This window comes from Xenopus laevis, chromosome 1S (genome assembly GCF_017654675.1).
Source record: "Xenopus laevis strain J_2021 chromosome 1S, Xenopus_laevis_v10.1, whole genome shotgun sequence".
Classification (NCBI taxonomy): Eukaryota; Metazoa; Chordata; class Amphibia; order Anura; family Pipidae; genus Xenopus; species Xenopus laevis.
This window is the reverse complement of record NC_054372.1, coordinates 120,386,184-120,458,272: the sequence shown is the minus strand read 5'-3', so window position 1 is coordinate 120,458,272 and position 72,089 is coordinate 120,386,184. Positions and strand designations below refer to the sequence as shown.

The 72,089-nt window shown below is 40.3% G+C and overlaps 2 protein-coding genes across 2 annotated transcripts; one reads left to right on the top strand and one right to left on the bottom strand.

Annotated features, from left to right (window-relative positions):
* Positions 1–14,093: 14,093 nt before the first annotated feature.
* On the bottom strand, positions 14,094–31,236 carry c9orf85.S (chromosome 9 open reading frame 85 S homeolog). Its single transcript, XM_018243852.2, has 4 exons — positions 30,969–31,236; positions 27,886–27,992; positions 17,406–17,519; positions 14,094–15,778 (listed from the first exon to the last, which is right to left on the bottom strand). Exons 1-4 carry the CDS (start codon positions 31,068–31,070, stop codon positions 15,580–15,582), a joined length of 522 nt encoding a protein of 173 aa, XP_018099341.1. The 5' UTR covers positions 31,071–31,236; the 3' UTR covers positions 14,094–15,579.
* A 230-nt stretch (positions 31,237–31,466) lies between these two features.
* Positions 31,467–58,175, top strand: abhd17b.S (abhydrolase domain containing 17B S homeolog). The gene is given in 4 exon segments (NM_001093281.1): positions 31,467–31,826; positions 43,247–43,721; positions 54,542–54,721; positions 57,936–58,175. Coding segments are annotated over 3 exon segments (867 nt in total). The 5' UTR covers positions 31,467–31,826; positions 43,247–43,254; the 3' UTR covers positions 58,156–58,175.
* Positions 58,176–72,089: the final 13,914 nt, after the last annotated feature.

The following is a 72,089-nucleotide window of genomic DNA, read 5'->3' as shown; positions in this document are numbered from 1 at the left end:
TAAAAAATGTTTCTAATATAGTTAGTTAGCCAAAAATGTAATATATAAAGGCTGGAGTGAACAGATGTCTAATAAAACAGCCAGAATCCAACTTCCTGCTTTTCAGCTCTATAACTCTGAGCTAGTCAGCGACTTGAAGGGGGGCCACATGGTACATTTCTGTTCAGTGAGTTTGTAATTGATCCTCAGCATTCAGCTCAGATTCAAAAGCAACAGATATGACCCATGTGGCCTCCCCTCAAGTCTCTGATTGGTTACTGCCTGGTAGCCAGGGTAACCAGTCAGTGTAAACCAAGAGAGCTGAAAAGCAGGAAGTAGTGTTTAGACTGACATGTTATACATCAAATCACTCCAGCCTTTATACATTACATATTTGGCTAACTAACTATATTAGAAACATTTTTTATTTTGCACAGCCTATCTATTTACCCAGTTTTTATTTTTACACTGAACAATTCCTTTAAGGGTTTGTTTCTCCTTTAACTCCAGCACTGTAATATACATCAGGCAAAGACCTTGGGTGATTAAGACAAGAAACTGTAGTTACGAAACAGTTGCCGGACCATAAGGTGGGCATCCCTGGTATAAATATTATCACAACAAAACTATTTTTTTTTAGGGCTTCATTTCAAAGCAATCATTGCCGTTAGTGCCATTGTTCATTTTCCTGCATGATATGACACTACAGCGCACAACTAATTGTGACACACACAAAAAATCTTTTATGCATTGTAATGTGCAGTGTGTGCTTTCAGTGCCACTATTTGCTCTTCACCTTAGAAAATCCCACGTGTCCAAAGCACATCAGTAAGAAATGTGCATAGTTTTGTGTAGGCTTACTTACTTATTTGCATAGATCAAAACCACCCTAGAATTATAATGCCAGATTTTCAAAGCACCACTCCTGAAATCAGCACACTTTAGCTTGGACAAAATGGCCATTAAAAATTAAATTAAGTTTGATTTAACACCTTTTCACAACAGAAAGTGCAATGGTGGCAGAATGTCTTGGTTTGCCACTGTTAGTTGAATGCGGTGAATGTCCATCACTGGTTTTTACTGTGCATAAACAAATGTGACCCGTATGTTTGCAACTAGAAGTATGGGCAGCAAAGCAAGAAAGTAACATTTATCCCACAACAGAGCATTAGGATAGCTTTAAAATATCAGCATGGCTAACATAATTACTGCATGAGTGCTCACAACTGAAACATTGAACCACTTATAGCAAGGAATCCAGGACATCCAGCATGTTCCGTATCTGGCGATTTATATTGTTTTAACTCCTTCATCTTTTAATGTTTCGAGGATTTCACAAAGATAATGACAGCTACATCAGCGTTACAGAATGGGTAGAAGGACTGTCGGTAATTTTTACGCGGGACTCTAGAAGAAAAGATCAAATGTAAGAATTTATTCTATTGTATGTTGATTCATAGCTCATATTTGAATACAGTATTAACATGGATGTGCTATTGTTCTATATGATCAAAAGATCTTGGACATGCTGTGGGGCATTAAAAGTTATTGGAGAGCCACATGCAACTCATGGTTTTTTTTTAAAAAAAAAAAAATACCACCACAAATCTCTCATTTACATTTTTTAAAGATAAAAAAAAATCTACCCAGCACAAATCTCCCATTCTAAAAGATATCTTCACTTAGAGGTAAGGTTTGTCTTGAGTATTCTATAACAGAGATCCGAATCGCCAAATCAGTACTTATCTTCTGCATCTGGCAAGTTTTATGCCCACCCCTTGAAAGTATCTGAATATCCAGATCAAAATTCACTTGGGAAAGTGCAATAAAATCATTCATATTAACCAATCATATAATTTGAGATCAGTAAATGCGCCTTCTACTGAGTGTTTGAATTTCTAAATACAGTACAGAACAAACTTTATGGCTTTAATTACATAATCCAATAGTTCATTTGCAGCTCCGTTCAGCATATTTTGCATATGTTTTACAATGGATAGAAGATGTGTAGCAGACTGCAAACCTGTCTGCTATAGGATGTTGTGCATACTTGAAGTTACAGAAGAGCAATGGAATCACTGGAATACCTCTGAGCTTTAGAGGCTGTCACCTTAAAGGAATTGTTCAGCATAAAAATAAAAACTGGATAGATAGTATGTGCAAAAATGCTTCTAATATAGTTAGTTAGCCAAAAAATGTAATGTATGCATGCTGGAGTGACTGGATGTCTAACATAATAGCCAGAACACTACTTCCTGCTTTTCATCTCTCTTGGTTTCCACTGATAGGTTACCAGGTAGTAATCAATTAGTGACTTAAGGGGGGGCCACATGGGTCATAACTGTTTGCTTTTGAATCTGAGCTGCATGCTGAGGATCACTAACTCACTAAACAGTTATGCCCCATGTGGCCCCCCTTCAAGTCAAAGACTAACTCAGAGTTAGAGAGCTGAAAAGCAGGAAGTTGTGTTCTGGCTATTATGTTAAACATCTGCTCACTCCAGACTTTATATATTATATTTTTGGCTAACTATATTAGAATACAATCTATTTACCCAGTTTTTATTTGTACACTGAACTTTTCCTTTAAATATGATCATTGCCTTTACAGCAATTTTCAAAGTTGTTCCCTAGATGATTAATGCTTTACTTTAAAATAAACTGTATTTTTAGGGAAAGTGAAAATGTTTGACTAATATCTGTGGTCTGTGAGTCCTGGGTTCAAATCCTGGATAGGATCTTTCCTCTTGGCTGCATGCTTTAGCTCCTTCTTTGCTGGGCCATTGGTTGTAATGGTCATCTGGAGGCAGCTCCATGTAGAGTATACCCTGTGGCATAACACATAAGGTTGTTTATGGACGAGGAGACCTGGGTTCAAATCCTGGATGTGACCCATCCACCTGGATGCGTGCTTTATCTCCTTCTTTGCTGGTCTATTGGTTTATTTTTGTATTTGGTTCCCTTTATACTTAAGGTTTCAAAGAGACATGCGGTTGTAACGGTCATCCATCGGGTGCTGTATATAGCGTAGACCCGGTGGCGCAGCTCATAAGTTTACTGGCTTATGGTCTGGGAGCCCCGGTTTCAAATCCTGGATGGTGCCTGATTTAGCTCCTTCTTGGTTTCCTTTTTTTTTTAAAGTTTTTCAAGTTGCTGGTCTATTGGTTTATTTTTGTATTTGGTTCCCTTTATATTTAAGGTTTCAAAGAGACATGCAGTTGTAATGATCATCTGGAGGCACCTGCATACAGCGTACACCCTGTGGTGCAGCGCGTAAGTTGACTGACTTATGGTCTGGGAGTCCCAGGATCGGATTCTGGGTGGGACCTGTCCACCTGGATGCCTGATTTAGCTCCTTCTTGGTTTCCTTTTGTATTTAAGGTTTCAAAGAGACATGCGTTTGTAATGGTCATCTGGAGGCAGCCGCATACAGCTTATACCCGGTGGCGCAGCGCGTAAGGTGACTTCCTTCTGGTCTGGGAGTTCTGGGTTGCGACCTATCTGTGTGGATGCATGCTTTAGCTCATTCTTTGCTGAGCCATTGGTTCCTTTTATATTTAAGGTTTCAAAGAGACATTCGGAGGTTTTTATTCCCATATGGGGACCCCCCCAAGTTGATGCAAGGGCAAGGTATGGGCAAGGTGCTAGATGTGAAAGGCCAGCCCAGAAGCAAATACCTGGTTATCTTAGAAGGGGAGGAGGCCAGATGGGGAACCCACCCAAAGCAGATACCTAGGTGGGATAAAAGGGGGCAACACCCGTAAGACAAAAGGCACCCAAATACAGATTAATTTTACAAGAGCTGCTGCAAAGCACCATATTTTTCAGCAAGACCCCCACCTTCTATCACAGGCAGGGCACCTCTGGCTACTAATCTTCTACTAATCAACACACCATCCAAACAACTTACTCATGCCAAGGAGCTCCACCAGGTGATGGCGGGAATCAAACTCACGACCATGTGCACCGTAGGCCGATGCTTTAACCACTTGGCTACCCGGAAGGACTCCTTTACCAGGGGTTCTAGGCTGTGTATTGACTTTGTTAGGCAGAAGATCGCCTGCCGGCACAAAGAGACATTCGGTTGTAATATTCATCTGGAGGCCGGGCGATACAGAGTAGACCCTGTGGCTCAGCGCGTAAGGTGACTGATCTGTGGTCTGGGAGTCCCGGGTTAAAATCCTACATGGGACCTATCCTCTTGGATGCATGCTTTAGCTACTTCTTTGCTGAGCCATTGGTTGTAATGGTCATCTGGAGGCATCATCATATAGAGTAGACCCTGTGGCACAACACGTTGGGTCACAGGTTTATGGACAAGGAGTCCCGGGTTCAAATCCTGGATGTGACCCGTCCGCCTGGATGTGTGCTTTAGCTCCTTCTTTGCTGGTCTATTGGTTTCCTTTTGTATTTAGAGACATGTGGTTGTAATGATCATCTGCAGGCCGCTGCACATAGTGTAGACCCTGTGGCGCAGCGTGTAAGGTGACTGGTTTATTGACTTGGAGTACTGGGTTCAAATCCTGAGTGGAACCTGTCCACCTGGATGCCTGATTTAGCTCCTTCTTTGCTGGTCTATTGATTCCCTTTGTATTTAAGGTTTCAAAGAGACATGCGGTTGTAATGATCATCTGGAGGCACCTGCATACAGCGTAGACCCGGTAGCGCAGCGCGTAAGTTGACTGGCTTATGATCTGGGCGTCACGGGTCCGAATCCTGGGTGGGACCTGTCCACCTGTCCACCTGGATTCCTGATTTAGCTCCTTCTTGGTTTCCTTTTGTATTTAAGGTTTCAAAGAGACATGCAGTTGTAATGGTCATCTGGAGGCAGCTGCATACAGCTTAGACCCGGTGGAGCAGCGCGTAAGGTAAAATTCTGTTGTGTGGGGCCCCGATGATTTTTGATGGCAGCCCCTACCAAATGTGTCTCTGTAATTGGTTACCCTGAGTTACTGCACCTGGGTGTTGCACATTTTATTACATATGGGGTAAGGAATTAGGGCAGGTAGTAAACTGAGTCAGGAAGAGGCAAGGAGTTAATAACCCAGGAGATCAAAAACCAGGTTCAAAGCTTAGGCAGGAACTGTAGCAAACAGAGACAGCTTGGGCAAGGAACAAAGAAGGAAATAATCTTTTACATTCAAATTTGGCACTAATGTGACACCATGGCATAACTATTGGTGGATGGGTGACCCAGGAAGAAATTCAAAAGAGACATTTAAATATCCCATAGAAATGATGAGCACCCTTATTCCAGAGCCCCAGTCTGGTACTTTAACCTCCACTGCTGTTTCTGGTTTGACCCATGTATTGTACTTTATTCAACCTATAGACATAAATGAAAGGCATACAATAAGCTCATGGTAGAGTCATTCCTGCACACAAGGTTCACATTTTCTCATTTAAAGCAGTTGCAGCATTAAAATGACACATCCTCCCAATTCTTTAGGCACAAATTTGCTTCCTCAATTGTTATAGCATGGGAGCTGCCACCACCATCATCAGTGTCAATGGTTTAGAGTAGCTTTGGATGCAGGTACCTTTAAAGCCTGAGTGCCCAAAATCTTCAAACTTTACAAAATCATGTAAACATTAAATAAACCCAGGGTCGGACTGGCCTGCCGGGGCACCGGCTAAAAACCCTGTGGGCCCTGGCCTTGGTGAGCCCTAGGGCCCTCTAGTTAAATTTATTGTATGTGTGGTCCCGTGTGAGTGATTGGGCGGTGGACCTACCACCGCCCACATCACTAACTAGATAGAAGGTACCGATGACTGCGGACTTGCAGCTGCAGCCTGGCAGCAGGTCCTTGTTGAAAACAGTGTTGATTCTCTTTGACGCGACTGGGCTCTGGGCTGCGTTACTTGACGTGCATGACGTCACGTGACTAAACCCCCGGCGCACGGGCATCAGTAGAGGTGCGGCTCTTGTACCTTTGAGCGGGCTGCTGGCTGCAAACAAAGTGGGGAGCAGGCATAACTGTGTTCAGTGAGCTGCCTTAGAAGACTTACTCTGGCTGATTCATCACTGCACTGATACACCTCCATTTGAGAGTCCACTACCACAGCATCATCAGGTACTTAAACTGATTGAATCGGTCTCTAGCTTTTGGATTTTAAACAGAAACTAACCTGGACTGTTGTATGTTTTTATATTAAATTTAAAAAAAAAAAAAGTTTCAATGTCCCTTGAGTGTTACTGTTAGTAGGGTGTGGATAAGTGGACACCATGTTATTACAGCAGGCTTGTCCAACATATTGCTTAATTTTATTTAAAGTTTTTTTTCCTTTTAAAGTAAGTTTCACTGGTGCCTTAACCTGGTAAAATCAATCAATGGAACAGTTAGGCCATAGGCACACGGAGCGTTTCCTCTGCTCCTCTTGCCAGCATTATTTTTTGCAGGCAGAGAGAAGTAGATCCGCTGCCTTACGCTCCTCATTAAAATTGCACTGAGAAGTACAGCTTCCACTCATGTGATGTGCAGGCCCACGGAGTACAACGAAGGTTGGGCAAAAACACAACCTCCGCTGTGCATGCCTGCAAAAAATAATGTTGACTAAGAGGAGCAGAGGAAATGCTCTGTGTGCCCATGGCTTAAAGATATGGGGAGAGATGATCAAAACTGGGCATGTTTTCTTTAGAGAGGTGGCGCATAGTAGGGACATGATAGTTCTTTGCAGATACATTAGAGGACATTACAAACTGATATAGATTGATCTTTTTCACATAGAAGATAACAAAGGAAAAGAGGGCAGTGAAGCTATTTGGTACGGGGGGGGGGGATATGTGGGCCCTTGACATCCGCTTTCCTGGTGGGCCTGAGGTCCGACACTGAATAAACCCAATTTGCTGGTTTTGCTTCCAGTAAGGATTTATTATATTTTAGTTTGTATCAAGTACAAGGTACTGTTTTATTGTTACACAGAAAAAGGATATCATTTTTAAAGATTCTTTTTAAAGAGTCTATGGGAGATAGCCTTTCCATAATTCAGAATTTTCTGGATAATGGGTTTTCTGATAATGGCTCCAATACCTGTATAGCAATATGTATGTTCCCAAAAATCTGTATTTAAGTTTTGTTTTCCATGGAACAGAATGCTAACAATCCTTTTATGGATGTATATCATAATGGGACAACATCAATAAAAGTAGACCTCGCATTAGTAAAGTCATTAGAGAAACTCACCTCAGATGGCAGTGCTCCACTAGGTACCAGTGGATTCAATCCCCCCCTCCCCGCCATCATCCAAACTAATGGGGTAATGGAGTATGATCTGAGCAGACCCGGGCAGAGATGTATACTTTATCTACCCCAAGAGTATCTCAGTGGTGGCTAATATTAAATCTACCCTAGCCAAAGCTGAGGTGGCAATAGTAAACCATGAGTATTGTTTGAGATACGGGTGTTTCCACCTCCATACATCTGTGAGGCTGGTTGTTTCCAGCCAATTGGCGATGGCTACTGAGTCATAGGCTACTGGACAGAGCCCATAGGGTGCTCCTTTCTGTAGAATATCATTGAGGACTTGCAAGTCAGCTGGAGGGGGAGATAAACATTAAATATTATGTATAATGGGTTGTGCACCCTCAACTTCAGAATTAAGTATCTACCAACCCCGTCAGAGATTAGGCATTCAAGTGAACAGTATGGATCTTCTCACGAAGATTGCCACTGTATGTAGAGAATTCAGTGTGATAGACACCCAGTTCCATTAAGGCACACACTCTCTGCCCTACTAGATGGGTCTCTTGGAGCATAATGAGATCTTCCCCTGACTTTCTCAGTTAGCTTATCACTATGGATTTTTTGATTTTATCATTGAGACACCGGGTGTTTCAAGATAAAGTAAGTTTATCTTGTACCATCAGCCTTAACAATAAAGTTATCAATAGTAATGAGAGAAGCTGTCTGGGGGGCGTCACGCTTGTGAACAATCAGCGTCTTGTACAGTGTGGGCCCACCCAAATACCTTAGACCAGAGGCCCACCAAAAAAGCTTAGACCAGGGGCACACTCTCTGTACTATAGTCTTCCTCTCCTCACTCAACCTCCAGTCTCCTAGTCTCTTTTGTTTACAAACCATAATCTATTATTCCATCTATTAAGGCTCTGTGTTCTCATAGAATGGCCATGAAATAGGCCAAAATTGAGCAGCATGAGGGCCCACTGACACCTGGGCCCACCGGGAGTTTTCCTGGTATCCCGGTGGGCCAGTCCAACACTGGTCTTTTAATTAGTGTATGCGAAGGCGGCTTTTACCCCCAAAACAGCGACATCCAAACATACATCATAAACATTGTGCAAAGTTCGGTAGTTTTGATTTGCAGGTCAAATAGTTACTTTCTTTAATGAAAAAGAAACCTATGTCCAATATACTTTAATTAAAAAATGTTTTTATAAGAACCCTGACTGTATGCAGTAAAATTCTCCCTTCATTTACTGCTGTGGATAGGAATTGTCAGACAGTCCCTAACTGCTCTGTAGGGAAACAATCATACTTATGAACAGCAGGGGGAGCCGCGTCTTACTTCCCAGCCATGCAGAACTCAAGCAGCTTTGTTTGTTTCCCTGTAGAGCAGTCGGTGACTGTGTCGAGATTTGTTTTGGATTTTATTTTTGCCTTTACTTCCCCTTTACTGTTTCCAACTCCAACTGCAGGGACAAAGATCATGGAGCCAGATTTAAACAGGTAAACTGGGATTATATTTGGAAGATTATTTGGCTGCAGCCACTGGTTCTGCAGAGTTGGAGAATGTTTGTATTAAACAATACAAAAACTATAAAATCCACATTAGATTACATGACAATACAGGGCCCAGTGCAGTCTGTATATTGTGATTATTAATCAGTCTTGCTGTATTGGCTTCTGGCAGATATTAATTGACTTGTGCTGTTTTGATAATTTATGATGATCCCTAAGCAGCCCAGACCACACTGAGCATGTGCACAGTCTTGGTCTTGCAAAGATCTATAACAAAGTTACAAGATGGTGACACCCTGTGGCCAACTTTGAAAGCATAAATCATTTGTTTGATTAGGGTTGTGGTGCAGTAAGTTCATGTTTATGTTTAGTATACAAAATACAGCATTTCTAGCCTTATTCTATTTTACACTTTACTTCCCCCTTAATTATACTTGCAATGACCCCATGGTGTGGCTTTCATTCACCAAAAAGCCAGGATACAGTGTGGAGGTGGAGCTTGTCTCAGCACAGGAGGAAGAAGTAAACTAAAAGCTACTTAGTATTGTCAGGTTTGGATCAATCCACTTGGGTTGGTTCAGATGATGTGACTTGGACAAGAATTGGTGCTCCTTGTACAGGTTCTACCTGGTGTCAGTTCCTTGGATTCACTATTCCCATTCTCCATCACTGCAAGTCCGGTGTACTCCTGAGTAGTAGGCAGAGCTATGATGCAACGTGCTGCTCTGACGCTGAGTATTGAGTATCAGAGAAGCTTCTTCTGAGCATGGAGTGGCAATTCCCCTTGTAATGGCAGCAATGATATCCTTGGGGGTGATGCTGTGTCCATCTATCAGATACCCCAAGGATAATGTAAACAATAGGTCAATGTCTGGCAGGGAGAGGTGAGCCCATTTTATATTTTACATTTATCACTGGTCCCCTGTCTGTGTAAAACACTCTCATTCTCTCTCCATCCACATTCTCTGCTGCTACTGTGTTCCTTCCCATAATTTGGAGCTTTCTGGATAACAGATCCCATACCTGTACTAATGAATAAACCCACATTTTACAGTTTATCGTTGGCCCCCTCTCTGTGTAAAACACACTCATTCTCTCTCCATCCACATTCTCTGCTGCTGTGTTCCTTCCCATAATTTCGAGCTTTCTGGATAACAGATCCCATACCTGTACTAATGAGTAAAACCCACATTTTATATTTATTGCTGGTCCCCCGTCTGTGTAAAACACTCTCATTCTCTCTCCATCTACATTCTCTGCTGCTGTGTTCCCTCCCATAATTTGGACCTTTCTGGATAACAGATCCCATACCTGTACTAAAGAGTAAAACTCCCATTTTACAGTTTATCGACAGTCCACCTGTCTGTGTAAAACAATCTCATTCTCTCTCCATCCACATTCTTTGCTGCTGATGTGTTCCTTCCCATAATTTGGATCTTTCTGAAAGACAGATCCGATACCTGTATTAAGCAGTAAAACCCACATTTTACAGTTTATTGTTGGTCCCCTGCCCCTGTCTGTGTAAAACAATCTCATTATCTCTCCATCCACATTCTCTGCTGCTGCTGTGTTCCTTCCCATAATTTGGATCTTTCTGGATAACAGATCCCACACCCGTACTAATGAGTAGAACCCACATTTTACAGTTTATCGCTGGTCCCCTGTCTTTGTAAAATAATCTCAATCTCTCTCCATCCACATTCTCTGCTGCTGTGTTTTTTCTCATAATTTGGAGCTTTCTGGATAACAGATCCCAAACCTGTACTAATGAGTAAAACCCACATTTTACATTTATCGCTAGTCCCCTGTCTGTTTAAAACACACTCATTCTCTCTCCATTTACATTCTCTGCTGCTGTGTTCCTTCCCATAATTTGGAGCTTTCTGGATAACAGATCCCAAACCTGTACTAATGAGTAAAACCCACATTTTACATTTATTGCTGGTCCCCTGTCTGTGTAAAATAATCTCAATCTCTCTCCATCCACATTCTCTGCTGCTGTGTTTTTTTTTCCACAATTTGGAGTTTTCTGGATAACAGATCCCAAACCTGTACTAATGAGTAAAACCCACATTTTACATTTATTGCTGGTCCCCTGTCTGTGTAAAACACTCTCATTCTCTCTCCATCCCCATTCTCTGATGCTGCTGTGTTCCTTCCCATAATTTGGATCTTTCTGGATAACAGATCCCATACCTGTACTAATGATTAAAACCCACATTTTAACTTTTATCGCTGGTCCCCTGTCTGTGTAAAACACTCTCATTCTCTCTCCATCTACATTCTCTGCTGCTGTGGATCTTTCTGGATAACAGATCCCATACTTGTTCTAATGAGTAAAACCCACATTTTACATTTATCTCTGGTCGCCTGTCTGTGTAAAACACTTTCATTCTCTCTCCATCCCCATTCTCTGCTGCTGCTGTGTTCCTTCCCATAATTTGGATCTTTCTGGATAACAGATCCCAAACCTGTACTAATGAGTAAAACCCACATTTTACATTTATTGCTGGTCCCCTGTCTGTGTAAAATAATCTCAAAAGAAGTAAACTGTTGTCTCTCGCAGATCTGTCATGTAACTAACCCCATGCATATCAAAGTAAGACACTTGTTCATTTGCTTTAGCTGAAGGCTCTGGTAACTTTTAACATGTAGACTGTATATTGGAGTGGTTTTTTTTTGTTTGTTTTTTTAAACACTCCACCCTGAGAACTGCAAATAATTATAAACTACAAATTCAAACAATCACAGACAAACTTTGGGAAAAACATTTTTAAAAGAAAAAAAATAGATTGAATACTGCTTTGATCCAGAAACTGAAGTAATCAAGCAGCATGCAGTCTATGTAAACTATTAGAAACAAAAATATTTTAGAATTTGTTCAACCTGACTGTACCATATCAAATTTACTTACGTAAGGCTTTTCTTTAAGTGCAGAAGTGCATCTTCTTTGCTTCAACTTACTCTCCAGAGTGATGGAAGGACAAGTACCAGAAGTCCATCATCTGCCTTCCATTTGGCTGCCCTTTATCTTACAGGGGGTTGTCCTTTTAAGGTACCCAGGTATCTAATTTAGGCCAGGGGTTCGCCAACTTCCCCCCCATACATAACCCTTTTTGGGGTTTGCCTAGAATTAGCCTGAAGTTGCCCTTTGGAAATTGCTTAATGAGGACAGTGTTCTGTAAAATGGTTAAAAAAAGGATTTGAGAAGCTGATTGACAAAGGTCGGTTAGTTGTTAATCGTTAATGTAGCCTGAGTAAAATGCAGCTGTGGCGCTTTACCGAACCCTACGTATCTGTCACTTGTCAATGTAACCTATGCCTTTGTGTTCAACAGACAGGTACACAACAGGCCTGGAACTAGGGACAGGTAAACAGGTGAACAAAGAGCAGTCAGGTCATCTCGGGGCATGGGTGGAGCAATTCTGCCGAATTGAAAGAAGAGATCGCTCTTGAATGCAGCTTGCTGAAGATGGCACAGAAGAACCAGCAAGGTGGGGATAAAGCTAACCTTTAACCCCACTTTGCTTACTCATTAATGTAGCCCAAAAAAGGCAACTTCTGCCAATATGTACCCCCTGAGGTTTCGCACACGGGGCCCTTTGGATTAAGAAACCAGGCGATTTGCTGCATGCGCCATAGAACAGCCACGTGGGGGTGCTGGTTTTGCAGACTCAAAAGTAGCAGTGGCTCATAAATGCTGCCAGAAAAAAATGCCACCGACAAGGTCTAAAAAATCACCCACCGGGGATTTGAACTCCACAGGCAAAAACAGGCTCTTAAGCTACTGCGCCACAGAGATTAGAACTGCAGCAAGTCGTTCCGGATTACTGTAATAACCGATTGTCCCCTTGTGTCTCTGCATTGACTGGCAGTGCCAGAAGTCCATCTTCTGCCTAATAAAGTCGATAGAGCCTTTGGTTCAAGGGTTCAATTCCCACCTCTGCTAAAAACTCAGTTCCAAAGCAGCTCTGTTTAGTTGTTTTTCAACCAACTCTCCAGAGTGATGGAAGGACAAGTGCCAGAAGTCCATCATCTGCCTTCTATATGGCTGCCCTTTATCTTACAGGGGTTGTCCTTCAAAGCTACCCAGGTATCTATTTTAGGCCAGGGGTTCCCCATCTTTTCTTCCCCCCATACATAACCCTTTTGGGGGTTGCCTAGCATCAGCCTGAAGTTGCCCTTTGTTCTGTACCAAGCTTAAAAAAAAAGGATTTTAGAAGCTGATTAGCAAAGGTGAGTTAGTCGTTAATGTAGCCTGAGGAAAATGCAGCTTAAGCGCTTTACGGAAATCTACCAATCTGTCACTCATTAATGTAGCCAGAGGAAGATGCAACCTTTGCCTTTGTGTTCAACAGACAGATACCAGACAGGCCTGGAACTAGGAGCAGGGAAACAGACAATTTGCCACATGCTCCAAAGAGCAGACAGGTAATCTTGGGGCATGGGTGGAGTGTTTCTACCGGATCTAAAGTAGAGGTCACTCTTGAATGCAGTATGCAGAAATTGGCACTGATGAACCGGCAAGGTGGGGGTGAAGCTACCCTGCCTGTGATGGAAGGAGGGGCGTTGCTGAAAATCAACATGGCGGTTAGCAGCTTCCTTTGCTGAAGGGCTGTCTCGACAAAACTCCATTTGGCTGCCCTTTTTCTTACAGGGGTTGTCTGTAATAAGAACCCCTTCCCGTTGCCCTTATTGAGGTGTGCCTTGCATCAGTTGGTATCTACTTCAGGCCAGAGGTTCCCCCTCTAGCACCTTGCCCTTACCTTTGCATCAACTTGGGTCTTTTTTCTCCATACTGGGTGGAAGCACGCAACTAGGAATAGACCTAACACCCTTCAAGATACTCTGCAGTAAGGCTATCTCCCCAAAAAATACTATTTCAGCCCTGTACAAGCCCCCCATGGAAACAGGAAACACTTGAATTTAATCAAATCATGGGAAAGAGACCTAGCATTGAGAAAGGCATAAAAGCATTACTTTTCAGCTCCAGATATTGCAAAATTCAAGAGATGAATTATAATCTTCTCTCCAGGTGGTACTACACGCCCCAAAAATGTAACAGATTTACCCTAACAAAAGCAATATGCACTGGAGATGAAAAGCAGGAACTGGCACGCACCTTCACATTTTCTGAGTGTAAACTGCTCCGGCCATACTGGGACCAGATATTAAGCTCCTGATCACAAATATTGGAACGAGAAGCGCCAGATACACCTGCACATTCCCTGAGAGGAGTCATTTGACTCTACCTTAGAAAGACTTTTACTGAACGCAGCTAAACTTCTTACTCAAAGCAAATGGAAAACATCAACATCCAGATCCCTAACTAAATGGTTAAGAAAAATAAACGAAATAGCAAAATTTGAAAAACTTTCAGCCCGAATGGAGAAACAAAGACAGAACTACAGAGACACTTGGTTACGCTGGTTTTTATTCAAAGAGACTGACACATATAAACAAAATATTGCCCAATGATCCCAATATGACAGGATAAAGAGCCCTCCGTGCACTTGACTTGTCTAGCCCAGTAGACCAAGTAACTCAGAGAAAGAAGCCCACAAACATACATATGGGAAGTTATCATTTACTGTAACTCTCTATAATACTCCAATGTGAACATGAATTTAGCTGGTGGATGTCTTAATCTATGTTAGACCGTTATATTATAATGTGCATAGGAATACTGAAATTAAGACATATTAACGCATGGTAACCGTTTAATGCTACAATGCAGCTACAACTACGTGATTGATATTTGACTACCCCTTCCCCGTCCCTTTTTCTTTCTTCCGCTCCCACATATACTGATAGAAAAAAAAGTCAATAAAAATCAATTGAAAGACCAAAAAAAAAAATTGATGGACAGGGGTTTGATGAAAAAACAAAAACCCATTGGTGTTTAGTGGATTTACCTTAAATTTGTGTACAACCTTCTTCCTTTTCCTCTGCAGCTACTTTTGCCGGCTTTGGCTCTTCGGCATACTGCGCTCTCTCAAGAGGGGCCCTGTTAATCTGGAAAATGCAGCAAAACTGGGCCCACCTTTAACCATAAAATTTACCGGGCCTGAGGTGATTATTTCCCTCCCCCCCACCCTCCGATGTTGGGCCCTGCTGTTAGGTCTGAAATTTGGTAAATATAACAAAGGTTAACTTTCTGTATAAGTAAATTTCAAAATGACCTCTTGTCTCTATAAAAAAGCATCTGGATTTCAACAAATTTTCAATTGGAAGGCAAACAGTTACCTGTGATTTGAATTTACTATTGGAACTCGCTAGCATAACAATAAGTTTCTTGTGCCCCAGAATAATGCAGTTTTCACTAGAGTAGTGCTAGGAATACGTTTTTTTTTTATATGTTCTATAAAATGCTCGTCACTTTTTTATGCTAGCATAGAGGATTGTATTTCCTTGTACCTGGTGTGTGCATATTTCCTTCCAAGTATATTGTGTTTCCAGAGGCTCAAGGTTTGTAATGTTCACTTCACTTGAGCTTGGTAGAAAATTAAAGCAACAACAACTAAAAAAAAAAACCCTCTCTCCAGCCACAGGCCCACTTTATTGCCTCTCATCACCACACTTTACTGGCAAAAGTGTCCCTATCTTTCTACTTGCTTTACAAATGTAGGTGCACACATTAATACACACCTAAGAAAAGCGGTTATACACAATTTTATTTAAAATGTCCTTTTTAACCTGAAGCCAGCACCATTTACAAGGAAGAGGGTACATAACCCTAAAGGTTTCTTGGAATTGCTGAAAGAAACATCAATTATAAAACAGAGTACATGGGATTCAAATATTAAATTATAATATGATGCGGTGATATTTTGCTGATGGCAAGTGTCCACAAAAAGAGCCGTCTTGTTAGATCTTCTAAGTGTTCCAGCTATTAAAAGATGCTAGCTTCCAGTTGGAGCCTTATTTTTAGATGTTTTTTTACTTCTCTTCTTTCCTTCTTTGACTTCATCATCAGAGGCATCCAAATCAATGTCAAGATCGAAATCACTGCCTACTTCTTCTTCTTCCTCCTCACAACTTGAATTCTCCTGATTGTTAGTTGTACATGGACTGTTTGAAGCCTCTGGCAATTTGACAATTCTAGAAACATACAAGGGGGAACATATAAATGCAATATATATATATATATATATATATATATATATATATATATATATATATATATATATATATATATAAAATATATCTTTAAATAGTACTTATGTATAAGCAGTTCTGTGGGTGATTTCATTGTTTGCTCCTTATAAATAGGGCACCAATAGCCTTTACAGTGGAATTTATCTTAAAAAGAGAAGTTCAGCTTCAATACTAATGCTGCAGCTTTATAAACTCACTGTATATAGCCTTGTAATGCATTCCTTTACTGTGACTATGTGAATTTTTGTGCCAATATAGTAACTAGAAAATATTTCTGACAATATAACTAGAAGTTCCAGTTGCATAGACATTGGGGTAAAGTTCCGCCACTAGAGTGAAATTCTGCAGCTCTCAATTCATTTCTATGGGATTTTGAAAGGCGTATTTATCAATGGGTGAAAGTTCACCCTTTGATAAATACGCCTATAAAAATCCCATCGAAATTAATGGAGAGTGGCGGAATTTCACTCTAGTGGCGGAACTTAACTATTAACTTCACTCTTTGATAAATATACCCCACTGTGTTCCAGCTCACTTACTGGCATCCATTGTTGGAGGTTATCTAATTGGACTTCTTCACATTTCATTTGGCTAAATAAATGCAGTCTTTCTAGGTGAATTCACAATCTATAGAAGAGAGATACCGCACAGCAGATAGAGTGAGCTTCAAATACTCTCTGCCCAAAGATTGGCACCTTAGAGTGGAGGTGGAGCAAAGTGCAAAAACAAACAAAAAAAGGGGGCTTTGTAGACACATAAAAGCTGCTACTACATTTAAGTATATTTGCAAAATTGAAAATAAGGTATTTCTCTACTGGAATAATACGGTTATTAAAATCACAAAGGAGTTATGAAACTTATGTCGAGATGCTATGCAGATCACTAAACCCTACAGTGTTTTGTACAAGATATTTTAGCAAACAGTGCATTATCCCTTATAATACATATGTAACATTTCTTGGGTAAGGCTAAAATAGTATAAATGTATATTATTATTATTATTATTATTATTATTAACATGTATTTATATTGCGCCAACAAATTTCATAGCGCTGTAAAGTAAATGTGTTTATACAACTAAGTCACATGAATTACATACATAGAACATATATGTATATACATACATCACAACCAATACCTGTACAAAAGGTAAGGAAGGCTGTGTGCAAAAAGAGCTTACAATCTAAAAGGAAGGGAATAAGACACAAGGCGAGGGTATATGTTCCCCTGCTCTGCTTTATAATATACCCCAGACTGCTGGGAATTAAATTGCACCACTGTCCTTCAGTAAACTCCATGGGAATTCCGTGCACCTTTTTTATGCCTTGTTCCTTTATTAAAAAAATTTGTTTTCATACACTGCAGTTATTGTTACTTCTGTGCAATTTCTGCCTTGTGTTTCTACCTTCCCTTTGCTCAAACGTAGCAGAACATATTTAATACGGTATATTGTATTGAATCACTTCAACCTGAAATAAGAATGTTGTTTCAGATCAATCTGGCTTTGAAACTGCATTAAAAAACCTGCCAAAAACCATTATTTACAGTAGGTCCTTTATCCTTTACTTACGGTAAAACAACCTCCTCCTTTTTTCCACATTTGGCACAAAGTTCGTGCTGAACAGCACATGGCTTACAGATAATATGGTAAGCATCCTTAACGGTCTTCTGCAGACATTTGACACTGCCAGAAATAAAGAAGAATTAAAGAAAATTAATAATAATATAACCTAAGGTACCACACCGACATTTCTCTATGCCCAAAGGTATAATTGCCTCTTAACGTACCTGCATCTTGACTAAAGCTATTGCATTACATTATCTATCTATCTAGTATTAATCACCTGTACATTTGCTCACATTTCGCTACCTGCACCCAACCCAGCCCAAGTTCTTGAATGTTTCATGGACGTGAACCATTCCAATCCCATCAAGGGACATTAAAGATTAGTAAGATTGGCATATAGACATTGCTGGAATGGGCTCAGCTCAATGGTATCGCCAACAAGGAGGGGCCATGCTTGATGTTTAACCCCTTGCACCTGTGTCAGTTTATGAACCTGAAGTCACCCTATCTGCGACGTTTAAAAAGATCCATTCAATTCTAAAGAGCTACTGTGGTGGGAGAAAAGAGACATGAGAAAGTTAATATTCCTAATGGTTAAATATGGGGAACTTGGGGGTCTGTCTTTTGCCCATAAAATAACAGATTTAGAATCTTCCTGTCTCAGCCCATCGCTATTTAGCATGCTCTCTTCCAAAACAGCTATTAGAAAAACAAAGACGTACAGTACTACTACTGTACGTCTTTGTTTTTCTAATAGCTGTTTTGTCTGCTTGCTTCGCGAGAGTGAGATTTAGCATGCAGAATACGCCATCAGCAATGTATTGTGCTTATGTCAAACATGTATCAGTCCTTTAATTAGCAGAGACTAGCACAGTTTTCAAGGCAGAGGCATTACAAAATTAAAAATAAAAGTAGCAGCAACAGAGCAGTTAATACTGTTAAATTAGCGTATCCTTACTGGCAACATAGTATTCTCCCTCTCCAGATGCAGCATTTGAAAGAGCAAATGCTTTGTTTCTTCGATTAAAAAAATTGTACTGAACGCCCACTGAAGAATTGAGAGAACAAAATACGGATCGCACTGTAATCTTTCAAGATAAAAAAAAGCAGCCATAGTTTCAGAGAAAGATTCAAATGTTTGACATAAAAATAGAACAGACCACAATCAAGATTCTTTGTTTTCAAAAATGTGCTTTATGTAGGACACTGGGCCTTGTGCTTTTTTTCATGGTAGCCTGGAGTAAATGTATGTGCCTTCAGTTGTGGACACACATTAACTATGTTATTCCCCTTTCTCTTCTGCTTACCTTCCGCCTCCTGTGTATACGGAATATGTTTTGAAGTTCAAATAAATACATTATGTGGCATGTATTGCAGCAACCATGAATTTGGCAAATTGGACATAAAATCCTCACAGGATTTAGTTATAGAAATGTTATAACGTGTGCACAGATATTTTCAGGCACATAAATGCCCCTGCCTTACTGCGTACAATCGGCAGTAGGTTATAGTTATAGAAGCTCATATAGTTGAATGCAAATATACATAATCTAGCAATTTAGAGAAGATGAGTGCTCAGCACTAACTGCCCGCTACAAAAAATGCCCCTGCCACCCCAAGCTCGTTGTTACTACATACGTCAGTCACTACGACGCAGCTTCAAACAGCATGGCCTTGGGAATAACGTCAGGTTTGGATAGGCCAAAGACTTGATAGGCTGAGGAATGGTTAAAGGGGTTGTTTACCTTTGAGATAATTTTTACTATGATGTAGAGAGTGATATCCCGAGACAATTTGCAATTGGTTTTCATTTTTTATTATTGAAGGTCTCGGAGTTATTTTGCTTTTTACTCAGCAGCTCTTCAATTTGCATCTTAGGCATTCTGCTAACTAGGGTCCAAATTATCCTAGCAACCATACATTGATTTTAATAAGGGACTGGAATATGAATATGAGTGCCTGAATAGAAAGATCAGTAATAAAAAGTAACAATAACAATACTTTTGCATTTGTTTTTTAAAAGGGAGTCAGTGACGCCCATTTGAAAGCTGCAAAGAGTCAGAAGAAAAAGGCAATTAACTATAAAAAAAATAAATAATAAAAAAAAAACAATTGAAAAGTTGCTTAGAATTGGCCGTTCTATAACATAATAAAAGTTACCTTAAAGGTGAACCATCCCTTTAACATTTGTCTTACCACAAGCCCAACTTCATTCCCCAAGACCCAACTGTTTGGAGAGGTGCAGGTGACCAACACAGGACAATAGCTGGTAGCAAGCAAGAGAGCACATTAGCATTCAAGCACTCATCTGTTTGCAGCAGTTCCACAAAAGGATTCCAGTAAGAATGGAGAAGATTGTTTTCATTAATCAACCAGCATTAATCCGGAACATATTGCTGTGAGTCACTGTTACATCACAATATGAGAAAATAACGTTTGTACTGTAAGGGTGTAACCTGATAGAAATACAGAGTAACTAAACATGAACATTTCCCTGTGTTTAGAATAAGGCAATACCTGAACATATTGGGGTTTTAATGGAATATTAAAGCACAGGCTATTACAAAACGTATAATGTATCCCTGGTATGGAATATTTCCCATTCAGCTGATCACACCACAACAATATCAGACCACGACGCTTGGGCTGCTAGTTATTCTCCTGCAAGTTCAGTAACTCATTGAATGGGGTGTATTTGAAGACAAGGCCAAGAGTTAAGGCCTTTGCCCTTTTGGAGGATATTGGGTGCTGGATGAGTGTATTGTGATAAAAAAAAAAACCATCCCCATCTTTAAAACCAAAACTGTATATGTTATACTTATATCAACTCATTCATGTAAAATCTTAAGTACCATCAACCCCTATATCTTGCTACAAAAAGACATTTACCTCTGTGAAATTAGATTTGTTTATGTTCCTGTGCATTAGCGGGGCAGAGTTGGGCTTTTTTGTTCTGGCCAAAGTATCCAGGCAAAATAAGGTAATAAGTCCCCAGCAAAAAATGAAGCCAGAATAACTTGCACCAGAAAAAGCAGCTGCTGCTTAACCACCAATGGATTAAGAATGTAAAATACTGGGACATTTTATACCTGGGCTGCAAGTAAAACAGAACTTGGTCAGCTGCCATGGGTTACTTTCAAGATAAAATTGTGGCAAGTTTTAAATAAGCCCCAATGGATACAACCTCACTACAATCTGCCAACCATTACATCAGGGAAAAAATATTAAAGCAGCCTAAGCAAACTATCCAAAAAAAACATTGGCTATGTTGTTCCTAGTACTTTATCATGGCAAAGGCTGGAGAGCTGTTAGACTTCTTGCCTCGTTCCCAGGTCAATATCAGGACAGAACTGGGACTGCTTACCCATCATTCCCTGTAGAATATTATCTGGCTATTCTTCCAAACAAATTGTTCTAATGAACTAGTAAAGCACTACACAGATAATTCCCTTGATTATTAAGATATTCTAACCCTTTCAAGTAATAGTGTCATCATAATGAAATCTACCGTATTTTCCTACACCTAACATTAACTTCACAGCAAGTTTAACCCATAGCAAATAACTGATGTTAAACTCTGCAAGAATTAATGACAGGTGTATCAAAAAGTGCCGGGAGAGACTAAGACCCAAGGGAACAGCATGGAAAATAACATAAGGTAACTGTCAACCTGTAAGCAGACGTGCTATTTAATCCTTTTATATGTGATAACAGCTGCTTGTATATTATTCTAAATTCGTAGCATTGTGCAAATTATTTTTGTATCTCTTAAATGTCACTTAGATAGGGAATTAAGAAATTAATACTTTCCCTGGCCCTCTCCATGTCCACACCTTTCGGGATAGCCCCTCCCTCTCCTCATTAAGAACCCAACCCCCTAACTAATAAATTAGGCGGTCGCCCTTCCCCTGGTGTCTTTTTTGGGTTCTTTTCTCTTCTCACTCCAATTCACAGGAGTATTTTTATTTTCAGAGAAGGAGCAGGGGCTTGCGTAGCGTCCCAGAGACGAGGGTTTTGCCTATATGGTTTTCCCTTAGCAGCTTACCTCATTTCGACGCTCCCATTGGGGCACTATGGCTGCGTCTCCCTGTATTCTTGCCTCTACTGGCCTGCCTCACCAAGGGCGTCCAGCGGCGATATCGGGTCTCCCCCATGCCCGCATCAGTTTTAGGTACAGGAGGGGTTTGGCAGCAGTGTAGGGCTCACTCGACGCAAGGCGGATCTCTCCGCAACTCTTAGGACCCGCCGAGCACACAGGAAATGACAGCCTCTCGCACAACAGCTGTGCGTGTCAGCGCACAGAGCGTTAGGCTCTCTATAGCTATCCAGCCAATCCAATTCGGTGGAACGCACCACAGGGGGAGGGGCATAACGCCTATTTAGGTATTTCCTCTTCTTGGCGTCCTCGTGGCTGACGCTTCCTTTGGAAACTCCTGCTCAGTGCTGTTCAGTGCTCGGTAAGTTCATAGAGGAATAATGTTAGGGGTATCTGCATATGAACTCTTTGGGTTTTGGAATGATTTTGTTTTTTATGGCAGATTTTCCTTTCTTGGGCCCCTGTATTATTCCAGCTGCCACCCCAAACAAGACTCCTTTCTCTGGTTGAGGTATGTTTAAAAAAAATAAATAAATAAATAAATAAAAGGGGGATGTTAATTGACACTCTTACCAATGTTAATTCTGGTTGCAGTGCCATCATGAGACCACACAGATCTAAGGAGAGACCTAGAGAGATCTCAGAAGAGACAGAGGAGACACAGCTTGCTACATCTCCTATATGTCTTGGATGCACGGCCCCTTCTTTACCAGACAAGAAATTATGTCAGTCGTGCCTTACTGCAGCCTCAGGCTTAGAACCAGGCTCAAGTGCAGGTATAATGGCTTGGATTAAGGAGGCAGTGGCCAAAGAAGTATCTATCGCAACAGCTTCTACTTCAAAGGGTCCTCAGGTGGAATTGGATCTAGATTTCGATGACACATTTGCGACAAGAATCTCAGAAGATCAGTCTTCGTTATCCTCAGAGGAAGAAGAGGAAGTCCAATCTTCCTTTGATTTTTCACTCATACAACCACTAATTAGAGCGGTAAGGGCATCACTAGCCTTGGAAGATGTGGATCAAGCATCATCTACATTATCATTTTTACCATGCTCTAAACCCAAGGGACAAACTTTCCCATTACATCAAGAGGTTATGGATCTCATTAAAACAGAATGGGACATTCCATCAAAACGTAGCTCCATGCAATCTAGATGCAACAGGCTATATCCTTTTAAGGATGAAGAAGTCAAGGATTTCTGCACCATACCGAAAGTAGATGCCCCAATTTGGAGTATATCTAAGAACACGGTTCTACCCATAGAGGAACATGCTGTTATGAAAGATGCAATGGATAAAAGACTGGATGCAGACTTGAAAAGAGTGTTTACCACGGTTGGAGAAAGCCTTAAACCGGCCATCGCTAACCTTTCAGTAGACAAATCCCTGGAGGTATGGCTATCAAATCTAGATACAGCCTTAAAGGAAGGTCGAGAGACATCTGAGATTTTAGAAGGCCTCAAAGAACTGAAATTAGCTTCAGCTTTCTTGGTCAACTCTTCAGTGGATCAGATAAGGTTGGCATCTAGATCATTGGCACTATCAATTTCAGGAAGAATAGCTTTATGGCTTCGTGCGTGGGAAGCGGACTCCGCTTCCAAGGCGGCTCTCTGTTCATTACCCTTCCAAGGCCAAGTATTATTTGGGAAAAGGCTGGAAGAACTCATCTCAAAGGCTTCTGGAGGCAAGAGTCAGTTATTACCTCAGAGAAAGACACAACAACCATGGAAACAACCGGCACGAGGAAGGTCATCGGGCAGAGTCAGATTTATGCCATATAATAGTCGGTCCTTTCGTTCTGGAAGGGATACATCAAGACAGGACAGTTGGAAAGCAGGCCAATCAGGCTTCTTTCGTCTTCCCAAGAATAAGGCAGGAGATAATACCCGCAAACAGTCATGAAGGTGGTGCAACCCAGGGGCCTGCTCTAGGAGGGAGAATACATTCTTTTCAGGCCGCCTGGGAACGATCCATAGAAGACAGATGGGTTCTAGGGATTGTAAAACTAGGCTACAGTCTAGAATTCAATTCCGGCCTTGCCGGTTCAGGGTTTCCTCACATCCCCATTACCAGCAGACCTGACAAAAAGGGCTGCCTTATGGGCTTGTCTTGCCAAGTTAGAGGAACAACAAGTTATATGTCACATTCCATTGGACCAAAAAGGAACAGGGGTCTACTCTCGCTTCTTCATAGTCCGAAAGTCCTCAGGCTCTTGGAGACCAATACTAGATCTGGCAAGGATCAACAAGGTATTGAAAGTCCAACATTTCAAGATGGAATCCATCGAATCGGTAAAATCGTCCATTTCTCCAGGGGCTTGGATGTGCACCATGGATATCAAGGATGCCTATCATCACATTCCTATAGCAGAAGCACACCAAAAGTTTCTTCGCTTTGCAATTGGAGACCATCATTTCCAATACAGGTGTCTACCCTTTGGTCTGGCAACAGCCCCAAGGGTATTCTCAAAGGTTCTAGTCTCCTTGGTGGCTTATCTAAGATGGAAAAAGATACGCTTATTCCATTACCTGGACGACCTGATTCTAGTAGCTTCATCAAGAGAGCAGGCAATCAGACAAAGAGATTTATGTCTGGAGACATTGACAGCCCATGGTTGGCTAATCAATGCAACGAAAAGTCATCTCATTCCATCCCAGAGGATCACTTATCTGGGAGCCATAATAGACACAGTGTCAGGGAAACTGACATTATCAGAAGTGAGGCAAATGTCTCTCTCTACAGCAGTCAAACGATTATTGACAACACCAGAAGATCTGGCATTAGTATTCCTAAAGATCTTGGGCATGATGGCTTCCACGATCGGACTTGTACCATGGGCCCATTGGAGAATGAGGCCGCTCCAAATGTCGTTCCTACAACAATGGGACGGGGAATCTCAACATCAGATAATACAAATATCATCACAGTTAAGAACATCTCTTCTTTGGTGGGGAGAACAAACACACCTAAACAAGGGCACCGAGTTGTTCCCAGAACCATGGTTAATAATGTCCACAGATGCCTCAGGGCTAGGATGGGGAGCAGAGCTAGGATCCAGAGTAGCTCAAGATCGCTGGCAGTACCCATTACCAGACGTCACAAACATACTGGAGCTAAGGGCAATACGACAAGCCTGCCTCTTCTTTCAGGAACAATTAAGAGGTACACGTTTAAAAATAAAATCAGACAACATCACAGCCGTAGCCTTTCTAAGAAGGCAGGGGGGCACAAGAAGCCTGGATCTTTTAGAGGAAGTACAGCCCATCTTTCAATGGGCAGAAGACTTCTTAGTGGATTTTACAGCAGTGTATGTTCCAGGCAAATTAAACAAAGTGGCAGACCTGCTAAGCAGAAAGTTTGCAGAAAGGCACGAGTGGTCTCTAAGCCAAGAAATATTCAGATGGGGAGATGGGGACAACCATCGATCGACCTGATGGCATCATCCAACAACACCAAGTGTCCTCCGTTTTTCTCATGGATTCAGGATCCGAAAGCACTGGCAGTGGATGCTCTGACACAGTCATGGAGATTCCATTTAGGCTACATATTTCCTCCTCTTCCTCTGATTCCGAAAGTGATACAGAAGATAAGAGAGGATCAGGTAGATGTGATCTGCATCACTCCAGCATGGCCACGAAGGCCTTGGTTTACAGACCTAATCCATCTGTCAATAGACCAACCATGGAGGCTTCCAACATCAGACCACATGTTGACCCAGGGTCCATACGTACACCCAGATCCAGGATCCCTGGCTCTGACGGCATGGAGAAAATCTGTTTAGAAAATCATGGACTTTCCAACAGAGTTATTCACACTCTATTGCAATCCAGGAAACCGTCGACCAGTAATAGATATGCCAAAGTGTGGGAAAGGTTTAGAGTCCATTCTAACATAGGGTCCACAGAATCAATCTCAGCCTCTAATATATTGGAGTTTCTTCAATCAGGTCTGGATAGAGGCCTGAGCGTAAGTACACTGAAAACACAAGTTTCGGCAATATCCGCAATATCAAACACTAGTGATGGGCGAATTTGCGCAGTTTCGCCAAAAAATTTGCGAATTTCGCGCGAAAAAAACGTTTTTTCGACGCCGGCGCCCGTTTTTGACGCCGGCGTCCGTTTTTCGGAAAAAATTTTTTTGACGCCGGCGAATTTTTTCGGCGAATTTTCGTGGGCGTTTCGCGAATTAATTCGCTGGACGCGAATCGCGCAAATTCGCGCCTGGCGAATAAATTCGCCCATCACTATCAAACACTACATGGGCTAACCATCCTTTAATTGTACGCTTCTTTAAAGCAGCCATAAGAATTCTTCCGGCAAGACGGTCCACCTGCCCAAGTTGGGACTTATCTTTAGTACTACGCATGCTATCTTCAGGTCCATTTTCATTCAACAATCAGATGTCACTTTGGGATCTAACTCTCAAAGTAGTATTTTTGGTGGCCATCACCTCGGCCAAGAGGGTAGGAGAGCTGCAGGCCATCATATTCAATGATCATAGTCCAACTATCTTTCCAGACAGATTGGTGTTGAAATTTTGTCCTTCGTTCAAGCCTAAGGTGGTTTCTCCATTCCACTTAAAGGATGAAATTGTAGTCCCTACATTCGCACATCAAGATTCGGATCCAGAATTAAAAGAATTAGATGTAGCGGAACATGTTAAGATGTATTGCGAAGCAACTAGAGCAATCAGAAAATCAGACAAGCTTTTTATCTTGCCTGGGGGGGCAAGAAAAGGCGAAGCTGCTGCAACCCCCACAATCTCGAGATGGATATGTACGGTAATAAAGAAAGCCTACTTTCAAGCAAACCAGAGTGTACCAAGTAAGATCAAAGCACACTCAACCAGAGGTCAGGCAGCATCTTGGGCAGCAGAAGCAGGCATCTCTTTGGAAGTGATTTGCAAATCAGCATCCTGGTCTTCACCGAGCACTTTCATTTCTCACTACAAGCTGGACGTCAGATCTTCAGAACATGCACAATTTGGTTCCAGCATTCTGAAATCGGCCAGTTCTATTAAATAATATCTTTGCAATCTTGACTTGAAGTCTCTTTGTCCCACCCAATGACGGACTGCTTTGTAAGTCCCGAAAGGTGTGGACATGGAGAGGGCCAGGGAAAAGGGAAGATTCTATCATACTTACCGTGATCTTCCTTTCCCTGGTCCTCTCCATGTCCAGTTTCCCTCCCTTGGATTTTATTAGATCAATTAACTTTGCACTAGACACCAGGGGAAGGGCGACCGCCTAATTTATTAGTTAGGGGGTTGGGTTCTTAATGAGGAGAGGGAGGGGCTATCCCGAAAGGTGTGGACATGGAGAGGACCAGGGAAAGGAAGATCACGGTAAGTATGATAGAATCTTCCCTTATCACTAGTACAGCCCCCCCCTCTAGTGCAGAAACAGTTAAAGTTTACATCATTATACACATTGAATAAAAGACAAGCAATGACATTGGTTGAATGCTGCCTTGTTAAAATGAAATTGCTTGTACCTGTATTCTTTATCAGTCAGTTTGGAAAGCGAGTCCTATCATATCTCTGTCTGTAATGTGCAATAAGCAGATTTCACCTGAATGACTTTATCAGGCTAATTCACACTCATGGGATTTTGTGCAAAAGGCTTTACCTACTGACACATTTAATCACTTTACTGAAAGTTTATGTGGGGCAGGATTACGCTGCTTGCACTATCCCAATCAGGTTTGCATTTGCTTCTTTTGTTTTATAAACGAAGGAAGAATTCACTGGCACACGAAGGTTCTTTGCAGAGGTGCAACGTTTCGGGGTGAACCCCTTTATCAAGCTTGATAAAGGGGTTCACCCCGAAACGTTACACCTCTGCAAAATAAACTTAGCAAGGGCTTGTACCTGCTTGAAAGAACCTTCGTGTGCCAGTGAATTCTTCCTTCGTTTGTACCATTGAGGTTGCCGAGGCCTCCTTCACAGTGCACCGGGTCATCTTATCGTGGAGAGCCAGGGTGTGCAAGCGTGGTAATCCTGTACTGTTCTTTTGTTTTATAGCCATCCATTAAACAAACAAAACGGAAAATGCATCTGTGCTAGTGATGTGCGGGTCGGGTTTTTCCCGACCCACACCCACCCGACAACCATCCTGCCTCCACCCGCACCCGACTTCCTTTTATAGACCCGCACCAATTCGCATTAATGACATCACAAAAGGGGCGGGCGAATCTAACTGAAAAGCAGGAAGTTGGATTCTGGCTATTATGTTAGATATCCAGTCACTCCAGCCTTTATACATTACATTTTTGGCTAACTAACTATATTAAAAACATTTTTTATTTTGCACAGCTTATCTATTTATCCAGTTTTTATTTTTAAACTGAACTGTTTCTTTAAGACACTGCAGTCTTAAATGAACTTACCATTTTTTAGGATGAGAAAGGGACTTGTACTTGCTGAATTTTACACGCCATTCTAGCACATCTTTGCAATGCTGACATACACCATCGTGTAGCTTTGCATTAATTTTCTAGAAGTAAAAAAAAAAAAAGAGTGAGTAATGTGAAACCTATGCCAAAATGGTATTTATATAGTACAATTACTACAAAAAAAGAACAATAAAACTTTATTCTCCAATTTGCATTTCATCCTATAGGGTGTGTGAGGGGTGTCCTTATTGCTTGAACATAGACACACAAATCCTTGGCCATGTAAATGTTCATAAAATGATGATGCAATTGCTGATGTCTGCATTTTCCTTTTAATAACTGTAATTTCTTGGATTACAGTAGGTTTAAAAGAAATAGGCAAATCAATTGCATGACTAAACATACAAGGACTTTCCAGTTTTAGTTTTTTATATATTTATATTGGTATATGAGTACGGTATACAAAAAACGATAATAGGACTAGTAAGGTTAAAAATGAAAACCAATTAATTTTGTTGGTGCACTTTTTTATAAGTACATGGTTTTGTTTACATTCCAGTACATACAGCCTTGGTCGGTCTTGGCTGGCGAGATACCGGGTAAAAAACCTATGGGCCACGTTGACCCAGACCCACACCCTTTTGCTGCCTGTATGGCCTGCGCTCCCTTTTGAGCTTGCACTCCTCCAGCCCCATTCGAGAGAACTGGTACACGCAGGGTGGCAGGAGGGGGTTGTGGCTAAGGCAGTGGCAGTGGCAGTGGCCCCAGAGCGGGGTGTGGGGGCCTCTATGTCAGATGCCCAGTAGGGCCTCGGACCCATTCAGGCCATTTCAACGTAGAAAATATTTGTGCTATGAAATAGACACACATAATTTCTGTGACTGCCGCACAAAGAACTGCATCACAAGCTAGGGAAAGGTGCAAATGCACATTATCGACAATCTGGTTTGCCTTTATACAGTTTCCTATTGAATTGTATAGGTCAGTGCTGTCCAACTGGCGGCCCACAGCTCCCCATTGTGTGGCCCCCTCATTAAAGTCTGGTTGCTGTATGAGCATTAAAAGGTATCAATACTGAGATTAACTGGCCCTGCATTGTTTGTACCCCAGACTCGGGCTGTAAAACCCTGCAATGTTCACACCTGTAATCCCCCCTGCATTGTTCACGCCACTCAGACCCTGTATTGTTCACACCTCAGACTCACACGCTCTACTCTTCCTGCCCTATGTTGCTTTTGTGTGCCCTACTCTTCCCCCTACTCTGCTTGTGCGCGCCCTACTGCGCCTGTCCTATGCCACCTGTGTGTGCCAAACTGTGGGAGGTTGGTCTTGGTGATTATTAGCATTTGTAAATAGTTATTATAGGGTTCCTAAGGTGTTTATGTGCTGGATGTTGCTGTGCTATCCACAGGGGAGGAGTCATATAGATTTAAGGGCATGGCTTATTATAAATGGCGTAACTACCGGGGGAGCAGGGGTGCGATTGGGCCAGGGCCCGCACCCCTTCTCTGGGCCCCCTCACCTCGCGCGCCCCTCTCTTCGGCCATTTCCGACCGTACGGAGGGGGGCTGGGCCCGGCTGCACGCCCCGCGCCAGGGCCCGCCCCCTCTAGTTACGTTATTTTTTTTTTGGTGTGTCACTACCATTAATATGGATATGTTCTTAATAGTGATAACATGGGCGTGGTCTAAAGTGGATGTGGTTTAAAAACAGAGAGTGGTCAACACAGGGTTCCACTCTCTGCCGCTTTGCCAAGAAACATTCCACAGAAGTTGGGCAGTACTGGTATAGGTGACTGATCTGTTAACCTTGCACTGAATCATGCAGATGATTCATATGGAGACATATGTATGGTCTACTGTTCCAGTCTTCTATTGGAGTAGGCAGCAGTGCCTTATAAACTATTAATATAGAAGTTTAGGCTTATTTGATTTTAAGCTTTTTTTGGGCAGGGCCCTCAATACCACTTGTATTGTGTATCAATTGTTTTTTCAGTGTAATGTGTTTTTCCAATGTATACACCCATTTATAGTACAGCACAGTGGAATATATTGGTGCTTTATGAATAAGTCAACTATTATATCAGACAACGATATTCTTGCATCTGCATTAGATCCTAAACTGTGGAGCTGACTACAGTGAATAGGAATGGGTCACTATTTACTTCGGAGAAGCAAGTAAAGCAGAATATCACTCCACAGATAAGCACTTGTAGCATAGTGGTTTTTATATAATTGATTGATAATGATTTACAATATTTTAACATCTGCCTTGATATATGAATCAAATCCTTGGTTTAGGTAAAAGCAGCAGATTTTGGGATGGCTATTGTCCAATGGTCAAGGTACATTGTCTTTGTTCTATGTATATTGCTGGGTAAACAGCAAATATACATAGAAACCCAGCAAATATCCTTGGAATAAACAAACAGATGGCAGATAGACAATAATTTATCCGAGCAATTTATTGGAGTAACAGATAAGGCCTTGTACAAAGTGAATACTTTGACTAGTTTGAAATGTGTGTTTATGACAACAGTTTGCACAACACATTAGTGCACAAGTAGGCACTTGGGTTGGGGTTTTCTAGGAACTGTGGTATAAGAAGGAGCTTTCACTTTACAAGAGTAGCTTCACCTCGGACCCATGAGTGGGTGCCAAGATTTAAGGTTGACTTCTTTAATACAACAGCACTATGCATAATGAGCTGTTCATTATATCATAGCTGAAAACAAGCTGCAGCTGGGGTTTGTTTATACAGAGCTCAGTATTTCCCTTTTAATAAATTACCTAATTAATAAAGGAGACAGATGAGTGAGTTTGAAAACCAAAACAATTTTTCATTGGTTCTTTCTCCCCATATCCAAGAAAAGGGTCAGATGCTGTGTATCCCACAGCAACCAACGAGATATTTGCTTTGAAACAGATAACCAGAAAGGCCTACCTGCTGATCTTCTCTGTAGAGTAAATATTCGCCTGTTTATAAACTACAGCCAAGTCATATGCGTTTGAACGTGGGAAACAAAATGTGTTTTGTTTTTTTTTTTTTAAATCATTCTCCTAGAGGCAGCACCTCACCTTTGTCCAGCCGCTGCTGTCATACTTGTCATTTTTATATACCGTCACGTTCTTATGCTTCTGTGCCCGAGATCGATTCACATTGCCCCTCTGGGAACTCATCTTGAAAACGTGTGGCTCATTACGGCATCCGTATACAGGGTCCGGCCTCTCTTCTTCAATTGGTAATTGGTTTTCTCATACTACCTTCTGATAGGCTCTTGCGCCTGTTCATTACACAATGCCAAGCCCGTAAAGACGCCATCTGCCTCCTAGGGCTTCTGTGATTGGATAAGGTCTATTTCCTTCCTCAACTGGTTGGTTAAAAAAAAATGAACGCCCCTCTGCGTTGCTTTTGTTCGCAACCCCCATGCCCCTGCTAAGGTTTGGGTGACACAGTGACGTCACCCTAGTTCCCATAATGTGATTGGTTATTAGAGACGCTAGTGTTCCGCCTTTCGTCGGGAGTAGAGTTTGTGCTCGTGACCACCTCCTCTCCGCCCCGCCTTCCCTCTATCCCTGCGGGTCACTTGAAACTGGTTATCGGCTCTGTCTGTGTTTGTCTCTGCAGTGCGTCTTCTTCTTGGATGGTCTCCACCGAGCGAGGGGTTTGAGTAAGATTGCAGCTGGTCGTTTCGAACTCTTTTACCTACGGTGTGGGTGTTCGGAGCGCAGTGCATGTGTTCGGTAGAAGAAAAGCTGTCATTCGGGCTATGACGTTTGCTGACGTGAAGACTACGAATCATTTCTGACGTAGTTGTCCCGCACGTAGTGGCGTTACGTTTCTTGCCTAAGACCCCCCACGGACTGCGTGAGAAGCAGCTGAAGCCTGTCCACCCTTCCCTTCTCTGTTGTTTTTCCTGTGACCGGGCTTCTCAGGTCAGTTATAGTATTTGCTAATACACATGCTTTCTGCTTCCACATCTGCCAGCATTGTGTGACTAGCACGGCCAGTGGGTGCCCTCTTATCCAATAGGGGATTCTTAAGCCTTACATGGAGGAGGCTGCTTCTACCTGCCTAGTTCTATCCAGTGCCTTTTTGGTTTAAATGGGAATATACCTTGTCTATTTTTTTTGTCAAGGAGAGTAAAGAAAGCACCCTAGGACAGAAACCCAGTATCACTTCTAAAATGTCCATTTTCATGGAATGCCATGTATTATTATTATTATTATTATTAACATTTATTTATGTAGAGCCAGCATATTTCACAGCGCTGTAAAGTAAATGTTTTTAATGTAGGCTAAATCTCACCCACTGGGTTTTATGGTACATCCAAGGCAGTCACTGATCAACTACAGATGGCTCTTTTATAATGCTGTATGGTTGCTGGGGTAAATGATCCCAGGAAATGAAAATGATAGCCTATTTGATCTTGTCATTGTTGTATATTATTTATCTATCTGTTTAGTTCTTCGCCTATTTGTCATTCAGTATATACATCAGACTGATTTCTAAATACTAGGGTACGTTACCCTACAAAACAGAGTACCGCCAGGTTAAATGCATTTAAATATTTTTATCTACAAAAAAAAAAAGAGAGAGGATCATTTAAAAACTTGGAACGCCACTCATGCGAATGCTTATTTTTAAGGTGAAAACATTGCTTTGGGGCCTAGTGTGGCTAGTGGCACATGAGGCATATTTTCTACTACTACTACTACAGTTTCCTTAGGAAGAATTGACTGCAGTGAGAATACCATTTTCTGCCTGACACTGCTTCCTGTTCGCAGGAATGGGAAGGGTGCTGCCAGGAGGGAGTCATTTAGGATCAGTCAGTTTAGTGTTCCTGAGTAAACCTGACGGTGCTGCAGGCATTACATTTCCTGTTCTCCTGAATGGGAAGTGGCTGCAGACATGAAAGAAACCTGGCACAGCCCAGCAGCAGCAGCATTGATCTCTTTCCACAAGCTGCTGGTGTTGTGCTGGATTTCTTTATAAGCAGACAGTACTGTTTCAATTGCGGCAGCTTTTGAAGAAAATAGCTCTACTTGCTGTACCTCGGCCATCATATTTTTGCCAGGTTGGAATAATAAGCAGGGCTCTTGGCTCCTATAGCTAGAGGTATGCAATATAAATTAATATATTAAACATTCTTATTTTTTAATTAGGAAAAATGTATCTTTTGCCTATTAAATATCTAACCATGAAATTGGTTTACTCTTTTGACGGCAGAGAAGTTTCTGCATAAATAAGTAACTTTTCTTGAGCCTGTGTTTGCAGCTTGAAGTAATTCCCAGTCAGACACAATAGGAAACATTTCTACCCCAGGCAATGGAAAAAATATAGAGGACAGTTTGTTCCTGTTGCATGGAGAAGCCACACACTCATTAGTCTTGTCTTTCTATTCTGCATCTTACTATGTCTCTTCTTTGATTTGTTTTAGCTCAGTCTCCATTATTATTTCTATCATCATTATTATTATTAACCACATGGGAACCCTGGAGACTGTAACTTACACAAGAATCCTCTGACCTCTTAAAACAATCTTTACTACATGCCAGTGCTGGATATTTTTCACATCTTACACCGAGCTGCTATTCTCTCATGAAAGGGACTGAATAAGCCGTTACCTTCATGTGATCAGCAGCATCTATTCAATACATTTTCTGTTTTTCAGGCTGTGTCAGGTCAGGTCAACCTCTTGTGTGTGTGTGTGTGTGTGTGTATGTATGTGTATATATATATATATATATATATATATATATAATATATATATATATATATATATATATATATATATATATATATATATATATATATATATATATATGTATATATGTATATATATATATATATATATATATGTATGTGTATATAAATATATTGAAATTCAGAGTTCATTGTTATATTGTCACTTTAAAGTATCAAATGTTTAATGTCTATGTACTATTGCACAGATACCTCTTTCAACGTGCATTGCAAAATATTGATTCCTATGTTTTTATATAGTATTGATAAAATATGTTGACCCTTCCCCCCTCTCTGCTTTCAGGCATGATTGTACATGGGATGGGATGTGGGGGTGGTAGGCCCAAGCTGATACACCTCTTCTACTCTGTCTGGCTAATAGCTTGTTACAGAAGGATGCCAATAAGAAGCTGTTGCCTTAAAACCAATATTGTGGCTTGTGTGGAATGTGTAAGGAGCATGCAGTCATCTATATGGTGGCATCTGTTTCCTGGATATACACACAGCAGCAGAGGTGGATCAATTAGTGACACCTGTAGATCTGTTTAAATTACCCAACGTGATTGCAGAATTTATTTACAATTCCTTTCAAAACATGCCGGGTGGTTGGGCAGTAAGGTTGAAATCAGCCAAACTGCCCAACTAAGGGCAGGACTACATGACGCGCTTGGACCCAACATGTTGCAATGCGTCTAAATGCATGCGACGTATCGGATGTTTTACATAAAACGGAAGTGAAGGAGAAATCGCATGTTACAACTACATTGATCCGACTGTCAGAAGGATGCCAATAAGAAGCTGTTGCCTTAAAACCAATATTGTCGCTTGTGTGGAATGTGTAAGGAGCATGCAGTCATCTATATGGTGGCATCTGTTTCCTGGATATACACACAGCAGCAGAGGTGGATCAATTAGTGACACCTGTAGATCTGTTTAAATTACCCAACGTGATTGCAGAATTTATTTACAATTCCTTTCAAAACATGCCGGGTGGTTGGGCAGTAAGGTTGAAATCAGCCAAACTGCCCAACTAAGGGCAGGACTACATGACGCGCTTGGACCCAACATGTTGCAATGCGTCTAAATGCATGCGACGTATCGGATGTTTTACATAAAACGGAAGTGAAGGAGAAATCGCATGTTACAACTACATTGATCCGACTGTCAGAAGGATGCCAATAAGAAGCTGTTGCCTTAAAACCAATATTGTCGCTTGTGTGGAATGTGTAAGGAGCATGCAGTCATCTATATGGTGGCATCTGTTTCCTGGATATACACACAGCAGCAGAGGTGGATCAATTAGTGACACCTGTAGATCTGTTTAAATTACCCAACGTGATTGCAGAATTTATTTACAATTCCTTTCAAAACATGCCGGGTGGTTGGGCAGTAAGGTTGAAATCAGCCAAACTGCCCAACTAAGGGCAGGACTACATGACGCGCTTGGACCCAACATGTTGCAATGCGTCTAAATGCATGCGACGTATCGGATGTTTTACATAAAACGGAAGTGAAGGAGAAATCGCATGTTACAACTACATTGATCCGACTGTCGGATGAAAACGTAGTGCAAACGCAAACTAGTTGTTTGAAGGTTGTTCACCTTCAAACAAATAGTTGGTTTCAGATAGATCACCAGAAATAACGACCTTTTTCAATTACTTTCTATTTTTTACGTCACCATTTTCTAATATTGAAGTGTAAAGTGTAATTTTTCACCGTCTAAAGCAACTTGGGGAGGGGGGTCGCTGACCCCGTAAACTGTTCTTAATTGATACATTTAGTTGATACATTTCTTATCTTTGTCCCTGCTGAGCAGAATCTCTGGGTTTCATTACAGGCAACTATTGATACAATAGTTGCTAACGATTCCAATTCATGTCTGCTTCAAGAGTAGGAAATGACTCTTTGTAGCCCCAGGTGCATGCTGTACCCCCTGCCAGGGCAATTAGATACAGATCAGCAAAACAGCAGCACTCTGGTAATTTGAAAAAAAGTGAGTTTTTACTTAAAGTGCCTCAAGGCCACTTTAAATAAAGACTCACTTTTTTTCAAATTACCAGAGTGCTGCTGTTTTATTGATCTGGATACAATAGTTGCTAATGCTGCTGAAGAAATGTATCAACTGAATGTTGCAAAATTGTAACAGTTCAGAGTCTGCGCCTGAATTACTGAGCTGCCAGAATGAAACACCAGACATTACATTTTTAACTGAGAGTTTGGAAAAACAGTAAAAAAGAAATATTGGAAAGTAATTGAAAAAAGTCTTTATTTCTGGGCAACAATCTATAAACAACTGAACTGAAAAAAGTGTTTGGAAGGTGAACAACTCCTTTAAATGCATATTCAAATTCAACACTACATTTATTTATATAATTAAGCTGCTGTGTAGCAATGGGGGCAGCCATTCAAATGAGAAACAGCTCAGGTTACACAGCAGATAAGCTCTGTAGAGCATAATGGTGTTATCTGTTAAACACCTGTGCCATATCGCCTTTTTTCAATTTCTGCCATTGCTACACAGCAGCTTGTTTATATGAACTATAGTAGTGTTTCTGAAGCAAACAGATCAATTTTACCAGTGCAGGGCAACACTACATGATATTTTCATTACTTTAAAACACATTCATTATTTGCTGCTATTTTTCCTTTAAGTTTTTAGAAGTCAATGATTTCTGAAGGCTTAATAATAGTTTCTGTGCATGAGACTGCGATCTAGCAAAATAGGTTTCTCCAAAGTAGAAGTTCTTGAAGGAATTCTTCAAATGCTGGGATAATAGCTGTGATTGCAACTTGGCAGCAAATTCCAGAGATAATGTGCAGCTATGGAAAACAATCCCTGTCATTTAGCTTGCCAACTTGAGAATTGAGAGTTACTGCAGGAGGCATTTTTTACCTAGTAGTATAATTCTCTTATTTAACATATCACCCAACATGCTTATGCATTTGACAAAATGAATGTTATAATAATGAATGAATGTTCTGTTTGACAGAGCTATATTTACCTCCTGTTTCAGTCAGTCTTTCTTACAGCATTGCCAAAAATATACGTATACAAAAGCTCAATGTTTCTGCAGCACCTCCACCTTATCTCTTCTCTGGGTGCATGGTGTCAGACCTTCATCGAAGGGAGAACCACATACAAAACATAAGTTAACAGCACTCCTTGAATATGCAATGGTCCATTTATATTAAAAAAAAAATTAAAAGCAGCATATTAAAATACATGTATTTATATATGCTGCTTTTAATTTTTTCAATAGAAATGGACTTTTGCATGGTCAAGGAGTGCTGGTGACTTTGGTTTTGTATATTCGTTAATGGGACTTGAACATATTTAGTTCACCCTTCATACTGTTTTTTTCTAGCTATAAAGGAAGATTTTAAAAAGCCTATTGGCAAGAAATCTGATCTCATAACATAGCTTTCCTATAGTTTCAGATTGGGTGTTGTGGCTTGACATCATTAAGTATGTGACCACCCCAAAGCAGGTACTATTCCTAGTCCTTGTACAGTTCTGGAAAAAAACTTACACCCCAAAATACATAAATCTCAACATTTAACAACTTGAAACTGAGACATAGGCAAGATTACTACTTCCATTGGTCACCTCATTAAACTGACACAGGTATCAGGTTGCTAAATGTGTACTATATTGATCATCAGGAAAAATCGCAAATTGTTGGCAATAGATTTACGTATTTGAGATTTGCTAAATTGCCCCTTTAATCATTGGCATCTGCCAATATATACATATATATACACACACACACACACAATATGCTTAGCTGGTGCACTCTTAACAATCCACAGCTGCCTGGGTGCTGGTCAACACATTAGTATGCAGTGAACAAACAGGCCACACTCCAAGGACTTTATTTTGGAAAATAAAGGTGAAGTTTTATTCTCAACGTTTCGGCTCCTTAACCGGGGCCGTCTTCATTTTCAAAATGAAGTCCTTGGAGTGTGGCTTGTTTGTTCACTATATATATATATTATACATTTTACAAAGGGACTAGGTTTTACCTGCAACTTACTTGCTGCTTTCAAAGTAAACCCCCATACTTGGCTGCCCTTTTATTAGACACCAGTGGGATCACCTGACTGATCACCCTGATGGGGGTTTACTTTGAAAGCAGCAAGTAAGTTGCAGGTAAAACCTAGTCCCTTTGTAAAATCTATAATGAAGCAATAGAATTCTTAATGAATCAGATAAAATTGAGCATAGGACTGGCCAGATATGGGATGACTTTGACGTAGTTGGCCAGCTTAAATATATTGCAATATATGGACAAACAATCCCTGTTTTGTTTAAAGGGTAAGGCATTTTTCTGTAGCAGTATGCACAAAATGTCTCAATGTCTTAAATATATTGATAATGGGTTGAGTGCAGAGGACTCTTGTATTTGACTATATGTATTTTGTGGTCACACCCTCATTGCACCCCCGCCTAATGGTTTTAAAAAAATAGTGGTGAGAACAACTTTCCCTTGTTTGCACAATGTATTGGAATAAGTAAGCAGATAAGGGCAAGGCCAGACGTGGCGTTTTTGCCTCGTTTTTACGTTACATTTTTAAAAAAAGAACAGCCAGGCGTAAATACGCATAAACTGCACCACCACTGAAACTAATGGAAAACGCACTAAGGCAATTCACACAGAGCGCTTGCAAGCTGAAATCTGCCACAGGACGCCAGTATTGGTGTTTTTTTTTAGCAGAAACGCCAGTACGTCAAGAAACTACCAAATCAATAGACTCTATGGGATCTGCATGTTTGAAAACACACTTTAAATACGCAGCGTATCTTAAAAATGGCGTCCAAATTGTCAATGAGAACAATGAAAGTGCATGTTGGGAAAAGAATCCTACGTGCTGAAAACGCATGAAAAACGCATGTTGACGGTCGCATGTGGTTTCAGTGGCGTATTTACGCCTGACTGTTCTTTTTTAAAAACCCAACATAAAAAAGCCGCAAAAAACGCCACGTTTGGCTTTGCCCTAATGCATCCTAGAAATTGGAGTTATTCACATGGTAATTGCACCGACAGCTGATTTCTCCAGCTTGTCACAATATAAATAGGTAGAGAAAGCCTAGAGAACACACACACTGCACAGATCTAACAGTTGTTTGAGGTTTCTTTTTGACTCATTCTCTTTTGCATCCAATGTACTGCTACACAACAGTCTTTATTGTAAGTTTGTGCTGTGTAAGAGATTGGTTTAAGAGCTGTTTACACAATTTTAAAAAGTAGTAACATTTTGTGAATTGCACGTAAATGGTTCTCTTACACAAACTTGAAACATGCTTCTATTCTGACTGTGTGGTTTGAATACAGCTAAACATGTACATCATTAGACCAGTTGCATTATAAATTTATTACAGTGGGAATAGCTTGTTTGCATGTAAACAATTGTATCCAGAATGCTACCATATACTTTTTGAGGGGGTAATGATTACTTTCTTGTACTATTTCTTATGGTTGATTACTATTGGTTGTAAATGAAACTGATGTGTCACATTTTAACTTTTTGTTAAGATTTTTGTTGAGACGTCACGCTAATAGTGATTGTATCTCATTTGATCTTGTTCTTAAAGGGCCTCTACCCATTTCTTGTGGAATTGTGTTATTAAAAGAGATTGTATGTGCTGGCACAGATTTATGTTATCTCTGGGTACAGACAAAAAAGAAATATAGGGAGTTCTTCCATGTCCCATTGTTATGCCCCAGCAAAACGTTTGGCCTTTATGGCTTTTTCTACTAGGAATATAATACAAAGTAGCAGAAAAGTGAGAGGTCATAAGGAGTTTGGGGACAGTCTGCCAACAGACAGTGTTGAGGACTGAGCACCTGGTTCTTGGAAGCTGCATTTTTTTCTATACATGGGAGAGCTTTGAGCGTTTTTTTATTTGCATATTTGTTGCTTATGTCAATTCAGACCCCTACTGCCCTGTGTATATGCTGTGATAGGAACAGAATGTGCCGGTTATTGCACACAAGGGGTACACTTAAGCCACAAAACCATAATGAAAGGAACTAGAGTAAAAGTAATATGTTATAATTTCCATTAAACACCACCACAGGAAAAATAAAACATGAAGATATAGTGGTCATTTAAATTGGTTATTCAGTCCAGCAAAGTTGTTCTGTATACTTTGCTCAAGCATTATGCTGTGAATGTGTTGTCTGACGTCGTTCATAAAAGATTTCTTTCTATATACACTCTAAGTGGTTTCACTCTGGGCCATTGCACATGAATGCCTTTTCATTTATGCTTAACAAACCAGCTAATATATCCATATAACCATTCAGTGTCTCTAGAAACTGCACTGCCTACAAAACTTTTCTCTCTTTTCATTGCCTTTGGTGCAGCATTTTTCAGTGTCTTTTGTAGTCATTGGTTTAGAGAGTAACTGAAATAACAGTAGATGGTTATTTGTTATGAGTCAGTACTTCAGATGGATTCAAATGAGCATTACAGAATAATTCTTCCTATTTGGAGTAGTTTAAGGAAATATAGCCATTTCCAACATTCGCTTAAAAGAACAAGCTTCATATTTCAGCATTTAAAGGAGAAGGAAAGTCCTTTTTACTTGGGGGTGCCTTAGGCAATCTCAAATGATCGCATGTACTTACCTGCCATTCCAGGCCAGAGCTCCTATCTAAGGGTAGGACTACACAGACGCGATCCGACACACTCCCACAAAACGACTGCGACAAATCGCATGCAATGGAAAATAAGATAAGTGAATGCATTGTCTGATGAAGTCGCAGCGTTGATCCGACGCGACACAACTGCACGCTGCATCCGGCAGTCGCGTCGGATCAACGCTACAACTTCATCAGACAATGCATTTACTTACTTTATTTCCGTCACATGCCATTTGTTGCTGCTCATCGGATCGCGCCGAAAACGTCTGTGTAGTCCTACCCTTAAAGTTAGGCACCCCATGTGATCGCATTTACTTACCGTATATACTCGAGTATAAGCCGAGTTTTTCAGCCCCCAAAATATGCTGAAAAACTCTACCTCGGCTTATACTAGGGTCAAGCGCAAAAACAGTCGCCAAGAATAGTCGCCGGCGTCCAAGAATAGTCTCCAAGAATAGTCGCTGGCATCCAAGAATAGTCTCCTAGAATAGTCGCCGGCATCCAAGAATGGTCGTCGGCATCCAAAAACGAGACGCCGGCACCTCCAATGGGAGCAGAAACCCTAAATTTTTTGATTGAAACTTACCAGAAGCTGCTGCATTTCTCACCCTAGGCTTATACTCGAGTCAATCAGCTTTCCCAGTTTTTGGAGGTAAAATTAGGTACCTCGGTTTATGCTCGGGACGGCTTATACTCGAGTATATACGGTACCCAACACTCTGGTGCTCTTATCAGGAGAAAACTGCACCGGCCCGGGATTCTTTCATTGAGCACCACGGATCGTTTTGCTGCTTCTTCTGCATGCGCAGTACAATGAAATAGCCGACTTTTTCGTTAAAGTTTGGCTTTTCACTCTACTGCGCATGTGCAGAGAATAAAGAAGAAGCCAGATGACGATTGCTCCATGGTGTTCTATGGAAGAACCCCAGGCTGGTGCAGTTTTCTCCTGAGAGGTAAGTAAATGCGATCACATGGCGTGCCTAACTTTTGGCACCCCCAAGTATAACAGGACTTTCCTTCTCCTTTAAGTCATCCAGCTTCAACAGGCAAATAGTGGTTCTTTTTTTTTTTTCCCATTAAATAATTTGCTAAAACAGAATTTTATTTTACCCCTTTGAGAATGTTTATTCCAGAAATATGTTTGTGACATAGAGCATCTCATTCTCAATCTTTTTTCCTGCTTGATGAAAGTTTTTCATAATGTAGTGACAAGTTTCCTTTGGTACAATAGCATTTGCCTGAAGGCAGTAGAATGTCCTATTCTATTTTTGTTTCCGCCAGCTGTATAATTCCATCTGTTTAATGTTTAAAAAATAATAAAAATAAATCCCACGTAGTCATGGTAACCGGCCCCCTGGTGAACTGGGCTTACACTGTGCTCATAGATTGCATTTATATAAATTGCACCTTTTTTAAAAGCGTCTTTACACACACACACACATAAGTTTCTGTATTAATTTGCATACATTTTATGTGTAAAATTACACAAATGTGTAAGAAAAAGATGTATATTTATATACATGGATCTTTGTATATTTAATTGCGATTAGTACTGCCTTTTTTTTTTTACTATTGTTGTTGGAATTCGTTGCTGTAGTATTGGAGCTTGCCACCTATATGCAAAAGCAAATTGATGACTGGAGTTACACATTTAGGGTCCTTACACACGGGCATTTTGAGCTGCGCTCCCCTGCGTTTCGGATTCATGCGTTCAGCCACAGGGGAGCGCAGGAGTAAACGCGTGCCATAACTGTCAAGGGGGCTGTACTCACACAGACGCATGTAAGGGCTGAATGCAGGTAAAATGCAACATGCTGCGTCTCCACCTGCGTTCGGCGCTTACATGCATCTGTGTGAGTACAGCCCCCTTGACAGTAATGGCATGCGTTTACTCCTGCGCTCCCCTGTGGCTGAACACATGAAACCGGAACGCAGCTCAAAACGCCAGTGTGTAAGGGCCCTTAAGCACCTGTGTAACACACCTGTTAGGAACCGAAGGGATTTTTTTTTCCCCAAAAGGAGCACTAGGCTGAGAAAAAAAAAAACTTGCCTTTATAATTCACTAAGGGTGCCTAACATGTCAGCACCCGCAGAAAATTAGGTGTTCCTAAACTGTAATTTTTCTGTCTGGTATTTCAGACTAGCAGCTCAGTCACCCAGGGCCATGCTCTGTAAACTGTTACAATTTGCTATGTTAGTTGATAAATTTCTTGGCAGCATCCTTAAGCTGCAAATGTATTGTAACAGTTGGCTGTAATTCGGCTCGGGGAGTATGCTCAGTAGGACTGATACTAATTAATCAAATGAAAGAATCGGCAACCCCGCTTACCTGAGCTGCTTCAGCGAGATTCATGGGTGTAAAATAAAACTCTTTATATAAAAATGGTCAAAAAAATTATACATAAAAAACACAAAAATAATGTAATAGTTAACAATTGACCTATATGGCTTTATACCCCTTTAAAGTCTCCCTCAGGAACAAGTGAAACACCAGTAATGCTATGACTATGAAGATTTCCATTCATCCAAGTCATGGTATATCTAGTATAGGTAAATGTAAAACAACTGGACTTGCTGAGTAATCATTGAAGACGTTTCACTACTCATGTAACTATGTAACTATGTATCCGAGCAGCTTCAGTTGAACTGAAGAAGCTGCTCGGATGAGTAGTGAAACGTCTTCAATGATTACTCAGCAAGTCCAGTTGTTTTTAGATTTACCTATACTGGATAAACCAGTAATGTTAGTTTCTCCAAGTCCTTGATCTATATTCCCCAACTGCAGGCTTGAAGTTTATAAACCTGTTTAGTTCATACTGTAACTATGAGCCTATTCTTTCTTCCACAAACACTTGCTAAATGTTAGAAGAGGGTAACCTCTTTAACTTCTGTTAAAAATTAGATGAAACGATGAACTGAAGTATATGTCTTTTTTTTCTTTTTTTTCCCCCTCTCCACAGAAACCATTATGAATAATCTGTCTTTCAGCGAGTTGTGTTGCCTTTTCTGTTGCCCTCCATGCCCAGGGAAGATTGCTTCCAAGCTTGCCTTTTTACCTCCTGATCCAACGTACACCCTTATATGTGATGAGAGTGGCAGTCGCTGGACTCTTCATCTCTCAGAACGAGCAGATTGGCAGTACTCTTCTCGGGAAAAAGATGCAATTGAATGTTGCATGACAAGAACAAGTCGAGGAAACCGCATTGCCTGCATGTTTGTGCGTTGTTCTCCCAGTGCCAAATATACACTGCTGTTTTCTCATGGCAATGCTGTTGACCTGGGTCAAATGAGCAGCTTTTACATAGGCCTGGGCTCTCGGATTAATTGCAACATTTTTTCTTACGATTATTCTGGATATGGGTCAAGTTCGGGGAAACCATCAGAGAAGAATTTATATGCTGATATTGATGCTGCTTGGATTGCTCTTCGAACAAGGTAAGGATGCAGCGTATTAAACAAAATTCATATTGTGTAGGGTTATATGTCTGTATCAGAGACAAGCAAGTAGCGGTACTAGGGACTCTTTTGTTATATCTTTCTAAGCAAATTTTCTTGCACTGAGGAAAAGGGCAAGCACTTGTGTGCTAGAAGGCAGACTGCCCAGATGAGACTTTTTGCTCTGGGATGCAAAGTGAATAGTAATTAGGAAGTCTTTCATGTTAGGAAAAAAAATGTTTTATCACATGTCCTCATTGCATTCTTTCATATCAAATAAGCAACTACATGTATTGCTTTGTGGATTAGTAAACCCAAAGGAGTTTCCATTCTCTTTGGAATGTACTCTTACAGCTTTGTTGTATCATGGGGCAATTCTCTGTTTTTTGTCTGACACACCCCAGGTTTGATGGTTTGCAACTGTAATTCTATCTAGGCAGTAATATTTGAAGCAGAGCTTGAGGCTGTGAGCTAGAGGGAATCACCATAAGGGTAATGGTACATGGGGTTACTTCAGGCAATTCATGTGCAGTTTTCTACTGTAGCCCACGCCATCCAAAACGGTTCCCCATAGGCTTGAAAGAAATTTGTCTCACTTGTGTTTGTCAGGTTTTAGTAGCCTGGAAAAAAAGTAATGACGCATTTAAAGACTACAAAGTCTTGACACAAGTGTTTGACAATTTGCATCCAAGTTTGGAGGTGGGGGGGTTACAAATCGTACACATTGTACAAATTGAGTATCGGTGGGAAAACTGGTATTCTCTTGTAACTATTAATTCCCAGTCAGACTGCAACCCAAATTTATTTGCCAAGTATAACATTAAGTTCTATGGTTTCCTGCTATTAAAACAGATTCTGTAATAAATGTTCCTACCGCACACTCGCCTTTCCTCTCACTGCGTTGGTGGTGCTGGTTTCTCCGTTGACCCCGGCCAGGTCCCTTAGCAACAGCAAACAAGAAACGGATCCGCACACACGCTATTATCAGCAGTTGGGGGGACACCCCTCTTTATTATATCACCTCGTGATCACGAGGTGATATAATAAAGAGGGGTGTCCCCCCAACTGCTGATAATAGCGTGTGTGCGGATCCGTTTCTTGTTTGCTGTTCCTGCTATTAAAACCCATTTCAAGACCCACAGAAGAGCACACACTCTGTATCAAATACACATAATCGAGAAGCTGAAGAACATAGATCCTAAACCTAAACTGATTATTCTGATTTATTCCACGTTTTGTGCTCAAAGGAACAGTAACACGGAAAGATTTATGTTTTTGAAAGTAATTAAAATGTACTGTTTCCCTGCACTAGTACAATTGATGTTTGCCTTAGAAACTCTACTACAGTTTATATAAACAAGCTGCTGTGTAGCCATGGGGCAGCCATTCATATCACAGGTTACATAGCAGATAACAGATGCATTCTAAAATTGTATTCTATTACAGAGCTTATCTGTTATCTGCTAAGTAACCTGTGACTTTTTTTTCTCCTTATTTAGCTTGAATGGTTGCCCCCATGGTTACACAGCAGCATATTTATATAAACTATAATAGTGTTTCTAAAGCAAACACATAACTTTTACCAATGCAGGGCAACAGTACATGATATTTTAATTACTTTAATTAAATGCTTTTACTTTTTTGTGTTACTGTTCCTTTAAGGTCTACTGCTTGCTTTTAGCATGTCCATATAATCCCAAAATGGCATTACCATGATCACTATAGATGTAACTAATTAATAGCACTGTGACATATGTTCATTATGCTACAGGTTTGAAGGGCAACTTAAAATGTTTAAGGCCCTGAATTTAAGCTTCAGTTAGTGCTCGAGTTCTCGGGAAAACCTTTTATGTTCTCAACAATATGACAAAATAATGTTTAAAAATTATGCTGTTAAAAAAAAAAAAATGCAAATCTGAGCTTGAACTGTTCAAGGCAGAACTGGAATTCTGGAAAATATTTAAGTGTTCGTTATGATCTTAATTTAGGCATCCTGTTTTTAACCATGGGAACCAAAGTGGCTGTATTGGCTATTCTTAACTAATATATTGCATCATCAAATATGGTCATTAATTTACTGAATTAGCATACAATTATACTCATTCCTGAAAAAGCTTTCCAGTCTTTGTAGTCTTATGGATAGCAGTTGGGACATGCCTGGCACATGGCAGAATGCTCACTGGATTTTCAAACCAGCTGTTTAAAGGGATACTGTCATGGGAAAACGCATCACTTAATAGTGCTGCTCCAGCTGAATTCTGCACTGAAATTCATTTTTCAAACCAGACTGATTTTTTTTTTTTTTTTTTATATATATATATTTAATTTTTAAATATGACATAGGGCTAGACATACTGCCAGTTTCCCAGGTGCCACCAGTCATGTGAGTTGTGCTTTGATAACTTCAGTCACTCTTTACTGCTTTACTTCAAGTTGGAGTGATACCCCCCAGCAGCCCATCAGTAGAACAATGGGATAACGTCTCCCTGATAGATATAAGAGAGCTAGCACACGGGCAGAATTCTAGGAGATTTAAGCTGGCCATAGACGCAAAGATCCGATCGTACGAATCGAGGATTCGTATTATTTTCGGACCTTTTGTGGAGAGTCCCAACATTTTTCGTCTGGCGGAGATCGGTTGTTTGGTTCATCTGATTTTCAGTGGGAGACTTAACACTAGCTTTTGTCGGACATAACTTTCGTACGATTGCTGTCGGGGGCAGAACATCGGCTGATCCATTATTTTCTACTTTTTTTGATCTGAATGGTTAATGGCAGGTCGGGAGATGGGGAAGTCCGATCGATCGCCTGTCGATTAATCACTCTTCTTGTCATTATAGCAGGCGGCAGGGACGGTGAAGACAGTTCGGGAGATTGTCGCTCCGCAGAAGAGGCGATTAATCGTCAGGCGACTAAATCTCCCCTTGTGCTTGAGACCTAAGAACAGCACTCAATAGTAAAAATCCATGTCCCAATATGACGCCTTTAGTTACATTGAGTAGGAGAAACAATATCCTGTCTGAAAGCAGTTCCATCCTAAAGTGCTGGCTCTTTCTGAAAGCACATGACCAGGCAAAATTATCTGGGATGGCTGTCTACACACCAATATTACTACTACAAATAAATACACTTGTTGGGTTAGGAATGACATTTTACACAGTAGAGTGAATTATTTGCAGTATAAACAATTTAGAAAAAAAACTACACTATAAAAATCGTGACAGAATCCAGTAAAGAAAGGAAATGCACACCGCACATGTGACCACAACATAGAATTTTATCTAAAATAAGCATTCAGTGTTTTCTACACACAATGTTGCCAGCTCATTTGGAGGGGGAAAAAGTATCTGATCTTTTGTGATCGCCCATACCTATACAAAGTTCCATAACACTGTACACTGAAATCTCTTGACAACATGGCACTGTATTGAGAGGAAACTATGAATCCCTCCAGCTTGGGTGGGCCAGTCACAGAGCAGAGAGGCAGCTTACAAAAAATTCTGTTTGAAGAGCCCGATAAAAGTGATGCAGCATGAGATACTTTCCTGAGTTTAGTGAAGATTTTTTTCCCCCCTGAGGAAAAAAGTGATTGCAGACCTGTTTTAAATTAGCCTACATCAATCCTAAATCAAAAGTTTCCTTCTATCTTTCAGTCTTGCTAGTCATATCTTTCTTAATCTAATGGCCCTAAGGCAATTGGAACTTCATCAGACATACAGGTGCAGGTGTAAACCTTAGTTAAACTCTCATAGAATGCTCATAAAACCTTCACATTCTTCTCTTTCTATTCAATTGGCTGATCTGCAATGCCTGTGCTTCTCCTAAACCTTCACATTGCTAAAGTGTTTCAACACTACTTCTTGCATTGTACTATAAGTTTGGAACTTTGGGTTTACCTGTTAAAGAGATACTGTCATGGGAAAACGTTTCTCCCCCCCCAATGCACCAGTTAATAGTGCTGCTCCAGCAGACTTCTGCACTGATATCTGTTTTTTCAAAAGTGCAATCAGATTTTTTAATATTTAATTTTGAAATCTGACATGAGGCTAGACATATTGTTAGTTTCTCAAGGTGTCCCCAATCATGTGACTTGTCTTTGATAAACTGCAGTCCTTTTTTATTGCTGCACTGCAATATATCCCCCTCCCTTCCCCCATCAGAAGAACAATGGGAAGGTAATCCGATAATGGCTCCCTGCTAGATTCAATAGTAAAAATCCATCTCCAACTCTGACTCCTTCAGTTCCATTGAGTAGGAGAAACAATAACGTGCCAGAAAGCAGTTCCATAGTGCTGTACTGACTCTTTCTGAAAGCACATGACCAGGTAAAATGACCTGAGATGGCTGCCTACATACCAATATTAAACTTAAAAAAATACACTTGCCGGGTTAGGAATGATATTTTACATGGTAGAGTGAATTATTTACAATGTAATTTAGAGATAAAAACGACACCATGAAAATCGTGACAGAATCCATTTAAAGGAGAAGGAAAGGCTAAAATTAAGTAAGCTTTATCAGAAAGGTCTATATAAATACACCAGTAAACCCTCAAAGTAATGCTGCTCTGAGTCCTCTGTCAAAAGAAACACACCATTTCTTTCCTTTTATTGTGTACACGTGGGCTTCTATACCAGACTTTCTGTTTTCAGCATAAACCTCCAGGGCAGGACTTGAGCATGCTCAGTTTGCTCCTCTCCCTCCTCCCATCCCTGCTGTAATCTGAGCTCAGAGCTGTAAGTGAGCAGGGAGAGACCCAGGCAGGACGTGATGTCACACCAAGCTTATATGGCAGCTTCTATCCTAAACAAACAGAGACAGTGTCCAGAGCTGTTTACTCAGGTATGGTAAAGCATTCTGCAGAATAAATATAGCGTTATAGCTTGCACTATTGTGGCTAATCTCTTGGCAATAAACTGTCTTGGAGCTTTCCTTCTCCTTTAAGGAGCATTTTTTGTAAATAACCATGTCTTAAGGCATATAAATATTTAAAGGAAAAAAACCTGTTCATAATCATCATAGGTTAATGGTATGTGGGTGTTTTGTTACTTGCACAAACTTGCATCTTGTGTGGGCCACAAAACACCAATGGGCACAGTAGAGATTACTAGCTACTTGCCAGTAGAGTTGCAGAAAATACAGGCATTTAGGCTTTATATTATGCTGTTCTCATTGTCCTCTGTTGGATTTTGTTGGCATTTTGTAGCCCCTACAGGAGGGGGATATTGGATGTTGCTAATCTGCATATTAGAAAGTAGAATATTCTGCATGTTTCTGCAGTATCAAATATACCTAGAACATGTCCTAGAATTAAAAGCTTTCACTGCTCTGAAACAAAATGTTTGACATTTCTTTTGTTGTATGTTTGATTTCTAAATAATGTTATAACTGGTTTGTCCACATTTCTCTCCTTACATGATAATAGGTTTATTGTGAGTATTTGTGTTGTATTTATACACGTAAAGTAATGTTAAAGGGACACTGACACATTAGTTAGGTTAGGAACATCAAGCTGTCATAGATGGGAAAAGAGCTGAAAAAAAATGTTTTCCATAGAATCTGAGGGTCTGATAATGGTGTAGCAACAGTATCACTAACTTATCCCTGTAAACACAGTGAGGTGTATTTTTCACATAAATTGCCTCTACAGTCTGGATTTACAATGTAACGACCACGTTATCTGGAACCTTCTTCAGTGAATGTACCTGCGGACGCACAGATAACCCTGTGGGGCCCTGGTCTTTCTGCTGCGGAAGCCGACAAGTCCGTAAGCGAGGTACCGGCAAGGATTAAGAAAAGTCTGAGTCGAAGTCAGGCGAGAAGTTCAAGGCAGGCAGCAGGAGTCTTAGTCAAGTATCAGGCAGAAGTCAAAAACCAGGAATTCAAAATAACAATGAACGTTTCAGCAGGAAAAGAAAACTGGAAACAGCTTGGGCATTTTAAAAATGGAGGACTGGCCTTTTAAAGAGGACTTGGCGCCCAGGATTCAAATTTGGCGCCCCAGGATGACGGCATGACGCCCAGCATCAATACGCCATCGCCCAAAGGCACCTATTGTGTGCAACCCGGAAATGCGTGCCTGCGCATTAGAAGATGGAACTGGAGAGATCTCCCGGCGCGTCTTACATAGAAGCTAGGTTCTGTATGATGGAACGGGCTTCTCTCCTCTTTTCAGGTTTTCAAAGGAACGAAGTACACATAAGATGGAATTTGAAAAACTATTACACTTAATGAAGCTTAAACATTATGTGAGATAATCGGTTTTAGACTAATACAAGTTCAGGTATTTCTTGCACAGGGGCAGCATTCTTTTTAGAGCTCGGGTTTACATAGTTACATAGTTAAATCGGTTTGAAAAAAGGCCATCAAGTTCAACCCCTCCAAATGAAAACCCAGTATCTACACACACCCCTCCATACTTTCACATAAATTCTATATACCCATACCTATACTAACTATAGAGTTTAGTATCACAATAGCCTTTGATATTCTCTCTCTCCAAAAAATCATCCAAGTCGCTCTTAAAGGCATTAACTGAATCAGCCATCACAACATCACTGTCCTGACTGTGAAATGAAAGTTCTTTTCTTCTAGTCTGAAGGGGTGGCCTCTGGGACAGAGATCCGCTTTATGGGTAAAAAGGTCCCTGCTATTTGTCTATAATGTCCTCTAATGTACTTGTAAAGTGTAATCATGTCCCCTCGCAGGCGCATTTTTTCCAGAGAAAACAACCCCAACCTTGACAGTCTACCCTCATAATTTAAGTCTTCCGTCCCTCTAACCAATTTAGTTGCACGTCTCTGCACTCTCTCCGGCTCATTTATATCCCTCTTAAGGACTGGAGTCCAAAACTGCATTGCATACTCCAGATGAGGCCTTACCAGAGACCTATAAAGAGGCATAATTATGTTTTTATCCCTTGAGTTAATGCCCTTTTTTATGCAAGACAGAACTTTATTTGCTTTAGTAGCCACAGAATGACACTGCCCAGAATTATACAATGTGTTATCTACAAAGACCCCTAGATCCTTCTCATTTAAGGAAACTCCCAACACACTGCCATTTAGTGTATAACTTGCATTTATATTATTTTTGCCAAAGTGCATAACCTTGCATTTATCAACATTGAACCTCATTTTCCAGTTTGCTGCCCAGTTTTCCAATTTAGACAAATCACTCTGCAAAGTGGCAGCATCCTGCATGGAACCTATAGTTCTGCACAATTTAGTATCATCTGCAAAAATAGAAACAGTACTTTCAATGCCCACCTCCAAGTCATTAATAAACAAGTTGAAAAGCAAGGGACCTAGTACAGAGCCCTGCGGTACTCCACTAACAACACTGGTTCTATTAGAAAATGTTCCATTTACCACCACTCTTAGTAGTCTATCTTTTAGTCAGTTCTCTATCCAGTTACAAATACGATGTTCCAGGCCAACATTCCTTAATTTAACCAGTAACCTTTTGTGTGGCACTGTATCAAATGCTTTAGCAAAGTCTAAGTAAATCACATCCACTGCCATCCCAGAATCGAGGTCCCTGCTTACCTTCTCATAAAAAGAAATTAAGTTAGTCTGGCAAGATCTATTACGCATAAAACCATGCTGGCACACACTCATAGTATTATGATTTGCTATGAAGTCCAGTATCTTATCCTTTATCAACCCTTCAAAAAGCTTTCCTACCACTGACGTCAGACTAAAGCTGGCCATAGACTCTCCACACACGGTTCGAAAATCGTACGAATCCTCGATTCGTACGATTTTCGAACCGTGTGTGGAGAGTCCCGACATTTTTCGTCCGGCGGAGATCGGTCGTTTGGTTGATCGGACAGGTTAGAAAATTTCTGTCGGCTGCCGATAATATCTACCGTATGCGTGTATTGCCGATCGTACGATTTTCAGTGGGAGACTGTCACTAGCTTTTGTTGGACATAGATATCGTACGATTGCTGTCAGGGGCAGAACATTGCTGATCTGTTCTTTAACTAATCTGACTGGTAAGACTTTGATCTGAATGGTTAGTGGTGGGTCGGACAATCGGATCTTTGCATCTATGGCCATCTTAACTGGCCTATAGTTTTGAGGCTGAGAACGGGATCCTTTTTTGAATAGAGGCACCACATTAGCAATTCGCCAGTCTCTCGGCACTATGCCAGATCTCAATGAATCCTGAAAAATTAAATAAATAGGTTTGGTAATCACAGAGCGAAGTTCGCTAATTACCCTGGGATGAATACCATCTGGCCCTGGACCTTTGTTAATCTTAACATGTTCTAGTCTCTTTCGAATTTCCTCATGTGTAAACCATGCATCATTAGTTGTTTTACTAGAATTGGGACTATTAAGAAGGAAACCTTCATTAACTGGTTCCTCATTTGTGTAGACAGACAAAAAATATGAATTCAGAATCGGCGCTTTTAATTTGTTTTCATCAACCAGCTGATCCCCCCCCCCCTGTGAGTAAAGGTCCCACCACTTCCTGCTTCATTTTTTTTTTTTTACTATTAACATATTTAAAAAATAATTTTGGATATTTTTTACTACTTGCTGCAATATCCTTTTCCATATCAATTTTAGCTTGCCTTATAGCTTCTTTGCATGATTTATTGGCCTCCTTGTACCTTATAAATGATTCGGCTGTACCAGCTAACTTGAAAGCCTTAAAAGCAGGTCTTTTCTTACCCACCTCAACACCAACACTTCTATTGAACCAAAAAGGTTTTGCTTTGCAACGACGTTCCTTGCTTACAAGTGGAATATATTGACATGTATATTTAGTAAGCGGCATTTTAAAGACTTCCCATTTTTGTTCCATGTTTACCCTGTGAAAAGCATTTTCTACTTAATATGTTGCAGAGATGCCCTTATACTGTCAAAGTTTGCACGTCTAAAATTTAGTGTTTGTTACTCGCTTATAGAATTGCTTCTGCAACAGAATCTCAAAGGAGACCATGTTATGATCACTGTTCCCTAAATGCTCACCCACACAAATGTTAGAGATGAGTTCAGTATTGTTAGTTATTACAAGGTCCAATAGAGAGTTATTCCTAGTAGGTTCTTCAACGAGCTGGAATAAAAAGTTGTCATTCAGCATATTTACAAACCTACGAGCTTTTATCTGTCTGGATAATTGAAGTCACCCATAGCAACAACTTGACCCAGCTGTGAAGCCGCTTGTATCTGCAAGAGTAGCTGGGCTTCATACTCGACACTTATACGAGGTGGTTTATAGCATACACCAATGATAATTCTCTTTGTAACCTTTTGCTCAGTCAAAATCTCTGCCCAGAGGGATTCTACACCCTCACCAGTGCCAGCTACAGCTGCCTTTGAAAGGTAGAGTAAAGATTTTTCTTCCCCCAGGTTTGTATGTTAACATACCTTTTGGAGCAGTCTGGGATTGTGTCAATCAGTAAAGTTAGGTTTAGTGTGGATTTCAACAACATTCCAATACAATGAGTCAAGTGTAACAAGAAATCAAGTTTCCCTCTTAAACAAACGTTGTGTTGCATACTCACCACCACCCCTACAACTCCCCTGCCCCGACTACTTGCGGGATGAAACAGAAATTGCCAAGTAGGACTAATTTACTAAAACGTCCTGAATTGCGCTAGTTGCAGTTACCCATAGTAATTACTTGGATTATTTTCTAACTTGCAGCAGACATATTTCTGATTAGTTGCCATGGATAATTGTAACTGAAATCTCATTGTGTTTCTATTGGGTATTTAGATCTTGGCATCCTCTTGGCATATTTCCTTTTCTCCGATTTTGCATGTGAAGTGCTAATCGAGGACATTCAGATTTCTGATTCTTTGCCTGAGTTCATTGGGCATTTGTACCTGAAAAGTGCAAGATAGCAACCAATCCTATTTTTACTCTTGTTGATCATCCTGCAACGTGTTTAAAAATGAAGGAATGGTTTACTGTAGCTTACTCCCCAAATGCAAATTCAGACAAATGTTCTACATAGTGGCTTTATATGGCTTCTGAAAGATCTACAAATTCCCCTAGCAAACATGCATTCATTTGAATAAGAGACTGGAATATGAGTAGGAGAGAGCCTGAATAGAAGGATCAGTGATAAAAGTAACAATACTAATACATTTGTAGCCTTACAAAGCATTTGTTTTTTAGAAGGGAGTCAGTGAAGCCCATTTGAAAGCTGCAAAGAGTCAGAAGAAAAGGGCAAATAACTATAAACCTATAAAAAAAAAAATAATGAAAACCAATTGAAAAGTTGCTTACGATTGGCCGTTCTATAACATAATAAAAGTTACCTTAAAGGAGAACCACCCCTTTGTCTCAACCGAGGCAATCTCTTGCCAGTCATTACAAAATAGGCTTTTCTGTGGGAGTATTGCTTCATTTTCTTTAGTGATGTAATGAAGGCCTGGTCATTCATCAAGTGTAACTTATGCATTACCACTTTACATTACTGTGACTTTTTCCCCATTAAATCTGAGGCGATTTATAATGCTTTAAATAGATTCCAAAGCAATCGGGTCTAATGCTGGGAACAGAAATGTTAATTTGGCCGCTGCATGAAATGAAATTGCACAGTGAAGGCTCTGTTATTAAGAGAGGTTTGTTGTATTCTTGAAAATCACAGTCATTTTTATATATCTAAGTTGTTTATGGTTGTGATATTTTGAGACTGGCTTTGCTTATAATGAAGGGTCCTTTAATATTTTTTTTTTATCAAAAGCATAAACTGAAGAATTACCATTGCTGTACCAAGCAGAATGAGATTGTTGCATAGTAAACCTATATTGAATTCGTACTTTAATTATAATAATAATTTTTATATATTGACAGGTATGGAGTTCGTCCAGAACATGTCATTATATATGGACAGAGCATAGGGACTGTGCCATCTGTGGATCTTGCTGCTCGCTATGAAAGTGCTGCTGTTATTCTACACTCTCCTCTTACCTCAGGGATGCGGGTAGCTTTCCCCGACACCAAGAAAACCTATTGTTTTGATGCATTCCCAAAGTAAGTACGTTTCCCAGCAACCCCTTTCCTTCCCGTCCCTATGATGTTCAAGTTAGGGAGCACTACAATACAGAATTTAAATAGGGCCTGTCAATTTTTCTGTCAAGTGCAGAGTGCAGCCAGACTCTTTTAATTGATAACCAAGAGATGCTCTCTTGTTCCCATGAGTGCTCTTGCACCACTGTCAGGGGTGTCTGTAAATGATCCATAAAGTAGCCACACATTTACTGCTGCCATTAGGTTTACTAATCCCTCCACCCTTCTTCTTTAGGTTGGGGTCAGTAAAGGGCTTAAACATAAGACAGTCATTTAAATGATTTAGGGATGTTGGAACGGTGGTCCGTTTCATACAATAGCAGAGAGACTTGAAGTCCCAGAATCCAACTAGAGGAGGAGTTGGATGACCCTGCCAATTTAAAGGGGAACTGGCAAAAATGAAGATTTAATATAAGCTTCAGCATACTGAAATAAGAAATACAATCAGTTAAAAATTCTGTACTGTTTCTGAAATTTTATGTTCACTATCCCTCTCTCAGCATCTGTTTCTCTTCATTCTCTCTTTATGCAGCAGTTGGGTGTCAGATTATCATTGACAGTTAGATCCAATATATCTTATAGGGGGGGCTCATTTGCCTAGAAGATGTATTAAAATCACCAGACATTATGGGGCAAATTCACTAAATGACGAAGCGCCTAACGCTAGCGCATTTTCGTTAATTCGCCGATTCACTAACTGAGGCTGGCGTAAATTCGCTAGTGTTACTTCGCACCCTTACGCCTGGCGAATTTGTGCAACGGACGTAACTACGCAAATTCATTAACACGCGAATTATTCTGAACGCTACCTTTTACGCCAGACTTCCTTCGCCACATCAGACCAGGCGAAGCGCAATAGAGTAGATAGGGATTGCTTCAAAAAAAGTTAAAACTTTTTCTAAGTCCCAAAAAATGCTGGCGTTTTTTCATTTTTTACGGGTGATAGGCTGAAAAAGATCGAAAAATTTTTTGGGGCTCCCCTCCTTCCCCCCTACATTTCCTAACTCGTGGCAACTTAACTATACAGTGGGCACATGTGTAGGGCAAAATATTATTTGCTGTTTTGAAGGTTTCCCAGGCTTGTGTAGTGATGCTTCATATACCTCCATTGTAACTTCAATTTGGCGCCGTATGCAAATTAAGCATCGCTAGCGTAACTTCGCTTTGCTTGGCGAATTAACGCCAGCGCAACTTCGCAACCTTACGCTTCCCCTGAGCGCAACATCGGATTTTAGTGAATTTGCGTAGCGCTGGCGAAAATACGCCTGGTGAAGTGCGGCGAAGCGGACGCTGGCGCAATAACAAATCTTAGTGAATGTCTCACTATGTCTCTCTACATGCAGAATTTGAGCAAAAGGCAGTTATTTTGTTTGTACTGGAATCTGCTATTTGAGTTCTAATTCATCTGTTTGGAAAGGAAGCCCCCCTAAAAGATATACTAGATCTAACTGTTAATGAATATCTGACACCCAACTCCTGAATGAAGACAGAATGCGGAGAAATTAATTGATTGATTAATTAATTTAAAAAAAAATTAATTAATTTCAGAGTGAGTTTTTATTTCCATTCTCGTGATAGTTCCCCTTTAAGGGTGCCAGGGAAAATGGTAGACTATCTCGATTTCCTCTGATTCTCAGGAGTCATGTATGTCTGTGTAAAAATAGAAAAATATATTTGTTTTGGGGAGCTCAGATAGTATTTGTGCTTCTTTTCTACATAGATAGGCCTGTGAACAAAATGAGCTTATCTCAAAAATTGGGTCCCTTTAAAACAATTATAACATCCAAAGAAAACTGTAGCACACCGATCAAACTTGTCTTGTGAAGAAAAGTGTTTTTATTGGCTCACGGCAGACATAAAGTTTGATCGGTGTGCTACAGTTTTCTTTGGATGTTCGAGTTATTTGGACCTTGAGCAGGAGGTCCTGTGGACTGTTTAGCACCCGGCACCCGAGAGGGTAATTACGTTCAGGTGAGCACTCTAATTCTGTGTGGCCTTTAAAACAATTATGGCATAATGTAATAAAAGATGCAAAGAAAAACACAAAAGAATTCTTTGCACAAAAGAAGAATAAAAATTCACATTTTCTTCCTTAAACTGTTATTGCCTTGCACATTGTAATTGCACACTTTTGAGAAGTGCTTGAAGGTGTTGTAATCTTTTGAAGCAAACAACTTTTTCAGTAAGCACTGCGCACAGGCGCAAACTATAAATTTCACAAACCTTCTTCCACTGTCAAAGTGGTCACTAAACAGTTTCCAGGTTTGCCAAGACTGTATTAAAGGGGAACATAACTTAAGCTTTTCCAAGCAACTTTGCTATATACATCAATTAAAAATATGCAGACTTTTCATGATTAATGGTTTCTAACAGTTCCCTAATCCTAGCCCCCTGCTCTTCTGCTGATCTTTCTGACTACTTTGCTGAGCTGGCTGACTACTGTTACTTTGTATCAACAGCCAGCTGTCCTTAGTCTACATCCTCCAACCCCCACAATTCCCTGCACATGTGATTTCAATAAGGAAAGGAACATCACAGTGCAATGCATTGTGGGTTATGTAGTTCCTGCATGCTGTCTGTAAACTGTGGAGAAGTTGTTACAATTTGTAACATCAGTGTTTAGTCCCTCCTTCCCTGCCAGGATTTCAAATGATGCAGAAAGAGAAAAACTGTTACCAGCTGGATTGCAGCATAGAAAATGGCATTTATTTATAACCATGATGTGTGTATTAGGGGTTTCTGTGTTATGTGGGCCTCGTTATCAAATTTTGTTTTGGAAGCCCGATTTGTGCAAAAGAAAATTTGTTTGTTCAAAGGCATAACTTTTCACAAATATTTTCTCCACTACCGACTTTTATTACATTCCCCTATTAGTCTTATATAATATGAAATAGTGTATATAGACTTATGGCATATCTGGAATGTCATTCTAATGTAGTTATAATTTTAACTAGAAGCTGCATTCTTAGTCTGATGTAACTAAGGGAAAGGTAACCTGTATGCTCCTGCTGCTAACTACAATTGCAGATTGCTAAAACCTATTCTTTCAGTAATGTGTAAAGTCTGAAGCTTTGGTGTCCTATAAAGTCTGAAGCTTTGGTGTCCTATAAAGACCTCTCTAAACCGATCCCTTGCATTGAAGGATATTTTAATTCTTTTCTCCTTTTTGTTTTTATAGCATTGACAAAATCTCGAAGATCACTTCCCCCGTTCTGATCATACACGGCACAGAAGATGAAGTCATAGACTTTTCTCATGGTTTGGCGCTATTCGAGCGTTGCCAGAGGCCAGTGGAACCACTATGGGTAGAAGGTGCTGGACACAATGATGTGGAACTTTATGGACAATACCTGGAGAGATTAAAACAGTTTGTTACACAAGAGCTAGTAAACTTGTAAACTACTTTGTAAAAAAAAAAGAAAAAAACCTAAAAAGCCACCTAGGGCAAGGAAGGCTTGCAACACATTTCCCAACAATGGATTGCAGCTCTCCATAGTCTCAAAAGGGTTTAGCAGACCGGGTATTTCTTATTCATCATTTGCTGGACTGTGAGCCATAGAAAAGTACTTTTTAAAGCCTGAAGGTCTGTTTGCAAATCATATTGGTTGCCTTAACAGATGGACAGGTAATGATCTGTTAACATCAGTAATTGAGTTTTTATACCAGTATTACTATCTGGAATAACACTATTGTGCAGTCAGGCTTCTCTAATTTACTTAATTGTGTGAGACTTTACTACTTTATTTTCAGGCCACTAATGGGGATCTTGGCATCAACAGCCCACAATATTCACAGGACTTGCAGTATTTAAATAACTGCTCTGAGATCGCCAAAAAGAATTGCCCATGATTTCAATAAATCTGGAAATAATGTATTTCTACTAGGGATGCACCGAATCCAGGATTCGTTGGGGATTCGGCCTTTTTCAGCAGGATTATGATTTTGATGAATTCTTCTGCCCGAATCCTAATTTGAATATGCAAATTAGGGGCTAGGAAGGAAATTGCATGACTTTTTGTCATAAAACAAGGAAGTAAAAAATGTTTTCCCTTTCCACCCCCAATTTGCATATGCAAATTCAGATTTGGTTCGGTATTAGGCCAAATCTTTCGTTAAGGGGGTTCGGCTGAATCCAAAATGTTGGCTTCGGTGCACCCTAATTTCTACATATCCTCCCCCAAATGAATTTAGGAATTTACCACATTTTGATGTTTTATGATTTCAACAGCTATAGATGAAATGTATGTGTTTTGTTTTGTGTTTTTTTTTTAAACCTGTGAAATCTGAACCATATCAAGTGTAGAACTTGCACATGTTGCCAAATGTTTAAGAAATTCGGAAATTGCATGTTATTTTAAATTGTTTTCAGGGTTAGCTGGGCCCTCCCTTAAATATAAGCAACATCTCATGATATGTTTATTTCATCTACTGACCTGTTCAGCTGTATAAAGGAAATGTACCACTGATGCTGTGCTTAATAATGGTAGCTAAATCATTTTGTATACATCATGAATTCAGTTTACAGTAGGCAATACTACTTTTTTTTTTTTTTAAATGCAGGAGATAATAGTTAAAATGTCATTGATTGCACTTTTTACTGCTGGACAAAAACATTTTGATTTAAGAAAAATCTTGCCTGGTTAGGGTTTTTTCCCCATGGATTGTTTTCTCATAATTTAAACCACAATAGAAAGAGCTAGTCTATTTAGATGCATACATAAATCAACATTTTTTTACGTTCCGAATTATGGTTCGCCGCTGTGGAAAGGACTTGGTACATTGTATAGTTGTTTTGTGCTTCACCCCCTTATTTCCACTGGTGCTAACATCACATTATTGATTCTGAACCATAGTGCCATGTTAAGTATAGGGGATGGAGGATTCTACTGCAGAGTCGTTCCCGTTGCTGAGCAACAACATGACGGGCTCGAAGATTCTTCATCACTTGCCCCTGATTTAATGAAGTAGTTGGCTCAAATGTGTCATGGAGGACAGCGGGAGATTTTCAGCATTGGGCTGTTCCCCAGACTAAAATGGGCCCTTTATCTATAAAACTGACTAGGAAAGTTGCCAATTTTTTTTTTTTTTTTTTTAAAGCTAAAGTAACTAGATTGAGATGTTAAGTCTGTTTTAATTGTACTTGCAATGATAGCCACAGTGTAATAAGTAGCAGCTCTTAAATGTTGGGAAAGAATAAAAACCTCAGAAACAGGTCTGGCTTCTTGTCAGTGCATGATAACCAATCAGTGTGCATTACAGAGCATACTACCCTTAGAGCTTATATTGGATCATTTGTTCCCTCTGAAGACTTCCCTTTTCTTTCTTCCATATCAGTTGGCACAGGAATGGTTAAATAGACTGTTTTTTTTTTTTTTTCTATTGATCTAGTTCAGCCTTCTTCCTTTTTCTTTATTTTTAATTAAACTGTTAACTTGCCTTTGCCTAAGTGAGTTTGCTTAAATAAACCTGTCCACAATGAATGCAACGAAAATTAAAGATACCTAGTTTAATTTGTGAATGAATACAAGACACACTGTGGTTATATATAACGGCCTTATTTCGTGTATCAAGTGTTGTGGATGTCTGGGATTGTATACAGTTTATTAATATATATATAATATATAAATTTGCCTTGGTTCGAATGTTACTCAGTAAACTACTACAAATCTACATAACAGTGTTCTTTTCTCTTGTATTGGCACAGGTGAAGGAGAACTAACCCTTGTCTTCCAGCATTGTTAATAATCAATGTATTTGTGGAATAATTGGGAGCATGTTGAAATTGGGTTTGTATTTACGATATACAGCTGCTCATCTGTGAATACAAGCAACCAATGGTTATGCTGAGAAAATGGCTGTTGGGAGTTTTTCAGTTCAACCCCCCTTTGGAGGGTCAATATTTGATTCTTAAAGGGACAGTTCAGTATAAAAATAAAAACTTGGTAAATAGGCTGTGCAAAATAAAAAATGTTTCTAATATAGTTAGACAAAAATGTAATATATAAAGGCTGGAGTGACCAGATGTCTAATGTAATAGCTAGAACACTACTTCCTGCTTTTCAGCTCTCTAACTCTGAGTTAGTCAGCGACTTTAAGGGGGACCACATGGGACATAACTGTTCGGTGAGTTTGCAGGTGATCCTCCACGTTCAGCTCAGATTCAAAAGCAACAGTTATGACCCATATGACCCCTCTAAAGTCACTGATTGGTTACTGCCTGTTAACTAATCAATGGAAATCAAGAGAGCTGCAAAGCAGGAAGTAGTGTTCTGGCTATTATGTTAGACATCCAGTCACTCCAGCCTTTATACATTACATTTTTGGCTAACTAACTATATTAGAAACATTATTTATTTTACACAGCCTATCTATTTACCAAGTTTTTATTTTTACACTGAACAATTCCTTGAACAGAGTTAAAGAAGTAGGAAGATATTAGGATAGCATCATTCAACCATAGTCACACAAATATCTTGTACACCAAATAGGTTTTTCTGCCCCATACAAAGATATTGGGTCTGTAAGTTTTCATGGCACAGTCTATGTGAAAAGTTTTGACAACAATCCTCCTGGAAGTCTGCAAGTATTCCATCAGTCTATGGGAACCGTTTCAAGGGGCGCAATTATTTCCTGAAAATGCATCCTTTTTAATGTCGCCATCTGTTTTACAGGGCAGAACATTCTGACTGGTGTGTTGTGCTCTGGGCAAACGTGGAAAAATTTGAAAACCTTTTTAGACCAGCTATAGTTCATTTAATAAAATGGCGGAAATGAAACAAACTTAGCAGTACTCGCCTTACAGTGGTAGAAATATTTAGAACTCTAAATCCCTCTGTCCGGTTTATATGATTTCCCATTCCTAGTGGCCTAATTTTATGCGCTAATCTATTATGTTGCACAGTGTCAAGAGCTTTAGTGTAATCTAAATATATGGCATCAAGTGCCTTGTACTGCTCAGGTTTTCTACTTAGAGTAACTGCCAGTTCCTTGAGCTTGCCCAGTGCTTTATAAACCAAGCAGACCTAATTCCTTGCTTGCAAACACTAAATTAAATGATATTGTTAAAATGTTTAGCAGTGGCTTGCACACATGTAATGCTGTCCCCTCTGCTCTGCATTAATAACCACTTCATTGCTCTGTTTCCCATGTAGATGTTTTACCCCCATTGTTTCAGGCAAAGCTCTTTCTACTAGTTTAAAGGTTTCTGAAACCGCCAGCCCATATTAATGCTAAGCTCATCGTAACAGACCATAATATCTCAATAAACTTCCCATTTTAATGCACTTCTGACGTGGTTAAATAGAAGGAATATCTGTGTATAAAATACACACCTTGTGGATACTTGTGCTCATTAACACTTGTATTGTAATTGATATGAGAGCAGCATATAGCTATGGAAGCCGGTGGGCACAGACAGAGGAACTGCTGTTACTATAGACAGGAGCAGAAATGATGTCCTAGTTGCTTTAAATAAATAAACAGAGTAGATAGAGAGATATAGATAGATCTTGATGACTTGTTAATACTAGCGTAAGAAGTTTGTTATGCTTGGGAAAGCACTACTCTTGAAAAGCATTGTATGTGTGTGTGCTTTACATCCTACATAAGACACTCATTTAATAACTGATCATCATTAAACCCTACCCAACGTGTGCAGCTTTCTGATTCTCGGCTCTCTATATGACAAACAGAAAACATTGTCTGCACTGTAATATACTGTATGAATCCTATTATACATGTGCACAGCTAGTGTATATACTTGCTACACCTAGTATATTCCCCACTGGATTATTTCAGATGGCAAGAGAAGCTGCCCCTCCCCACAAAAATTGCAGTGTAAGTTTTCAAATCAAACCCGCCCAATTGACATATGCACACTTTTCAACGAGAGATCTGCTGTGTGGGCCCTATACACATATAGATAAACTGCTGAATCTGTCTGAAGATCCCAGATTGGTAGTTTACCTGGTTATGGCCACCTTTAGGGCTGAATTAACTGATTTAGATGTCCCTTTCTCTGCTATCTTAATATATTGTTAACCTAAAAAATCTGTTTTGACACTGCTAGTGATATCACATTTTTCACATTCTCTTGTTCTGCACCAATTCTTTCACTTTTGTCTATGTCTTGACCTTAGATCATCATCCCCTCACACCAGAAAGCCATGCTCTAATACAGGGGTGTCCAAACTTTTTACAACAAGGGCCAGATGTGGTGAGGTGAAAATGAATGGGGGCCGACCACAAATATAAGCCATGCCTACCATTATTATAAGCCTCGCCCACCAATACTTTCTAGTTATGGCCACTTTAATTCAAAACCATTTCGCTATTTTCATGTTTATTAATAACACAACAACTTAGTTTAACAGCAAACAGGTCACATTAACACTAACATGGCACGATTGCAATTTCACGTATAAATACCCCCAGAATGCATAGTGCAATAGCAACCACTGGCATCTTGGCTGTTCTAACTGAACCACAACTCCCATCATCCCCTACCAGCACGACAGGATGATGGGATTGTTGTCGTGTGTGAGTGAGGCTGATACTCTTTCATGCAATTTAACATTGTCTTCCATGTGATTAGTGTCACTTTGTAAACACAAAACTCATCTTCCATATCCATGCAGCTAACTGTTACACTAAGGAGCAAGTTAGCGCTTGCCCTGTCCCAGTGTATGGGCTCCCAGCAGCAATGGCTTCATGCAGCTCCCCCTCCCTGTGCTGTCACCCACCCTCCTTTCTACAGATCTCCCCCCTCACCCACAGCACTGTCACACTGTACCCCTCTTCCTCCTCCTCTCCCCCACTTTCTCTCTCTTGGCAGAGCAATGCTTTTTGCCCTCTTTATCCCTATAATTATGGCTGATTTTTCTCTTGGCTTCTTTTGGTGGCCTGTAAACAAAATCCTCTCCCCCCTCCTTTCTCCACCTCTGCTGGTGGTTGTTCCAGACATGCTTAACCCTCGCCTGCCTGTCCTGTTCATCTCTAAGAAAGATGCCTCGCTGTTTCCTGTGGTTGCTGCTGTTGATTGCAGGATTGGAGTAGCCGGAGATAGTGTGCTAGGACTAGGCTGCAGTGGTGAAAAGAAGGCACCTGCACCCGGTAATCCCGCAATATGGGGGTGGCCCTGGGACCCTTAGTTACCGCACTGGAATCTTGCACCCTTTTGCAGTCCATGTATCGCATGAGTACAGGTGCTCAAGCAGTACAAACTTTCCAGGAATGCGCATTCTTACCAGTGCTGCCGAGACCAGGGACCAGACTGGGCTGCAGGCCAGTTTGAATTTAAAAACTGGCCTCAATTGGCCCGCGGGCCGTCCTTTGGGCATGCCTGCTAGCATATACTGGTATTTTTTTGGAATTTGCTGCGGGCCAATTAAAAATGGATCGGCCCGCTGGCCGTAGTTTGGAAACCCCTGCTCTAATACATACAACTGTACAACCTTTTATTTCTCAAATACAGATATGGGATCCGTTAAAGAAGGCGCTAAAAAAATTTATTTTAACCAAATAATTAAAATTTTTAAAAATTATTTTCTTTTTCTCGGTAATAATAAAACAGTACCTTGTACTTGATCCAACCAAAGATCTAATTAATCCTCATTGGAAGAAAAACCAGCCTATTGGGGTTATTTAATGTTTTCATTTTTTTTAGTAGATTTAAGGTATGAAGATACAAATTATGCAAAGATCTGTTACCTGTAAAAACCCAGATCCAGTGCATTCTGGATAAAAGGTCCATTCCCTGTACTTAATTCAAACTTGAATTGTGATTGGTCCATGAGTACAGGCTAAAATGGTTTGGGAGAAGATGAGAAGGATAAGCAAAGCAGAGGTAAAACATGTTATAAGGTCAGGAAAGTCCTGCAATAGGATTAGCAATCATTTAATTATATCATTAAAAAAATGCCCTGACCCAGTCCTCATATTCATCTGGGTCACACATCGTATGCAGTACTTTCGTTAACAAAAGCCTATTTACGTCGGCACTTTTTCAGAATTCATAATGATTCATCTTGTGATTAATCTGCCTGTGCTTAAATGAGAGTGTACAGGGATGTTGTGCCATAAACAATCCTAAAGGAATTAGGGTGGGACCCTGCCTAAATGCTTGTTTGTAAGCATTTCCTTACATAAGGATAAACAGGTTTATCATTTATAACTTACTGTAGTTATTGGGTGCATTTAATTAATGCAAGCAATAAATAACCCAAGCTAGTGCATTCTAGTGCTTTATGATACACCATGGTGCACTTAAGGATAGAGAGGTGGGAAGATTCCTCCTTACTATGCAGGTCACCAGTAGTATTGGAATACAAATCCAAAAAAATAGGCACCCTACCTAATTCCATAACATTCCAGTTGCACAGAAATGATGACAGAACTTATTGTGGATCACCATATGATCAAGGTCCTGGTTCGACTGTACAGGTATGAGATCCTTTATCCGGAAACCTGTGATCCAGAAAGATCTCAATTACGGGTAGGCCGTCTCCCATAGAATCCATTTTATCCAAATAATCATTTTTTTTAAAAAAAAATAATTTCCCTTATCTCTGAAATAATAAAACAGTACCTTGTACTTGATCCGAGCTAAGATATTATTAATCCTTATAGGGTTTAATTAGTGTTGTAATTATATTTAAGCAGACTTATGGTATGGAGATCCACATTACTCAAAAATCCGTTATCCAGAAAACCCCAGGGCCCGAGCATTCTGGAGAATAGGTCCCATACCTGTACTCCTAAAAACATGGTCTTGCTTCTTGGCCTGATATAGTTTTGTATATAAGTAATCTACATCCTAGTTGGATAAACCTACCCTGGGTTTTTTGCAGTATCCAATAAATCAAATAATCACTAATCCTAAATCTCACCCAAACTTGCTTTTGGCCAGCCTCTCCTGCATCGGTCAGACTATAGAGCAAAGCATTTCAGGCACCAAAAATTATTATAAAGCTTAGATTTCCAGGCATCCAGTATTTGTTTTATAGGACAGGTGGTATCCGGGCACCTGAGATTGTTTGTTTGCAGTTTCAGCAATGTGGTTGCTAGTGTGCAAATTACCCCAACAACCATGTACTAGATTGAATGAAAGACTGGAATATGCATAGCAGAGAGCCTAAGAAGAAGGCCAGTTGAAAAGTTGTTAGAATTAGCCATTCTATAACATACTAAAAATGTAATGTAAAGGTGAACCACAGGGTCGGACTGGGGGGCCTGGGGCCCACCGCCCCCGAACTGCGCCGCTCAAACGCCGCCATGCGCGAGCGGCGTTTCTTGGTGCGCAAGTGCCGATGCGCATGCGCAATTGGTGATGCGATGCCCATCGCCGGAAACTTTTAAAAAAATTTTATACTATTAGAGGGGGTCGGGGCCCACCGGGTTTTTTCCGGGCCAGTCCGACACTGGTGAACCATCCCTTTAAGTTTGCTACTTCTCTTGTATCCCATAGCAGCCAGTGAGCTGTTGGAAAACAAACATCGGGCTGGTTGCTATGGGTTGCTAGATGTGGATAAAATTAAGATTTTATTACCCTGCTAGTATGATGAAGACAATTTGCAATAATTTTATTTTTTGTGGTGTTTCCATTATTTTTGCCTTTTTTATTCAGCAGCTCTCCAATTTGAGATTTCAGTGGAGTGAGTGAGTGAAAGATGAATAGTAGAAGGCCTGTAAAGAAGGATAAGTAAAAAAAAAAAATAATAGCAAAGTTCTAATCTTGTAGAACAAGAGTTTTTGGTAGCGGGGGTCAGTGACACACAAAAACCCAATAGCATTATACATTTCAAGGTGGAAAAAGACAGCAAAGGAAGGCAATTCAAACTTTACAAAAAAATTAAAAATATAAAGTTAAGAATAGGACATTTTAGAACATGGTAATCGATAACTTAAAAATGCACCACCCCTTTAATTATTACATTATTTAAAATGAAAATAAGGTACATTATGAAATTGGTATCATTAAAGACTATTCAATTGCTACAGGCATCATATATGTACAGTTGTGTTCAGAAGGCTGACATCACTAACCTGGTCAATCACATTTCTACATGGCAAATGGCAAATAATTTACTATAGATGTAGTAAAGTAATAGAAAACCAACAGACCCAACAGTTATGACATGCTGCTGATTCAGTGTAATTCAATCATTAACTGAGGCTTCTTCTATATAATTATTCTGACCACAACTGTACCTTTACATTTCACACAGTTTTTTAATTCTCAAAAAATGTAAAACATAGATCGACGTCTCAGTCCTGGTCTAAGACCGTTATCAAGATCTTGAGAAAGGTCTTAGACCAGGACCGAAATGATCTAATAAGGTTTTGAGAACAAATAAAGTGATTTATAAAATCCGGTGTGTGCTGCTTTCAATTATGTGTTTATCATGTGTTCAAATCCCCTTTGGACAATGAATTTCCTTCATGGACTCGTTCGGCACATCCTTAGTTCATTACATGATATGTTGCATCTCTCTCTCAATGTTTGTTGCCGGATCATGTGATGATCGCTGCCCTCTGTGAGCCCTTGGATTTAATGAGGACCCTTGTATATATGCTCAGTGTATACAATTCCATTTGCCATTACATTGGGAAATAATCAGACCAGAAAAAAGATTGTGAGCCTGATCATGCTCACATAGATTCCTAGCAATGGGATATAGTGGCTGGCATAACAATACAGGGTGTTTTTTTTAAGAAGTTATGGACCTATCATTGCACCACAAAGAAATAAAACAAAAACATCTGAAATATAAAAAACAAAAATGAAATACATTATTAATAATGAATAATATTTTTCCCATGAAATCTACCCCATTCTGACTGAAGCCATCACTGGACAAATGACAACGAATGAGGCAGCTCAGGGACTGTTCTTCCGCTTCTGACAAGATTGTGGTGTTTTCGTAGTTTCTAAATAACTTGTGTTTCTAATTTAGTTTAGTGTGTGTGTATTTGCTTGACTTTTAGTGGCCCATCAGACCAGAATAATAACCAGGGAACATATTCATTTTTCAAAACAAATGGAGAAACAAAATGAACAATTATTTACCATGCTGGAATGAATACTTCCAGCTCAGCAAATAAAGTGTTAACTGCCTATAATTGTTTTTACAAAGTGGTAATATTAGATACTGCTGGTAACAGTGGTGTAACTACAGTGCGCCCCCCCCCCCCCCCACACACACACAAAATGTTCAGAGGAGCCCTGTGCACAAAGGTAAGTCTGCCCCCAAAGTATAGAATTCGAAAAAGGTTAAAAAAAACCAATTGGAAAACATCACTGTTTGGAAAGAATTTATTTTGGAAAGTGACCTGCCCTATGAAGTTCTTCCAGACCTGCGTAATGAAGAAGCTGTGAGCTTTGGTTTTATTTCCCACTCAATAGACTCAGAGTTGACACTGGCAGCGTGAAGCAGTTTGCAAATCTCAAAAGAGGAGATTCAATCATCTTGGGTCAGAACCTCAATGGCACGCGTCACACACATACAGAATCTCTGGAAAACCAACAACAAAAAACATTCAGAGCATTTTTTTTTTTAAAAGTCTACTTCTCGCCAAGTTAAAGTACAATGGACGTATATGCTGTAGCAAATACATTACACTACACAAGGCCAGGGAACCTTAATAAGATTATATAAAAGTTGTTATAATGCCCTACACATGTGCCCACTGTATAGTTTAGGTGCCATATGTTAGCAAATGTAGGGGGGAAGGAGGATACCTGAAAAAAAAATTTACGATCTTTTTCAGTCTATCACCCTTTAAATAGGAAAAAACGCAAGTGTTTTTTGGGACTTAGAAAATTTTTTAACTTTTTTTGAGGAACTCCTATCTACTCTATTGCAGTTTGCCTGGTCTGAGGTGGTGAAGACAAGTCTGGCGATAGAGGTAAGGGTCAGTAAAATCAAAAACTTGATTTGTGTAGTAATGCTCTTTCGCCAGACCGTAAATTCGCCTGGCGTTAGAGTGCAAAGTTGCGTCAGCTACCGTTAGTAAATTGGCAAAGTGCCGAAATGACGTTAGTCACTTCGTCTTTAGTGAATCTGCCCCTAAGAGTGCTAAACTTGGAAGATATGGGATGGAATTTATAGCTGGATTGGGTACATTGCATAAAGAGGAGTCTAATGGGTACCATGCAGAAATAAGGAGGTAGGCAGACATAAAAGATCATAGGAAGCCATGTAACAAGAGGATTTAATACCTATGTGGACTGCAGCATGCTCCACAACCATTATATGTGGGAACATGATCCAGATAATCAGACAGGTACTGCTACATATGGGAAAATTAGTAGCACATATGGCCCCTTTCTGATGGCTCCCCCAATAACTATCTGGCTGGAAATCATTTATATATTTATCAGACATGATTACATATCCTGTTGGGTGAGGACCACATCATCATGTTGTTGGGCTCCTCTGCTGATGGGCCTGCAGGGGCAACAATTATAATTCGATCCATGGGCCAAACTATCAGATCAGCCCAATATGGCCCAGAATGCAGGTGGTCAAATCAGCCTGAAACTGTATCAACTGTATAACTGTGTATCATTTTGTGAGACCTTACAGTGTCCCTCAACCCAAAAACAACTTTTGCATAGAGACAAAAAATGTCATTCTGACCAACTTTCCAACCTGTTATCCAAAATGCTCAGGACCTGGTGTTTTCTGGATAACAGATCTTTCCGTAATTTGATTCTTCATGCCTTAAAGGAGAAGGAAACCCCCAGGGCGCTAAACCCCTCCCCCCTCCCCTGTGCTGCCCCCCTCCCTCCTCCCCCCTGGCCTACCTGTCCCCCTGGGCAAATGCCCCTAACTTTTTACTCACCCCTCTGCGCAGGTCCTGTCCACGGAGTACGCAGTCGCCATCTTCTCCCACGCGCGTCTTCTTCCTGCTCTGATCGGCGTTTTCTGGCGCATGCGCAGTAGGAACAGGTACCGGTACGGCTCTACTGTGCATGCGCCGAATGTCACGAAGTTTTCCGATTTCACTTCGTGACATTCGGCGCATGCGCAGTAGAGCCGTACCGGTACCTGTTCCTACTGCGCATGCGCCAGAAAACGCCGATCAGAGCAGGAAGAAGACGCGCGTGGGAGAAGATGGCGACTGCGTACTCCGTGGACAGGACCTGCGCAGAGGGGTGAGTAAAAAGTTAGGGGCATTTGCCCAGGGGGACAGGTAGGCCAGGGGGGAGGAGGGAGGGGGGGCAGCACAGGGGAGGGGGGGAGGGGTTTAGCGCCCTGGGGGTTTCCTTCTCCTTTAAGTCTACTAGAAAATCATGTAAACATTAAATAAACCCAATAGCCTAGTTTTGCTAATCATTATATCTTCGTTGGGGATCAAGTACAAAGTACTGTTTTATTATTACAGAGAAAAAGGAAGTCATTTTTAAACATGGTTTATTTTGATAAAATGGAGTATATGGGATAAAACTTTTCTGTAACTCTGAGCTTTCTGGGTAATGGGTTTCCAGATAACATATCCCATACGTGTACATTAAGGGGCAAATTCACTAAGGGTCGAATATCGAGGGTTAATTAACACTCGATATTCGACTGGGAATTAAAATCCTTCGACTTCGAATATCGAAGTCGAAGGATTTTAGCGCAAATAGTGCGAGCGAACGATCGAAGGAATAATCCTTTGATCGAACGATTAAATCCTTCGAATCCAACGATCGAAGGATTATCCTTTGACCAAAAAAACTTAGGTAAGCCTATGGGGACCTTCCCCATAGGCTAACATTGGGTTCGATAGGTTTTAGATGGCGAACTAGGGGGTCGAAGTTTTTTCTTAAAGAGACAGTACTTCGACTATCGAATGGTCGAACGATTTTTAGTTCGAATCCTTCGATTCAAAGTCGTAGTCGAAGGTCGAAGTAGCCCATTCGATGGTCGAAGTAGCCCTAAAAACACTTCGAAATTCGAAGTTTTTTCACTTCGAAATTCGAAGTTTTTTCACTTCGAAATTCGAAGTTTTTTCACTTCGAAATTCGAAGTTTTTTCACTTCGAAATTCGAAGTTTTTTCACTTCGAAATTCGAAGTTTTTTCACTTCGAAATTCGAAGTTTTTTTCACTTCGAAATTCGAAGTTTTTTCACTTCGAAATTCGAAGTTTTTTCACTTCGAAATTCGAAGTTTTTTCACTTCGAAATTCGACGTTTTTTCACTTCGAAATTCGACGTTTTTTCACTTCGAAATTCGACGTTTTTTCACTTCGAAATTCGACGTTTTTTCACTTCGAAATTCGACGTTTTTTCACTTCGAAATTCGACGTTTTTTCACTTCGAAATTCGACGTTTTTTCACTTTGAATCCTTCACTCGAGCTTGGTGAATTGGCCCCAAATTATACATTTCCAGTGGTTTTAAGGTTATTTGTAATGTAATAGCTATTAAAGCAGTTTCTGGCTATTTATATTCTGTCCATTCCTGGCTCTGACTCCCGAAACAGCACTGCAAGCCTTCTTATTAAACTTGATTAAAAGAGCAGCAGGAGGACAGACTCCTGATACATAGTTTTAAGAATCAGACCCAAAGATCAGAAATGGATATACAAATTCTGCTTTCAGTAGCAGTTACATTACTTGCAGTACCCATAACTTTAAAACCAATGACATTTTGTTGTTAAGGTACATTGGAAAGTAGCTTTGATTTTCTCTTGTTATGCAATAAATCAGTTTTTGGGTGTAGGACCCCTTCAATTATTTTATATAACCATACAAAAAAAATCAACTGCAGCAACAGCGTGCAACTTTTGTGATCTTTCTGTTTACAGATAAGCAAACCTTTCCGGAGCAAATACTGCCCTATCATTCTCATCTCTGTTGTGACAGCAGAGCAGAAGACATCAATAATAAATATTTACAGTCTGGGGATGCTATTTCTGCTCTGCACTTCTGCATGTTTCCATGTCAGTTCCTGTTTTTTGACATATACACATACACGGTCCATCTAGCATGTATTCTGAACCTCAAAGACTTCTCCTAGTAGTAGTCTCTGCTCTGGGTGAAGTTTCCTGGGGGTATGATGCTTGTATTAAAGCCATCTATCTGCTGTAAAAGGAGTGTACAGGATATATTTTTATCACTTATGTCATCAGTTGCCTGACAGATAAGCACCCATTTCAGAAGCCATTACTCACCCAGAGTCATGTTCTGACATCAGAATGTATCATTCATGTGGGTTCCCTACCCTGAACAAATAGTTACTCTAGCAACGTTCCTTGAAGAATTCTGGAAAATGCCTTTTCTTCACATTACTCAAAGGTAAGACCTATTCAAATGTTTCAGCATCTATGTTATATACAGTAACCATA

What these genes read in the sequence shown, in the direction of transcription:
- c9orf85.S (XM_018243852.2), bottom strand. Translation starts at nt 31,070, where the DNA reads ATGAGTTCCCAGAGGGGCAATGTGAATCGATCTCGGGCACAGAAGCAT. An exon ending in ACAGCAGCGGCTGGACAAAG is followed by an intron (nt 27,993 to 30,968) that starts GTGAGGTGCTGC and finishes TTTTACTTCTAG; the next exon opens with AAAATTAATGCAAAGCTACA. An exon ending in AAGGAGGAGGTTGTTTTACC is followed by an intron (nt 15,779 to 17,405) that starts GTAAGTAAAGGA and finishes GTATGTTTCTAG; the next exon opens with AATTGTCAAATTGCCAGAGG.